The sequence below is a fragment of the Chinchilla lanigera genome, unplaced genomic scaffold, assembly GCF_000276665.1.
Source record: "Chinchilla lanigera isolate Chin_1 unplaced genomic scaffold, ChiLan1.0 scaffold00006, whole genome shotgun sequence".
NCBI classification, from domain to species: domain Eukaryota; kingdom Metazoa; phylum Chordata; class Mammalia; order Rodentia; family Chinchillidae; genus Chinchilla; species Chinchilla lanigera.
The window spans coordinates 27,609,727-27,678,393 of NW_004955407.1; the positions used below are offsets into that span (position 1 = coordinate 27,609,727).

At 34.5% G+C, this 68,667-nt stretch overlaps 2 long non-coding RNA genes across 2 annotated transcripts; one reads left to right on the forward strand and one right to left on the reverse strand.

The window, feature by feature from the left end:
* The first annotated feature begins 49,740 nt into the window (after positions 1-49,740).
* On the forward strand, positions 49,741-60,571 carry LOC102023113. The gene is made up of 3 exons (XR_259591.1): positions 49,741-50,227; positions 56,816-56,977; positions 60,336-60,571. It is a non-coding gene; the product is annotated as an uncharacterized LOC102023113 (long non-coding RNA).
* LOC102022882 lies at positions 57,544-60,205 on the reverse strand. The gene is made up of 3 exons (XR_259590.1): positions 60,160-60,205; positions 59,560-59,707; positions 57,544-57,629 (listed from the first exon to the last, which is right to left on the reverse strand). It is a non-coding gene; the product is annotated as an uncharacterized LOC102022882 (long non-coding RNA).
* Positions 60,572-68,667: the final 8,096 nt, after the last annotated feature.

The window sequence follows — 68,667 nt, forward strand, 5'->3', positions numbered from 1 at the left end:
ATGCCCTGATTCCCTGATCTTTCTGCCTAGGAACTAGCTGATCATGGACCGAATCCCCTGAGACTGTGACCCTAATTAAATTTCTATTCCTCTAAATGGTAGATGTTGGGTATTATGTTCCAGTGATAGAAAAGTTGGCTAATACATTGGGACAGGAAACCTCCCTACTTATTCAACAGAGAAAAGATTTAAATTCTAGCAGTTCTCATCCAACCTACAATAGGCCTCTAATAAGTGAGGGTGTTTCTGTCCTTCTACTCCATTTCTGAATACAGCTGAGCCTCACAACTGGACCCAAGTGAGTCACAGGCCCACACAGTACAGTGTAAGATTAAGTTTCAGTATGTTCAAGGTGGTAAATGTATATCCTGTCATCTCTATACCACTTTCTTTTCTACTATTTAGACATGAAAATTCAAAAAAGACATTTGTCAAATGACACATCCTAGGAGAGCCCAATACAAGCAATATTGCAACTTAATGTCTTATTTCATGAAAAAGCATTTGCATCACTCAAAAATAATATATTATTTGTGATTCTCTCTATTCTGAAAATAAAAAGGCATTACCCTTAATATTTAATTATCAGAAACTTGTGTCACTTTCTGCTTGATGTTTTGAACACAAAATTGTTAGTCCACAAAATAAAAGTACATACTTTTATCTACATGCCACTCTGAAAAACCTCACCAACTCATCCTTCTGAAAACATTTTACATGGTCTCTATGCCCACAGAAATATTTCAATCTCTTGACATTCCCTTTACTATAATTTCCTAATTCAGCATTTCCCAATATAGAATTAGTAGAAAAAATTTATATTACAATGATATGTAAATATCTTAATCACTTTCTGCATGAAGGGGATATAATGCTAATCATCTGTAATTTAAAGGAGGAAATGTTTAGTTTGGCTTACAGGTTGTGGAGGCTGCTGTCCGTCATCAGCTGACTGCAAGGCAGGGGGGCATGCAGAAGGGCATGGAGGATGAGAGCTGCTCATAGCATGGCAGACAGGAAGCAGAATACGCAAAGGGTGGAACCTGGGAGGGAGACAAACCCTCCATGCCATTCCCTCAGGGACCAGCCTTTTCTAACCAGACCGTATCTCCTAACAACAAGTCAGCTATGAGACCCCAAAATCCAGTCGCCTTCCAAGAGCTCTGCCTCTGAGCCCATGAGGCTTTGGGGAGACATCTAGATATATATCAGTATATACATAAAATGTTATGTGACTCTTTCTCTATGCATCTATGTGTAACCTTAAATATACTAGCACCTGCCTATGTTCTAATTATCCTGTAGCTCTGTGAACTGGAGCTCAGGGGGCTTCCAAGTCCACTTTAGAACTCTAAGGTCATGTGAAATGTATTTAGAGTCTAGGCATGAGATTTTACTACATCTCCTCTATCCACAGTTTATTGGCCACGTTTAGGCATATGATGTGCTGAAAAGACAGCATTTTCTCTGAAGCAGTCCACTATTCTGATCACCAAGTTGTTCCTTTTTTCTGTGTATTGGTTGTATCTGCCATGCCCCCAAAGGGAGTCATTTCTATCCAATCCTCCCGCATCGCACACAGCTGAAGAACAAGATGATCCAGAATGCATATTATTGGTATGGAGCTTTCCCTTGGGGCTTCAGTGACCAATCCACTAAAATGGCAAACTCACCACATATGCACCACGAGGGCTGGAGATCCATGCAACACACCTGCTCAAATGAGAGGATAAAGATGGAAGATATACAGCAGTCTTCTCTGGGTAGAAATTCTGAAATCTCACTAGGTATGACTTTGAAAGTACTCTGAGGGTGGTGAGATTCTTGATTAGACCTTTCCCCTTCCTTGTAGGGGTCAGAAGGTCCTGTGCATGTCCTCCTAGACCTCAGTTTCTGAAAGAGTACAACTTGTCCATGCCTCTGCCATGTCCGTAGAACTTCCCATTCATAAATTCTCTACTCAGAGAATGGAACTTCTCTGATCTCCGTCTCCTGCCAGTGTTAACCCAAATCCTATTGTAAGTGTTAAATAGACTACTTCAGCAGCATATTTCTACCAAATTCTTAGTGGGCTTTTGGTCTGTGTGCTTCCAGTCACTTCCTTGTGCCAGAAAACATTCTCACAGCTCTTTCCTTGATTGAAATAACAACATTAATTAATTTCCTTGTTCCTATCAAAATACCTATGGCTTAGAAGAATGATATTTACCCTTAGGATTTTCTAGTATAGTCTGTGGAAAGATAGCACTCTTAAACTATTTCCCTAGGATCCTTTTTTGAACTGAAAGTCATAGTGAACCAAGTTTCAGTTTATTCTTATCCCCATGAGTTCATCTAACCCCTAAGGTTTACATTACCTTTTTATTCAAACTTTTTGTAATTTTATCCACCCTGTTTGAAATCTAATGGCAAAAAGGGTAAATTTGGTTTCCTTTGCGCTCATAAATTAGCCATTAATTTCTGAACTTTCTTTTTCTTATAATAGTTTATCAAGTGTAATTAATATTGATAGCCATATATTTATACTTTTATTTTTCCATTCACTATTCTAGTTATATAGGCTTCTCTTAGGTAACCACAAATACTAATACTGTATTACTAAGTCTTCTTACCATAGAAAAGCAATGACCATCTTTCTCATTTTTAATATCTGAGCCTGCATAGTCTGCCCTACTCTCTTATCTCTTGTCCCATATTTACTTTTGTTCTACATTTTCCATGTTAGCAGTATCAGATAAACTGTACCCCAACAGCAAACATGCTTCAACATCTCACTGGCTTAATACAATAATATTTTTGTTCACATCAATCCCCAAATGGGTACACAGGTTTTTGAGTTTTCCTGAGTAACTATCTCCTCCTTAAGCAGTGATTCAGGGACTAGGTGACATCCAATTTATAGCTGTGTCATCTGGTCCACCTGGCCTCCTGTGTGAATACTGAAAGAGAAAAGTGAATTCGAGCATCTAATGTGTTATTTTATAATGGTTGTATCTGAGAGCATCTTCTACACCTCCCACACCATTGATCAGAACTTGGCACATGACATCAAGAGATACACAAGAAAGCCTCAACACTGTGTTCTTTCTCTGCCTAGAAATAGGAAACCCAAGTCCTACTTTTAGGTGTTAAACAGGATCTATAGCAATATCCTTTGACATAGAGCTTTCTCTGTCCTATGACTGAGGCTATTTTATAAAAATCACCTCCTTCAACCATCTTTATTTGACATTTGAAGGTTAAAACTAGAAATCTTTCCCCACATGAATTTTCCCTGTGCTGCTCAATTGCATTCATTTATTTCCAGTTTGAAACAACTACCACCAACAAGTTCTAAGACAGATAGCTTTTTTATTTATAAGACAGATAGATAGATGAAAGAGAGAGAGAGAGATGTCATGAAATTTGACCCATACTTGGAAACACGAAGTGAGAAAAGATGCACTGGCATAGTTCATTTAACTATTAGCCCTGTTCTGCCTTCTAAAGTCTTCAAGCTGTCTCTCCTCCTCCTGTTCCTTTTCTCTCCTCCTTTAATGGCTAAACATTAGTTTCTGGCTTAAGGAATCATCATATGGGAAGTATCTAGTGCTGTGAAAATGGCTTTCATGCTGTAGCACACATGAAAAATCTTATTATTTTAGTATACACTTAATTAAAAAGCATGTCCAAGCTAGCAGAAGAAGCTGTTTTCAGCCTGCACCAAAAACTCTGTCTGTCCGAGCACCCATTCTCACATAGATTTGTGTATCAACATGCAGGGCATAGCTGTAGAATGGATTCAACTTGATATTGAAGGACTTTTATAACACATATCAGCTTTGGGATAGAAACCATCTCTACAGAAAGGGAAAAGAATGGTATGGAGTGGTGGAGAAGGTTCAATAGAGGTTTCATGGTTTAAAAATGTGTCTGCAAGGTACAGGACACCTCTGTCATCAACAGAGTTAGCATTGTCTACCCTTGAGGATGGGTTGCATTTAATGACTCCATTTAATGAATCAACATGGTCTAGGGGCTAGGGATTTAGCTCAGCGGCAAAGTGCCTGCCTGGCAAGCGCAAGGTCGTGAGTTTGGTTCCCGGTACCGGAGAAAAACAAAACAAAACAAAAACAACAACAAAAAAAAAACATGGTCTAAGTGACAGGTGTATCATAGGAAGAACAGAAAAGACATTTGCAGTTTTTATCTTCTCCTTCCCATCAGATTATTGACTTAAGGAAAAACCAGCTGACTTGTGGGGACAGCCAACGGGCTCTGTGAAGAATTCCATAGGTTGAGGAATTAAAACCCCTTTTCTGGTCATGTGAAGAAGCAATCGTGAATTTAATTCTTTTATTCCAGCGAAAGTGGCAGAAAACTGAGGCTATGGCAGTAGTCCAGTGTGAGAACTCAAGCCAAAACTATCCACTTAAACTACTCCCAGTTCTTGAATTCAGAGAAACTGTAATGTAATAAACCTTTCACATTTTAAGCCAATATCTAGAACAAATTATTATGCAGTAATTAACAACTCATATATCTGTTTATTTTATGTTTGGCAAATATAAAACAAATACATAAATGTACAGTAAATCAGGTTGGATCAAAGGTACATGGATACCAACTTTTTATTTAACATATAAATAAACATATAACTTATCTGTTAATACAATCAGTCTGTCTTAAAGACACTAGAGTGATCGCCATTTCACAGATGACTCAACTGACAACCAGAGAGGTTATGCAATTTTTCAGAGGTCAGTAAGGACTAAGTGACACATACAGAATTGCTACCCAGACCATGTTACTATGGGGTAAAGATTCATTACACTTTGCTATGAGTTATAATAAGGTCTATTGTTTGCAGATGTTTAAATTATCACATAATTTAAATTACAAAAATTAAATGAGTCCCATTTTAACATCAACTGACAAGCTTCTATATGGGGAAAGGTATGGAGTTCATCTTGGTTAATTGTATGGAAGAAAAAGAATATTGACATGGAAAAAATGAAGAGAAAGAAATTCTTAAAGACATATGAGGTTAAGTAACTACTTCTTTTCTTCCTCAAACAGTAATGCCTGAGTTTCTGACATCAGGGATTTTCAAGTACAATCATTTAAAATTTCATGGTTTGGAGAGAAAAATGCTAGTGGAGCAAAAAATCGTAGGTGAGAAAGAATGCTTTTAGTCAGAATACTTTATCTCCTCAGTTTCACAGCAGGACTTAATTCTTATCCAGCCTTCAACACTGCCTCCCAAAACAGCAGACAGAGTTGTAATGTTAATTAAAAAAACTACCAGCTTTGAGGGAGAGGTATGATTATTTCTATTAAGACATTTCATCAGTTTCAAAAGTAGAATCACATTATTCCTGAGCACCAAGCTCCATGGTAATAATGTAATAAGATCAGGTGGGCTATTCTCTCTTACACAATTCTCAATATTCTTAAAAGTACCACCTTTTAGCTAAAAGAAGTATCTAGAAGGAACTGAAGTAGAAAGATGCATTGAAAGTATTAAGATTCAATTACTTTAAATACATTGTTAAACTGGAAACCATGCTACAAAAAAAACTTTTAACTGGATAGAAGGTAATAATTTATTATATTATTGCAATTAATCAAAAACATATCCCGAGAGCTTTTGCATATGGCAATAACTACTCTAATTTCAGGCATCTGTATATAGGCTGAGATTTTCATACCTTCAGCTTCTCTAATGTTTGTCACTTGAGAGGAATAAGCTAAAAATTAAATTCTTTTGGAAAAAATTTATCCATTACCTGCTGGTAGGATGTAACAATTTTTGAAAGTTATGAATATAATACTAAAATTTGTTTGTGTATTTTTTAAGTTTAACTACTTAGAACCATGTTCTTTCATCAAGAAAAGATTTCAAAAGCATAAAGTCACCACAAAAGACCTAAGAAAGTAGTGAAGTATGTCAAGGCAGCCAAGTTCTGCAATTTCTTGTTAAAGTTTTGTGAGGTGAAGCTGGCCTAACACAGATATTTCCAGAGATGGGGAGTTGGCAGATGTGATGCACTGGCATTTTACTAATGAAAAAAATGAACTGGTTCAAATGTTCGGAAAGTGCACAATGTGTGTTTGTGTATCACTATCTGTTAATGATCCAAGTAGTATAATTGCAAGCTACAAATGACTTTCACAACTTAAGAAGTAAATGATTTTCTCAAATCACATGGGTTTAGAAAGATTTCTCCTACTTCAAAATATGAGCATTACAATAACATGAAATTCTAAAGCTAAGAGGAAAAGAGTCAATGGGTGTTAATAACTAAACATTAGACTTTGCATAATTATAGTAGTTTCTTTCTAAGCATCTAGTGAACTGAAGTGAAATGAGGACAACATATTGGTAAAGCTTTTATCCAGTGTTTTACTTTAGATACAAACTAAAGCTTTTGTATCATGAGCACCTTTTTTGTCCTTCACAGTCATTTGAATACCATTTTGCAAAGCTTGTAATATAATTTTTGGAAGACATGCATGAAGCAAAGGCAGAAAAATGTATTTTTAAAAAGTCATTGAATATTGAAGAACTGATGACAGTATCAGGGACACTTTAGAGCACTGTTGAAATTTAAAGATATGTCTCTAACTTAGTAACAGCAGCAGAACACATATAACAGACTTTCTTTTCCTTCAAAAATAATTTAGCAATATATGCACACATATATTGTCCTTGAAAAACTCAATTGATATTTCAGTTCATATTTTCAGAATCAGTTATGCCTGTTTATATAAAAGTTATTTTGTTTTTGGAACACACCAATAATAAAGCTTTTCCTTTTTTTAATGGCTTGATGCTAGGTATGTGAATTATGAGAATTATTCTTAAATAATATGCTTTGGAGTTACATGAGTTACAGACCAATAAAACTTAATTAACCATGGTTTTCTCTTCTAGAAAACACAGCTCTTGACATCACTCAACACATACCTTCAGTCTTAGGAGAAAAAATTGAGTACGGATTAAGTACGTACCTCATTCCAATCTTTCAACACCAAAGGAGGACACATGACCATGGATTTAATTGACCAGCACTACAAATATACAGGACTGAAAATGTACAATAAGCAAGAAAGCTATCCATCCAGGACGTGTGGGTAAGGTAGTGGACACAATGACTCTTTCCATATTTTCAGAGTTTACCACCTAATCTCATTATGATGATATTTACAGTAGAAGGAAAACTCTTGATCTTCTTCTGTAGAATCCATCAAGAAGTCCAGAGGACAGTGGTCTAAAAGTTTCCATAGTTGGAGACTTTCTAATGTCTTTGTCCTAATGCTAAGCAGAGGTGGGAGCATTCACTATCTTCATTTGCACTTCATAATTAATAATCTCAGATATAAATGATTTAGAGATATTGCTTACTTTTGTTAAGAAAAAATGAGAAATAAAGGATACATAGAAAGATTATGAATTTTAGCATTAGGCAATAAAGAAAATTTTAAATGGTTCTATGAAGGACACAATAAGATTAAGGCACTGATGTATTCAAGTTTCCTATTTTTATACTAATACTATAATTTTTCATGAATTTACCATGGTTCTTTCTTAACTCTACTTAATACCATCTATGTTTATATAAAACAACAAGAGTACAGACTTCCATAGCTTACCATACCATATTTATTATTTCCATGGGGTTTAATTTCCCAAATTTATAAATCCATACCTAATTTTCCACTAATTTAATTCTGATAAACCAGTTGTGTTTCTGTAGATTTTTTATTAAAGAAATTTTCTTTGCTTTATTTGTTTGTTTATTTTTGTTTTTCTGTTTGTTTTGTTCGTTTGTTTTTGAAGCAAGGTCTTGCTCTGCAGTTTAGGCTGGCTTTTAACTCATGATAATCCTTCTGCCTCAGCCTCTTATGTGCTGGGATTACAGGTGTGCACCTGTAAAGACATTTTGTTTAAATATCCCTCTCTCTCTCTCTCTCTGTCTCTCTGTCTCTCTGTCTCTCTGTCTGTCTCTGTCTCTGTCTCTGTCTCTCTCTCTCTCTCTCTCTCTCTCTCTCTCTCTCTTTGGAGTACTTCAAGCTTGACTTGAACTCGCTCATTGTATAGTCCAGTCTGGTTTGAAACTCACAGTTATCCTCCTGCCTTTGCCTCGTAAGGGCGGGGATTATAAAAGTGTGACACAATTTGCACACATTTAAATCACATTTAAATGAAATCACATTTAAAATGAAATTCAAACTCTTCAATCTATGACTTTATTTGTAGTAACCTAAAAATAATTTTGTAATTTTATTTCCAAAGAGCCATAAGAACATTAGCTTTGGTGATCAAATTTAAGCCATAATTTGCCAAATGGTTTGATTGGTGATAGAGAGATATATAACTTAAAAATTGCCCTTAGGATTTTAAGATTAATTTTTCCCTTAAAATTCAAACTATAACTGCTGCTATACTGTTGGTGTAACAAGAATTGGAAGAAGTCAATAAATTCAGAAATATCAAATAAGTTTAACTTGGATTTTATAAAGTGGCATTTGACTTTGTCTTTGATACGACAGACATTTTTCTCAAAAACAAATTTTCAAAAATTCTAATTTTTAAAGGAAAGAAATTTATTTCCATTACTTCATGGAGAGTATAAACTTAAATTGGGAAGTAAAAGATTCTACTTATATTCAAGTACTTCACATTTCATTGATCTTTAACTCATGGACAAATACATGTGTGAAAAGATGAAGAACTGATTTTCTTGGCTTTAAGATCTTCCCCCCAAGGATTGGAAGAACATGCTTTGGGGTGTGTTTGGGTAGGCCATGGAGGATAACCTTAGGATCTATGTCTGCTTCCTGGCCCATTTCTTCATGGTGTTCCTCTGCTCTGCTTCCCAGACCCCAAGAACTAAGCAGCTTTGTTCTGCTATTTCCCTCCACCGTCCTTCCCTGAAGCCAGTCAACTATGGACTGAATCTCCCAGATGAGGAGCCAAATGAAATTTCTCCTCCTTTAAGTTCCTATCATTATTAGTATTGTGTCCTGGGGATGAAAATGCTGACTAACACAAAATGTTCACATAGATTCTGAGGAAAGTTCAACTTTGTATTCAAGAATATTATATATTTCAAAATTTAACTGCAAGGTAAAATATTGATAATAGAAAATGTATTATACGTCTACATACAGTTTTATCAGGGCAATAATGCAAGGTCCACCTTTAAAATAATTTGAGGTCAGTATAAACTGTTCACACTGAGAAATTTCCATCTCAAGGAATAGTTAATTGCAAATCTGAAATGTCTAACATAATAAGCACGATTAAATGAACAATGCTAAAATATACTATATCGATATTTAGTTAGAGAGTATAATTCATCTAAAGCTTGATGGTACTTTCATGTGATAACTCTCTTCTAGGATACATTATTTAATTATTCCCATTATTCTGGTTGCAAATTGAGTTGAACAAGAACTAAATCAAATTCAGTAACTAGGTTCAATGTTGACCTTACAGGGAAATTTGATGCAGTTCATTTCCAATTCAGTTTGTGGCCAGAATTATGGAAAGAATGAAGTTTATGATCTGAGGGACCACAGGCTTCAACTTTGTAAATGACTTCTTATGAGAAATACCACAAGATGATATTGGTTTGCTTTATCCTTTCATGAGTTGTTCTTTCTTGGTCTTCATTGCAGGTCATTCTTAATCTAAGCATCACTTGGATGTTCTTCTGGATCCCATTTCAGATCTCTTGCCTGGTATTCAAGTCCACTTAACCAGGTTCCCACTAAAAAAACCTTCATTTCTATATAAAGAAAGAAATAAAAATTATAGAAATGAACGAGTTATAGAGAAACAGAATAAGGACGGTAGGTTAGATACCTTAAACAGAGTGATAAATATTGCCTCTTTGAGAAAGATCATTTATGCCGAGACAAAGTCATAAATTATGACTACATACAGTACACCACTCATAGGTAGAACAGAATCAGTAAAATGGATACAGATGACTTCCCTAAGGCAAAAGAATATTATATATATTCACAAAAAGGAAAAGAGAAACAAAAAAAATAAAAAAGGATGAGGAAGTATTCCATAAGAAGTTGAAAGGAGACAAAAACCAAGATCATGAAAGACTCAAAATAACATGAAAAGATTTTTGGTTTTCTTCCAAATCACTAGAAAGATCTGTGGTTTCTTCCAGTCACTAAAAACGGCTAAAGAATAAAGTGTAGAATGACTGACTCATTTGTTTCTTCTTTCATTTACTTAAGAAGATATTTGTCATATGCTTACCATGTGCATGACACAGGGCTGAACGCTGAGAATAAGGTGAAAAGAAGCAAAGACACTACGTTATTTTCAAGAAACAGATCTAACAAGTCCTGTTAAGAATCTGGTTAATGCCCTGAGAACAATAGGAATCCCTGTGGGTGAAATGATCAGATAAGAAATGGAACTTTAATGACATGTGCAGCAAAAATTAAATGATATTTAGGCTGGATAAAGAAAAAATATGATAGAAACACTGCTAACTGATTCCATGCCTGAAGTTACAGTAACTTTGCCTGAGATGGTAGAAGCAGAGAAAAGTTTACTTACAAGTTCTTCCTGTGTTTCAAGAGCATTTCTCAGCCTTATTTTTAATCATTCCGCTCAAATATTTTGAATAGCAAGTCTTTGATGAAATTTTAATGTAAAGATAAAAGTGTATGACTTTATTCACGTATATGTCTGTTCTTAGTACAGAAAAACAAAAACTGTTTTCTCCTTCCCTCCAAAAGGAATCAGTCTGGACTCCTCTGAGGTAGTACGCCAGTACAACTCATGAAGTATGCACAGCTGAGGAGTTAGAGTTCAACAAATCATAGTAGTGGTTTGGATACAGAGGAAGAAAAGAAAGAAAGAAGAAACAAACTTTCTAATTTGTATAACTTGATGGTGTCCTTTTTGAGAAAAGGAAACCTGGAAATAAACCAGATTTGAGTGAGGTCAGACAAGATTATGGGTTTTGTTTTAGTATATCAAGTCTGAATTGCCGTTGGGGACTCCAAGTGTGGGAGATTTAATTCCTTGTGGTGTCTGGTACGAGCAGGGAGTGTAGCCGAAGCAAAGATGCCTCTGTAAATCATTGCATTTCTGAAGATAACTCACATCTTCCTACTTATAAAATCTGGCACTGTGAGGCTCACTCAGTCATGGTAATGCCGGTGGACTTGGACTGAGGGAATATCAAGAATGAGAGAAAATGCCTGGATCAAAATGTTCACATAGTTTAAGTGAGGGAGGGAAACTTCATGTGTATCCAAAGAGACCTGGGGGAAGGGGCATTTTCCTTTCATTCTTGACCAATTCTCTTTTCCAAATGGGAAAAGTGGATTAAACCATAAAACATTTCTAAATGTTTTGCTGTGTGAGTGGAGAAAAAAATATTGAAGAGTCAGCATATCAAAGATGTGGAAGAATATAAAATTAAACATCTCAGGCAGAGTATTTGTCTTTTTAAAATTTTCACCTAAGAATACAGAAAAAATATAAACTTGTTTTTATATACAAATTAGTTTTGAGGGGCACAGGTAAAAGATACCATTAACTTGTAGTGGGAAAACGGCAGTGAAATTCAGAAGATAAGATAAACTAATATTATTTGGAGATAAATAGAAAAGATCCCTCACTTGCTTAGGAAGTTACTTCACAAGTTTTACACAATTTTCTAGAGTTGTGTTTTACCAAAAACTAACAGGGTTTATTTCATATATTAAGAGACTCAAAAGTAGTTCTATTCTAAAATCTATACCTGACTTTTTTGTGATCTTTGCTAGGTTGCTTAACTCTTTGAGTATGAATTTACTGCCTTGTACAAAAGAAGTTTTAATGTGTTTTTAAAACTTTCTCATAGAGTAGTAAAGAAGATAAAATTCCATAATTGATATTTAAACCTTGTAAAAATTGCACAATATTAGTCACATATAAAGTGTTCCATTCAGAAAAGCTATTGATTTTATCAATTTCATTTATATCATTATTATGTATATTAAAAGGTTTAAAAATTAAAAATGATTTTTGCCATTTGCAATAATTACAAAGCCAGGGTTATAACTCAGTGGCACAAATGCCTGCCTAACAAGCTCAAGGTCCTGAGTTCAATTCCCAGTACAAAAATCAAAATCAAAACCATGCAATAATTTTGTGGTACTAGATACCATATCAATGGTATAGTTAACATATAAAAATAAACAAGTAGTATACATTACTCAGAATTAGGAAACATTTTTGCTTTATTTCAGTTATCCTGAAGAAATTCTAGCCATGGTAATGTTGCAGGATTATAGAAAATATGCTTTATTTAAGTGCTTCAGAACTTTTATTCTTCAAATGCTAGTATTTTTATGATATTTCTGGTACTAATCATTGTAATGCTACTTTTTAAAATTTTAAAAATTCTGTAATATATACCATATGAGAAAACAGGATGTATCAATAACAAAATTCTTCTCAAGAGGTGCTAGATAATTCTTTTGAAATCATGCTTCAATATTTATCCAAATGTTTCAAAGAAAAATTGGGCACAACACTAAAAATTAGTGGGTAAGAGTCACATAATTTCAGATATGCTCAAATGTAGTTTGCCAATTACATTAAGCCAGAATTCGATAAAATAATAATGCTTTAATATTTTGGCAAGCTCCAGAGACCCATAAATGCTGAAATAACAAAGCTAGAGACTGAAATTGGAAATGGTTCTCAAAATTACTACAGTGAATTTTAAGTTACATTTTCAGTTTTTACTCAAGTGGAAATTTCAGTTGCTTTCAGATGTCAGCTTCAGTAAGTAAAGAACTCAGATGAAGGCTTTTGAAAACCTGTGGCATGTTTATCATTTTATTATAAATACAATAAAACATTACTTTTTGAGGTCATGGGTACACATAGCAAAAACTTTTCCTTTAACTTCTAACATTTAAATAATATTGTATGATTATTTCTTCTGAGGTCCATTTTTCTCATGTAACTATGCACTCAAAAGGTAGAATTGGTATCTTACTTTTAAATCACTTTCTCTTGAAAAAAATCATTTATTGCTGTAATTTCAAATGCAAATAATTTTAAGTAAACACTCAATTCTTACAATGAATGCTTTCTTCTAAACATTTTATGAGGGACTGGGGATTTAGCTCAGCGGCAAAGCACTTGCCTGGCAAGCGCAAGGTTGTGAGTTCGGTTCCTGGTACCGGAGAAAAACCAAAAAAAATTTAAAAATTAAAAAAAAAAAAACATTTTATGTACGCTAAGCTTGAGGCTATTTTGGGCTACATAGAAAAGTTTCAAAACAAAATTATGTTTTTTAATCGATATTATCAACATGTGGAAAAACAGTTTTAAATAATTTTGGAGATCAACTTGAGGGACTATTCCAAGAAGTAGAGAAAAGACCTGATAAAAATTACTCTATAAAATATAACACAAGCAGTAGGGGAAATGGAGATCAAGTTTAAAACATGAATAACCACAAGGAGAACATAACCCTTTCTGAATTTATTTTGTGATCTGAACAAAAAGGAAACATTTTCATTTCCTATTGCTGCTATAACAAACTCTTAATTATCTAGCGACATAAAAAATAAAGGTAGTAGCTAATAATTCTGGAGACCAGAAGTCCTCACAGAGCTGGAATCAAGCTGTGTGCTTATCTGAATTCTCTATGAAGTCTTCAGGGGATGACAAGTTCCTTGGTTCTAGCAGCTTCTAGAGGGCCCACATTACTAGTCCATGTTCACAGCACTCAACTTCTGTCCCTATCACTGTATCTCCTTCTTAACTTTCACTCTTATCATTTCCTCATTTGAGGGCCCTGATGATGTCATTGAACCAGCTCAGATGTAACAGGATCATCTCCACAGCTCAAGATTCTTGGCTTAATTATATCCACAAATCTCTTTTTGCCATGGTAAGTAACATATTTAGGGGTTCTGAAATTAGGAAATGCACACTTTGGGGGACCATTATTCTTCCAACAAACATGGATTTGTATAACAACCAAGATTTGGGGATGTATTCTATTGTCACTAATAAACTATTCTACTGCTCATGTACCAAAATGTTAACGTGAAAACATCCATACATATGTAATGGCTGAAATATGTCAACCACATTCTCTCTACTAAAAATTAAAGTATTGAAAAGATACTCTTATTCGCAAAATGAAGAAGAAAATTGATGAATGGGAATTGTAGCCATGAGCCATGGTCTGTGTAGGCTTTTCTTGTCGAGAATAGTTTTTTGTTTGTTTGTTTGTTTGTTTGTTGTTTTAAAGGAGGAAAGATTTATTTGGCTCACAGTTTGTGGAGGTTTCAGTCCATAGCTGGCTCCAAGGCAGGGCGGCGTGGCATGGCAGAGGAGCATCTATTCATGGCAGCAGAAGACAGCTAACGTAATAAGGGAGGCAAGAAAAGTTTTCTCATCTAAAAGTTTGTGTGTAATACCTCAATTTTTATTCTTCTGCTTTTGCTGCACTCCCCAAAGCACAAGTGTCTTTGCTAGGATATATTCTTCTGTTCGTAGTTTACTTTAATGTTTTTTGTTTTGATAACTATTTGAAAACAATATCTTCGCTTTTCTATACCCATAATTGCTAAATCTGGTTTTATTCTTTCTTATGGTTAGAACATTTTTCTCAAAGAATTTCTAAATTTAAAAAATTTATAGAAAGATGATTGATAGATAGATAGATAGATGATAGATAGATAGATAGATAGATAGATAGATAGATAGATAGATACATATCTCCAAGTTTCACAAAGTAGCACTATAGCTATCTTCTTTCTCAGGAAACCTGAATATATACTTAAATTCTGTGGTAAATCCTCCCTTCAGTGTGCTGTTTGTTTTGTTAAAACAATAAAACTGCGGAGGCTGTCATATGTTCTTCTGTTAGGATCTTCCCACATATTTTCTTCTGTTACATTAGTCACAGCAGGTTGACTGCTTTAACAAACACTCCAATTCTTACTAGCGTCATGCAATTTAGCTTCATTGCCCATTCAGGTCATGGTCTAGAACAGACTAGCTCTCTGAGAATATGAATTATTGAGCTTTGGCAGCCATACTAAGTACCATAGAATGGGTGGATTAAATAATAAGAACTTATTTTCTCACTATTCTGGATGTTAGAAGTCCAAGAACAACATTCAGACCAATTCACTCTATAACAAGGTCTCTTTCCTGGTTTATAGAAGACAACCATTTTTCTATGCCTTCAGCAGTGGAAGGAGGGCATGTTTGATTTCTTTCTATCCTTCTTTCTTTCTTTCTTTCTTTCTTTCTTTCTTTCTTTCTTTCTTCTGTCTTTGCTTTTATGCAACCAACCCCATCAATTACAGCAATATTCATAATGGCAGAAGGAGAAATTACTTTCTATATCTTTTTCTTTTCTATATGCAGCTGATCCTATCAGATTAGGACCTATTTAGGTTCTTAGACTTTACCACCTAAAAGACCTATCTTCAAATGCTCTGGTACGGGGTGGGGGTTAGTGTTTCACTATATCAGTGTGGGAAGCAATACTAGACACAGGTCAGGAGGGACTACTCTACATAGTCTGGGTTCTGGATCTTTAAGGTATATACCATCTCTGACTTACTCAGACCTCAAAATGTTTCACAGCATCCTTACTAAATGTAGATAGGGAAGAGGATATATTGTAGGATGGTTAGAAAAATCTAGAATCTATCTGAAAGAAGTGAACATCACTTCCAATCATGTTTCCATAGTTCAGTCTTATGGCCACACTTGAAGTAAATAAAAAAGCTAAGAAATTCAGTTTAGAAGTGACACCAGGCAGAGAAAGGAAGGTAGACAATGCTAGATTAGCAGGTTACACATCCATATCTAGACCTTAAGAAAGGTGCATATATAGGAATTCACTAAAAATATTAGAGCTGTAAAAATAATTCTGCAAAGTTGCAGGTTATAAGATCAATAAACAAAATGAATTGTATTTTATTTTTAAAAACTATACATGCTGGGGATACATAATGCATTCATTGTTGGGAGTTGGTACATATACATAGTACATTTGGCAATCATTGGTGTGTGTGTGTGTGTGTGTTTGTGTGTGCAATAAGTATATAGAGTGCATAGTACAATTATAATTGTTCCTTCTTGTGACCAAGACTAATATATACCATTACAGAGTGCATCTTATATATAGTTTTCTATGGTCGATAGAGTTTAACCTTCAGAAACTTTAGAAAAATATAAAGATAGAAATTTCATATTTAAAAGAATACATTTCTTTTTAATTTTTAACCGATTCTAAAACCTTAAAAGGTGGACATGTTAATGAAGTATCATGTATATATTTCATAATGTATACCATGCATGCATTGTATAATGTTTAGAACAAGTTAGACATATTCCTTTCCCCAAATATTTATCATTTCTTTACTGTTAGAACTTTCAAATTTCTTTCTTTTAACTTTTTGAAATGTACAATACACTACTGTTAGCTTAAATCACAACAATGTGCAGGAAGTAAACCAGAGTTCTTTCTCTTATCCAGCTGTAACTTATCACCTACTGGTAAACCTTTCCCTACACCTCCATCCACATTCCTCTCAGCCTCCAGTTGCCTCTACCTAGTCTTCACTTTTATGAATTTTAGATCCCACATGCATGAAATCATGCAGTACTTGCATTTTATGCCTATCTTATCTCATGTCCCTTAACATAATAATCTCCAGTTTCAGCCATGTTACCACAGATAATACAGTTTCAATTTCATTACTTTTTATGGTTGAATAGTATTCCATTTATATACCATATTTTCTTTATATGCTCATCAGTTGATGGGAACATAGCTTTTTCCAATTTCTTGGTTATAAAAAATTAATTTCAAACAATAGCAAAGAACCATTTTATAAATATGAGATACATTTCTGAAAAATGTCAAAGGACCTCAGGTTTAAAAAAAAATATTATCTTGGATGTTCCACAATACCAGGTTCTTCAGATACACTAAAAATGTTAGGAAATGTGGTTTATTAGGCAATCATCTCCTTATGTATTTTTTCTAAATGAAGTACATTAATGCATAATGATCCTGCTATGGTTATACTAAAATCCTGATTTATTTATCTGTTTCAGTATATTACCTGTAAGATCCTTTTTCAATCATCTGCCATGGGTTCTTTAAATGCACAACACACACACACACACACACACACACACACACACACCAGAAGATAATAGCTGAGAAAGGATAACTTTTTTCTTTTCCTAAGACTAGAGAGAAAGAAAAGAGCCAGAGCATAAGGCAGAATAGAACAGAGTGTTAGGGTTGAGTCTACAGTCAGAATTAGACAGAAACAAACTATTCTTCCTGTATCAGACACAAAAGGAAATAAAAATGAAGACAAAAATCTACATAAGTATAAAAATATTATAATTATAGGAAATATCCAAACAAGCAAACTTCAGAGCAAACTCTAGTCCTGAATGACAAAAAAAAAAATTAGCAGTCAATGGAGAGAATAAATTAATGCAAGGTCCATGTTATGCAAACAACAGCTGACTTCCATATTGTTGAAACAATCATATTATTCTGACTCAATCCAAGTATACATTATTCTAAAATCATGTTTCAAATTTCAGCCAAAATAGAACTTGAGAAAACATTATGTAAACATCACTTCTTGTTTGAATTCCCTCAAAATCCCTAGACCCCATATGAGTAGAGAATACATATGTAGGATAAGTTTGAGACTATGTATAAAGTACCAGCATTCACTGTAACAAAAGTCATCCTTGAGTTGACCTTTTTAATCTCCCTACTACATTTATGCAAAGTTATTATGGGGCCCAGGAAATGATCCAACAAACTCCAAGGAGTAGGAGTCTGTGTAGAATTCAAGATGTTAATATTTTCTTTCTAACTAAATGAACTCCACATGTTTTCTGCTGTAACAAATCTCTTTCCTGTGGAATTAGGCATGGTCTGACTCATTCTTTATTTTTTGAACACAACAATTTAATCCAGAGTAGTCCTCATTTCACATAGCTTCGGGCTTCTTCCCCATTGCTACATACCAAATCTTGTTGCTAAGCACTGTGGCAAAGTGTGAAAATAAGGGAGAAAGACCTACCATCACTGTTGAACAGAAGATGTGCCCAGTCAGCTCATAAAAGGCAGGACCTACACACCATGTGTCTGGGGAGAAGTAATTTGTATGACGTCTACAGAATTATTGGACTGATAAAACTTGCAATCATACCTGAAAATAGTAACAAGATTCATTTTAATAGAGAATGCCCTGCATGTCATACCTTTATAGTTATGATATCACTTACTTTGAACATGAATATTGCATCACTTTCAAACACAAATAGACACCAATAGAAGCAGCTCTCTTGAGTATAAGTCCAATGTTTTGAAATAAATCATTTTCATCATTTTTTTCTCAAAGCGGCCTGTCACAGGGGCAAGAAGAGATCACTGTGAATTCAAGATACAACTGAAGCTTAGGAAGATGAAATGACTATTAAGACCTGAAAGTTGAGATACTGAGAGTTCAATTGGCAACTTGGCTATAAGGATTTCTAGTGTAGTCATCAATTTCCCCATCACTCAGTTCACTCAAAGGACTTAACTGAAGCCAATCTCAGTACTCAGAGCAGTCTTCTTAGGTAGAGAAAAAGATTAATGGAAGAAGATGGAAAGGATACAGATAAGAGATGAAACATGAATACTTGAAGGGTGCAAGCTATATGCTGTTTATTTTTATTTACATTTAACCTGGCATGGTGTCTTAAGCATATGCATAATAGATATTTCATACTCAATGATTAAATGAATGAATTAGGTGAAGAAAAATAATTTTAAAACAATGTTTTCATTTTTATTTATTAGCTTTCATACCAAAGATCTCACTGTATTTATAATTATAAAGATTTACTTTGTAGCTGTATACTCTGCTTTAGTTCCATTCTACCTTATTTTAGCTAAGTTATAATTAACACCATTTACTTCTCAGGCTTGATTTTTTTCTCATAAATGTAATAAAATTTTAAAATGATTTCAAGCTAGACTGCACCTTCCATTGTCAGTTTTCTTTGGAGAAATTTTTATTATAAGATAACAATCTGGTTGTTGAATTTTGGGCTATATATAGTTATAAATTACATTCTGAGTGTGATCTAAAAAGCTTCTAGCATCCTGGTGGAAAGGGAGCTATAAAATATTCTGGTGTTTTTAATATTTATTAAACATCCGTGTTGTTTTCATAGATTCTTATTGAAATCCTCTACCTTAAAGTGCTGAATGTAAAAAATGGTCCAATCGATGACTGATATTCTAACAGAGTTACAAGCAAGATACCAAAGAAAGGGAGGAAAAGAGTGCTTAATGTTATTTCTCAATCAAATGGGAGAGAGTTCACATTTGAATTTGAAAGGAGCATAGCATTTCACCAAGAAGCAAAGAGAAAGAACAGATTTAGCCCAGAAAGCATCTGCCATGTTGTTTTTGGAGAATGCCAAAGCAGAGAGGGGGCCAGAAAGAGGAAGCAGATGATGCTGAGGAGTTGCGCAGGTCCTACCTTAGGGGACCTCTGAGCAACTTTAATTCATTGTATTTTATTGTCAGTTATGAGCAATGAATTAAGAAGTATTGCAAATGAATGACAATTAAATTTCTATTTTGAGCAAGCTATGTGGCAGCCATTAGAGGGGTGAGGAATGCCAGGGGAGAAGAGATTCCAATTACTGCAATGGAGGAGGGAAGAAATACTGAAAGTCTACACTGAGCTCATTGCTGTAAGAATGGAGATACTGCATAAGACCTATGTCATGTTTTACAAGATTCAAGTTTCTTGTAATGTACCATACCAAAGAATAACTTGGTAGAGTTTATCCCAAAATACATTTCCTGAAATAAAATCAAATCAGATAAAAGTGGAAGATGTGAGCAAATAACTAATCCAAATAATTAAACTAATGCTTTTAGAAAATATTTCTGCACTGTCATCTGCATGACATGAAGCAAGTGGTCTCAGGTTCCTTAAGACAGAGAGAAAAGTGTTAACACCCTAATGCATAAGGTGTAAGTTGACTGAACACAACATTTCTCTGAAACTAGATATGCACTGTTTCATATTTGCTGTTTCTTTAAGGTACTACTTCTCTCCATGATTTGTCAGTAAACTAATAGTATTGAACATACTATTAATAGTTTTTAAAATAAATGTTTCCTGATCAATTTAAGAAGTAGGCTTTTTCCAATATTACCTGAATGTATTTCAAAATTTGAACTAGAATTTGAACTAAAATGGAATTAAAGTGGTTATGAATTTGAAAAACTTCTATTACAATGAAGAAATGTTGTGGTATATGATTAATATTTTGTATAATTTCTTATATTCCAAAGTATTATTTGAAACATACATATATTCTCTTTAATAGTTATGTCATCATTGTATATTCCTATCTAACTAGCTTTTCTGCATGTTCTTCAGTGACAAAAGTGGAATAACTTTAATAGTTCCTTTCTTTGAGCTTAACATTTCAGATTGCTTAAGTATTTTTCCCAAGTGTTGGTAAGTTCACCATGCCTCTTAGGAGCTTTTGAACTCTTCTGTAAATATCTTTCAGTACTTTTATACTTCCACTAATGAAATTACAAGCTTTGTAAAAAAAAAAAAAAAAAAAAAAATCTTTAGGAGTCAAAACACACCTAAATAAAGATTTCCTTTTTGTTATTTTATCCTATGATGACACTAAAATTATATCTTTGTATTTTGCTAACCACTATTTTACTTGAAAATGTCTAGATAATTTGACTTCCATTTCCTGTCACAGGTAGACCTCTCTCTGAGAGCATAACTATATTTTACATTCATTCCCCCCCTTTGAAGCTGATTAATTTCATCAGGTGCTATCACCTTAGTCATGCTGAAGTTAAAGTAATGAATGAGTTTACTGAAAACCTGCTGTATCCTCTGGCCAAAATACATTTCCTGATAATAAACATGACTCTCCAGAACTCGTCCTACATCAGGGAAAGCAAGCTAAGCATACTATTTGGAAGTGGACATTCAAAGGTAATAGTGGGTTACCTCTTCAGGCTCTGGCTCATGGAGCTGTGGGAAATCTCCAGGAGCACTGTGGAAAATCTCCAAAAGTACTGGAGTTGCATGAGCTAATTTGTCTCCCCTGGACTTTTCTCTCCATAGTTTATCTTTGAATATACTAAAGAAAAATCTCAACACTATGCAGTTTTGAAATCCTGTATTTCCATTCATATTCATCAAAGTATTAACAAAAGCCACATGACCATAGTACTTATTTTTTAAAAAATTATGTTCAATGTCTATTTATAAAGGTTTTGTAATGTCATAATTTTTTACACATATATTGAATTTGTACACATATATCTGTAGGAAACCTACAGATAATCAAATTTTTGAGTAAAATATTTATCTATTTTGTGACCTGTCAATAGTCAACCGTGTTACATAAGAGATAGAATTTTCATACATAATAGTTTATTATTAAAGAAAAAAGAAAAGAATGATAGTGAATGTTTCCTTATTCTGCTTAATATAACAGCTTACTTTGTGTAACTCACAATAGCTAGTAAATATTCCTAAGAGGCAAACTAGAATAAGTCATTTATAGATCAAGAAATTAATATAACAAATTAAACTGTCTTTTACTTGCTGTTGCTGGTTTTTTTTTTTTTTTTTTTTTTTTTTTTGGTTTTTCTCCGGTACCAGGAACCGAACTCACGACCTTGCGCTTGCCAGGCAGGCGCTTTGCCACTGAGCTAAATCCCCAGCCCCGCTGTTGCTGTTTTGAAGAAAGGACTTGTATTACTGTTATGGTAATAGTCTGGATCTTGAAAGTCCCTTAAAATCTCATGAGTTTGAAAGTTAATTTGATTATAGTTATTGGTGAATTCATCCACCCATGAGTTCAGTGCACTGTTAGCAGGTGGAGCCTGGCTGGAGGTGAGTCACTGGGGACCTGACCTGGAAGGGCATATCTTCTCCTTCAGCTCTTTTCTTCTCTCTTTTTGCTCCTTAACCACCATAACACGAACAGCTTTTCTCTGCCCAGGCCTTTCCACCGTGCCATTTCTGCCTTAGAGCTAGGTGACCATGCGAGGCCTGAGATCTCTAACACTGTGAACCAAAATAATGCTGTTGTTCTTTAAGTTGTAGGTGTTTGTTCTGTCATTCTTTAAGTTGTAGGTGTTTGTATTGTGTCTCAGCAAGAAGGCAAATGAACAAGACAGGGTTTTGTTTTGTTTTGTTTTGTTTGTTTGTTTGTTTGTTTTTGTCTTTTTTGAGACAGGGTCTCACTATGCAGTTCAGTCTGGCCTTGAGCTCACTTTGTAGCCCAGGCTGGTCTCAAACTCATGACAATCCTCCTGCCTCAGCCTCCCGTGTGCTGGAACTACAGGCATGTACCACCACAATTGCCTCAAAGAGTTTTTGGTAGCAGCAAATGCGGATTGCTGTTATGACTGTACCTGAACATGTGGTGCAGAAGTTTTGGAACTGTCTTGTTTTAAGGATATGGAATTATTTGGAGATGATGGTTAGAGAAGTTCTACAATGCTATAAATTGAACTTGATGGGAGATTATGGTCACAGCTCAGAAGACTGAAATGCTGGGAGAAATTCAGATGGTAAAGACAAGACTCAGAAGATTTCAGTTAGGAACAAAGATTCCACTGGCAGTTGAACTTGTGGCCACATGTGTTATGTTCTGGCAGAAACTGTCTACATTTTGCCTATGTCCTGACAGTTTGCTGGATACTAAGATTAAGTGTTGTGGGCTAATAAATCTGGCAGAGGAAATTTAAAAGTGGCCTATTGTTCAGGCTGTAGCATGAGTGTTGCTGGTAGCTTTTAGCCAGATTTATAGTGAGAATTAAGAACAAACAACATATCCAAAAGCTATGAAGAGTTTGCAGTTTCAACAGAAAGGAAGCATCTGCAGTGTTGCAGCAGAGGAGAGAATGGTTGCCGAAAAGATTAACATTAAAAAAAGAAGATAAGAAAGCTTTACCTAAAGGAAATAGGAAAGATGCCTTTGAGGGTATTTCAAGAATCAGTCAGGCTCAAAGGTGCAAAAGTGGAAGATTTTGCTTTCAAAAGAGTCTCAGGGATGCCAGCTCATGGAAGGCCAACAGCGAAAGAGTTTTCTGGAGTTCAGCTGTTGAGAAACTTAAAGTCGTCTTCTGCAGCTATGATCCAAGGGAGTCGGGCTACTGCTTGAATAGTACGTAAATCTTGCATCATCCACACAGGGATGGTTTTATGAGCATATAGAATATAAAAGTTGCAAGGCCAAGGAGGTGTCTATCCAAATTTCAGAAAAAAATCTGGAACTCAAGGCAGCTTGACTCAGAGAGGATAATGCATGAAGCTGTGAGAATGAAGCTGGAAATGCAATGAAGACCCCAGGAAGTTGAAGATGCCTCAATGTGGAACACCTGAGGAAAGCCTCAGGCAGTTTTTGGAGCCAAGAGAGAGGCTAGGAGGGCTGCAACCAACAAGGCCATAGAGGCAAGTTTGTCCAAGTCTTTTGGAGCTCTCCACTCAGCACAAGCTGCTCCAAGTGTTAGAAATAAATCTTGAGCATTCAATTTTTTAATCTTGCTTTGGTCCCATGAATGTCTATCTTCCTATTTTTCCACTTTCGAATAGGATTATTTATCCTGTTCCATTGCACGTTGCAATAGTTTAATCTCTGTCTTTCTGTCTCTCTGTCTCTCTCTTTCTCTCTCTGTCTCTCTGTCTCTCTGTCTCTGTCTCTGTCTCTCTCTCTCTCTCTCTTCCTCTCTGTCCTTTTCACTGTCACAGCTAACAGACTTTCTTGAGTCTTAGAGGAGGCTTTCGGCTTGAACATTTCAGCAGTATTGGAATTGCTAAAACTTTGGTGACTCCTACAGGTGGACTAAATTAATTTCATACAGTAAGATGTTTACAAAAGTCTTTTGGAGACCAGGGATGAAATGTTTGAATATGAAATCCCTCCCAAAGTTTCATGTGCTTGAAAGGTAATTTGATCATGGAGGTATTATACACATTGTTGGATTCATCCACTAGTGAGTTCAGTAGCTGAATGTGCAATTAGGCCGTGAGGCCTGCTGACTGAAGTCACAAACTAGAAGGGCGTATATTCCTCCCAGGCTTCTCACTTAACTCTGTGCTTCCTGACCATCGTGATGTAAGCAGTTTTGCTCTTTCCAGCCCCCTGCACCATGATACTTCTGCCTTACAGCTGGTTGGCCATGCAAGGCCTGAGACCTCTGACACTGTGTGCCCAAATAATCCTATCCTCCTTTAAACTGTGGGTGTCAGGATGTGTCTAAGTGATGAGGAACACGACTAAGGCAATTACTTTTCAGAATATCAGTATTTACTTCAGAAGGACAATGATATCACACACATTGTTATATGCTCTGTCATTTATTTCTTCAAGTGGCTTCTACATCTAGAAAAAATACAAAATGTGCAATATTTTAAACGCTGTATTTTCTATATCCATTCACCTGTTGATGTGCATATACGCCCTTTCCAGATTTACCTATTGTATATTTTGTTACTTTAAAAACATGGGTATGCATTTCTGATGGGTTTAACTCTTTCAGGAAGATACCTAGAGAAAAAAACATCTGGGTCACTGTTGTTTCTATTTTTAGTTTTTCATGGAATCCCCAGTTTTCCATATTGTTTAAATCTGAGACATTTTAGGTAAATGGATACAACTTGTGATCGTAATATTATGTGAAATAAATTAAACACACAACAAATATCTCAGTTTCTCTTACATGAGAAACTGGAAAAAATATATGCAAATAAACAGTAAAGTGGAAAATAGACCAATCAAAAGTAGGGAGAGCTTTTCAAATAGATGAGAGAATAGGAGACAGAGAAAGGGGTCAAAAAAGAAAATGGGGGAAAGAAAAGAATTGAAGACAAAAATGAAAATAGAGTTTTCACAAATAGAAAGGGGACCAATGGTTGGAAGGAGCAGGGAGAGAGGGACAGAGTAGGAGACAGAAAAAATATGTGCTACTATGTGCATGTACTAACTTATCACAATAAGTGTAATCACTGTGCACCTCAAACATGTACTAATGAGAAACAAAAATTAAATAATATTTTAATAAGGATATTTAGATATGATTTAGGAATAGTCATGTGTTTCCAAATTTGTCAGAGCTTACAAAATATATGAAGTAATTATAATAATTTTATCAATTATACACATAATTGGATAAGATATTAATCAACCTTCGGGCTGAGTTGTGCTGTCGATGGTTAGCATTCATCTTCTAGCATATTATATCACATATATCCTTGCACTCTTTTCCCAGTAAGCTTCTTTGAATTTCTATCTCCATTTTCCTTTATAATAAATTTTGTTTTCCTATTTTATTATGCTATTTGAATTTCAGTACATGTTTTCAATGTACTTGCAGAATTGAAGCAAAAATAGTCAGATACATTATAGTCAATAAAAAAATAAATGCACAATAGCAAAAATTTGCCAGTCCTTCCTGGTTAGTCAGAGAAATATTAAATGGGTATGTTTAAAATTAGCAGTCTTTTTGTCACATTAATTACAAATCCTTTACACCCTATTTACTTATTTATTTATTTGCTATTAAACCAAGGCCTCACCCATTTTAAGCAAGCAGGCTATCATTGAACTACATCTTCAAACCTTTTTACTCTTTATTTTGAGACAAGGTCTAAATTGTTCAAAGTAGCTTCAATCTTGTGGTCCTCCTGCCTCAGCTTCCCAAGTAGTTGGGGTTACTGGTATGTACCAATGTGCCTGGCCTTAGATCATTTTAACTACAGACAGGAACATCCCAAAGTTGCAGGCTTCAGTTGTAGTTAAGGCTTTACACATCTTTGAAAGCACAATATAGAACTGATTTTTATTTCCTTTCTTGTTCAGTCAGTCTTATGTGTTGAATACTTTTAAAAATAAAACTTCACACAGTTCCCAGGTGATTTCTGGGGCTGCAGACTCCATTTTGATGTCAACCATACAGAAATGACTACCTCAGGGGTGCAGAGATGTCTTACTGTTCATGTATATCATTAATGTAATACAATATAAATTAATATTCTTAACAGGAAGTTAGAATTGTGTTCTTCCTCTTAAATGTTCCCTCCTTGATTTCCTTGAAGTTCTTGCTTTTCTTCCTCCTTCTTTCTCTCATCTTACTTCAAGTATTTTACAAATAAACAATGTGATGGAAGACACACTGGAGATTATTTTTATTATTTAGTTATGCTTGCATGACTGTTAACAGACCAAAATGTCTCATCACCAACTTCCAAGTTGCGGCCCAGAGCCAACAGAACTGATACTGAGTCACTCTGATTTGACTGAGCAAAAATGAAAACCAGGACTCCTTTGTACCCTCAGGCTGGCTGGGAGGCAGTGATGTTAGGCCATAAAACTGTCTTTGGAGATGGGCTTCCCTCTCTTGGAACCTCTACTCTGCCACTTCACTGCTATGAAAACTTGGGCCAACCTTTTAGCTTCCTGGGGCCTCAATTTCCTCATTTCTAAAATGAGAATAATACATTTCAGGGCACCATAACAATATATTTTTAAAAGAAATTCTAAATATCTAAAATGTGCTTTCAAAATGACATAGAATTATGTTATCATTCATTGAAAGATACCTTCTGTGAACACACCCTATGCAAGGGGCTTATAATAACCAATGAAACAGATGGTCTTTCCTCATGTAGTAAATCTCACATAGAAGTGGGCCTTTAATTATTCATTTATAGAACTTCTTATTAAATTTTCTAAGGTGTTTCAGAGGTGTTCATTTTGATTGTGTTGTGATCAGTTTGTAGTCAGGAGGCTAAGGAAGTTTAAATGCAGTGTTGTTGCCAAGAATCCTTTCTGTCTGGATATTACATAGATTTCCCAAGGAACAAAATAGGACAGGAGAAGAGTGTCTTCTTGGTTTCTGAATTTGCAATTAGGAGCCTTGGCTGAAAGATAAATGAGGGCCTCAGACTTATGCTTAAAGTGTAAAAGGGGACCTTCTAGATACCTTCCTCACATTAAGATTTTAAATATCGAGACCAAAAGTTTCAGATGTACCTTCAGAAAAGAGAGAGAAATGGCAGGAGTCTACGAATGATAAAGTAAAGCCATGAAAATTTAAGACAAATCCCTGATTTTACTTTACATGAAAAGGAAAATGAAGATGAGAGAAGTTTGGGACCTGAGCTTGGCTTTGAAGGTGTCACCAGAATTTTGTACAGTGAGTGACAAAGCCAACTAGTAATTACTTACAGAAAGCACATGAGTAATCAGATTAACCTCTTTCCTTGGGTTGAGGGTGGGGACAGAAAGAATGGGTTTCTAAGAAATATATAAGGGCGATGGCGTGGCCAGCAAGAGGGGTCTGAGTTCACACTCCTCCCTTCCTCCATTGCCTGGGACTACATAGCTGGTGAGAGAAGTCTGCGATCTTCCCCTTCCTTCCTCCACTGGTGGGATTCAGGGCCCTGTTGAAATGCCAGCAACAGAGTACGACCCTGTCTAACGTGCACACAATGGACAGGCAGAACTAGAGGCACAGAACTATCCCATGCAACATTAGCAATATAAGCCAACATGTGATCTCTAACCTTTCTCTGCGATTTATTCCACTTGTTCTCTTCAGCTCCTTCATCAACTATTTCACTTGACTTTATGATACTTTTACATGAATAAACATTGTGTCTTCTCTCTCTGGTTCACTTCAAAACTCCTAGACCTTCTCTTCCAATCCCTCCCTCCTGTGTCTGACAATAACCCCAAACCTGGATGATCATCTTGTGCCTTCCAACCTTGCTCCTGCTATATTTAATCTCATTCATCTCTATACCCTACTCCTTAACCTCCTGACTCCCCACAACAGAGTAAAATCACTCTACTAAATGGGAAATCACTGCGTACAAGTTCCTGGTATAAGTTGGATTATTTTATATTTCTGTACACCTTCCTCCTACAGTTATAGATATCAGCCTAATAGTCACCACAGTTTAATAGTGGCCAGGCCGTACTTGAGTCTACTGTTATTGCCAACTAAACTACTTTAACCAGGATGTCATACATGCTATCATTAGTTTTTACTCCTTGTATGAGAACACTGTGTCATAACCATCACAATAGTCTAGTACCAAAGGAACAGGCCCTAAATCAAATTGATAGCAAGTCCACCTATTTGCTATATTAGGAAAGTAGGTTCTTGGGATAGACATAAAGATGAAGAATCACCCACACCTAGAACTCACTCAGAGGAACAGAAACCTCCTATGAAAACCTTGACACCAATGATAATGCTATCTAACACAAGAAATCTACTGTCATATATACAGAAAACAAAATAAAATAGAAAATGACAAAATGAAGCAGCAAAATGCAATCTCAAACACCCAACCTACCCAGGACAAGTCTAGAACACGAAGAGACAGAGGAAATCTGGAACCAACAAATGGAACTCTCTTAAATGATAGCAGCAGAAGTAAAAAGACAAATGGAAGAGGCCATAGAAAAAATAATATCTAAGGTTCAGAAAGGAATGACTATCAAAATAAAAGACATTAAAGCAGACACAAGTACACAAATAGAGGTGTTCAGAAAAACAATGGAAACCAGGAATGCAAAACATAGACATGAAATGGAATCAATGAAATAGATTGAAACAGAAATGGAGGAGATTAGAAACTCCACTGATAGTATACACAGCAGACTGAATGAAGGCAACGATAGAATATCAGATCTAGAAGACAGGAATATAACTATGACCAGGAAAAGAAAGATAACTTAAAAATTGCAAGGGACCATCACAAAAATCAATCCAATAGCTACAGGATGAAGCAAAGAAGAACAACATAAAATTGATAAGAATCAATGAGAGAGCTCAAAATAGCACAAAAGCCATTAAAACCTCTTCACAGAAATAATGGAAGGAAACTTCCCAAATGTGGATAAAGAATTTGACATACAAATAAATGAAGCATATGGAACTCCATATAGCTATAACCAAAATAAATCTACACCAAGGAAAATAATAATCAAAATTCTAGAAATTCAGCACAAGAACAAAATATTAAAAGTAGCTAGAGAAAAGAAACATGTCACCTATAGGCAGGAAAGCCCATCAGGGTCACAGCAGACTTCCCAATATAAAACATCAAATCAAGGAGAGACTGAAGTGAGGTGTTTCAAGCCCTAAAGGAAGATAATCTTCCACCCAGATTGATGTACCTGGCAAAATTGTATTTCCAATTTTATGGAGAAATAAGACACTTCCATGACAAAGAACAACTGGAGAAATTTATGACCATCAAGCCAGGTCTACAGAATGCTCTGAAGACCATATTAGAAAGAAATAATGAAGACCAAAAACACATGAATATCAATTAAAAGAAGCCACTAGGCAAGGCAAGCAACTAAACAGAGGAGAAAGATAGGTAACACACAGCAGGAAAATAACATGAGAAAGAAAAGCCAATACAAATCAGTTATAATCATCAATATAAATGGTCTCAAATCACCAATCAAATGAAACGGACCAGCAGAATGCTTCAAGAAGCAAGATCCAACAATATGCTGCATTCAAGAAACACATATAATCCAAAGGGAAATTCACAGACTAAAAGTCAAAGGATGGAAAACAATTCTCCATGCCACAGGAACACAGAAAAACTAAGAGGTAGCTATTCTACTTGCAGACAATGCAAACTTTAAGCCAAAACTGATCAAAAGAGATAAAGAAGGTTACTATATACTTGTGAAGAGAAAACTCCAAGAAGAAGAGATAATAATCATAAATATTCATGCACCAAAAACAAGTCTACCCAACTACATAAAACAAATATTAACAGACGTGAAAAACTGAATAAGGCCAGGTGTGGTGATAAAGGCCTGTAATCCCAGGACTTTGGAAGCTGAGGCTGGAGGATTGCTGTGAGTTCTAGGCCTGCCAGGACTACAAAGTCAGTTCAAGGCCAGCCTGAACTGCATAGTGAAACCGTGTATCAAAAAAAGGCAAAGGAAAAAAAAATAAAACCAAATAAGCATTAGCATAATTATAGTGGGGGATGCGAATATCCCACTCTCACAAATAGATAGATCAACTGGACAAAAGATCAACAAAGAAATATTAGAATTAAACCAAGCCTGTGAACAAATGGACTTGGTAGATATCTGCATATTGTTCCACCACAAAACATCATAATACACATTTTCTCAGCTATAGGTGGGATGTTCTCTGAAATAGACCTAATATTAGCTGATGAAACATGTTTAATTAAGTGTAGAGGAAGTGAAATCATCCAATGCATACTATCTAACCATAGCACAATGAAACTGGAAATCAATGACAAAGGAAATCATAAAAGCTAAATAAACACATGGAAATTAAATAACACCCTTCTGAACAACCAATGCATCACAAAGTAAATTAATGATGAAATTAAACGGTATATACAATTAAACAATAATGCTGATACAACATACTGAAACTTATGGGATGCAATGAAAACAATCCTATGAGGGAAATTTACTGCAATGAACTGACACACCAGCAAAACAGAATGAACTCAAATAAACAACCTAATGTTGAATCTCAAACTTCTAGAAAAAGAAGAGTAAATCAAACCCAAAGCTCATATGAGAGAGGGAATTATAAAGATAAGAGCAGAAATTAATGCAATAGAGGCTAAGAAAACAACACAGAGTCAATGAACTGAAAAGTTAGTTCTCTGAAAGAATAAATAAAATTGATAAACCATTAGCCACCTCATCAAAGAGAGAAAAGAAAAAAAAAATCACAATGGGTCCCATAGAAATCCAGAAGATCATTAATACCTACTCTGAGAATCTATATTCTAAGAAGACGGAAAACACGAAGAAATAGACAGATTCCTAGACACAATCGAGTTGCCAAAACTAAACCAAGGAGTTATAAAAATTCTAAGTAACCCAATATCAGCCAATAAAACTAAAAATGTAATTAAGTATTTACCAACAAAGAGATGTCGAGGCTCTGACAGATTCATTGATTATTTTAGAAGAAATTTAGAGAACTAATGCCACTAATGCTGAAACTCTTGAAGATAATTCAAAGGAAAGCGGTACTTTCAAAGTTATTCCTGGAATCAAGTTTAACCTGATTCCAAAACCAAAGAAGAATGCAGCCAAAAAAGAAAACTGTAGGTCAATCTCCCTAATGAACACAGATGTGAAAATCCTTAGTAAGATACCTGTGAACAGAATGTAACCAATCATCAAGAAGATTATACATCAAGATCAAGTGCTACGTCTTCCCAGGGATGCAGAGATGGCTCAGCATATGCAAATCAATAAATGTAATACATCATATTAACATAATCAGACAAAATCACATGATCATCTCAATAGATGGAGAAAAAGCATTTGACAAAGTCCAGCACTCATTCATGATACGAACCTTACAGAAAATTGGAATAGATAGCCTTTACCTCAATCTTATAAAAACTATTTATAACAAACCAACAGGTAACAACATATTCAAAGGTCAAAAACTGAAAGTTTTCACTCTAAACTCAGGAACAAGACAAGGATGTCCATTATCACCATTCCTATTCAATATAGTTCTGGAAATATTAGCCAGAGCAATTAGACAAGAGGAAAAAAACAAAAGGAATAAAAATAGAAAAATAAGACGTTAAATTATCATTATTTGCAGATGACATGATACTCTACCTAGAAGACCCCAAAAATGCCACCAAAATCTTATAAATTTATTATCCAAATTCAGAAACGTAGTGGGATATAAAGTCAATGCTCTATAATCAAGGGAATTGTTGTTGCTGGTTCTAGTTAACGTCATGCTTCAGTGGTAACTTGCTCTGATGGTGTTCTTAGGTAACACTCTCTTCTACATTTTCTCAGGGTAATCTAAACAATGGCTTGTTTCCTTTTGGATCTACACACAGCTGATGTTTTGCTTCCATGTAATATTCCTGCTCTTTTGTTTTTGCCTGAGTGCCTCCTGATATATATTTTATTTTAAATTCTGAAAGTGTAACAACTAACCAGGATATATAAAGCCAATATCAGTACCAGTCAGGTTTTATTTTTATTTATATATTCTAGAGTGTTCTGTTCCTTTTTTACATAAAGAAGTCATTTCTTAACATAAAGAAATGTTTATTCCATTATATCTTTCAGTGCTATTTTTTCTGATTTCTCTCTCTGGGTAGTTTTTCAGGCATTATATTATTAAGTGGGATCATCTTTTTCAACAAATGTATTTAGTGCTTCTACTTCTTTCAAACTGTTGGAGATTTTTTTCTTAATATTTAGACATTGTAGTTACTTCATATTTCTCCCACCTCAATAATTTGATATCTTTTTTTCTTAACTTTATGTTTTCTTCTTCTCATCTTTTCTCCACCCATTTGCACATTTTTCCTCCCACTGTACTGAATTTGTGTAATTTTAATCATCACTTCAAATCTGTTCACAGGATACTTTAGCGCTACGTCCTTTTCATTTATTCTGGTTGCTCACAGATAGCATGCAAGCAGGGCGGACAGCTCAGCTGGGGTTCTGTGTAGGTCAGGCTAAAAACACCTAGGCTCTTCCTTCTTTTCTGACTTTCTATGGTTTATGCTTCACCTAGGTCATCTCCATTCCAAGGACCATTTTCCTGCATTTCTGCACCATCCCGTTACACTCTAAACAGCCTTCCGGAAATTAGAAATCCTTGATGACTGTCTTGGTTACTTTTCTCTCCTTGCTGAGACAAAATACCCAATGCCAAAATGAAGGAAGGAAAGGTTTATTTAGCTTACAGTTTATGGAGGTTTCAGTTCATACTTGGCTGGCTCCGAGGCAGAAGGTAGCAAAGAAACAAGAACAAAGAGGGGAATGGCAGCCAAACAGCAATGCAGCCAGAGCAAAAGGGAGGAATGGCGGCAAGCAGCCTCTTTCCCTCCCTTACATTGTAAACAGGCTACCCCCATCTAAGGGGCATGTAGCTCTCACATAATCTCCATGCCCTCCTCTTCCACAGGCTCAGGATGTATACAAAGTAAGCACCCTGGCTTCCTGCTGAGTCACTTAGCCAAACCTCTAGACTCCCCAAGTTGACACAATATATCAACCATAACAATGACATTTAATTTTTCAGCAAATATCTGCATTGATATAAAGAAATTTATATTTTTCAAAATTCTTTTCCTTTTGTCAAACTTACTACTTGCCACATTGCCTCCTCTCCCCACATACACACATGCACACAATTTATAATCTATGGAAACAGCCCGTGTACTATTTATTTATAGGATTTCACTTAATGTCACTTATAGTAAATAAAAGATAAGATGTACGTATGGAATGAAAAACACTTCACTAATGTTCTAATTAATTTTTAAAAGATGTGTGTAACTTGATTGAATTACAGGTGAATAATGAACTTAAGAATTTGTCTAAAATAACTCAGCATAAATGCTTGCCATTGGGGCTAGGGATTTAGCTCAGTGGCAAAGCGCCTGCCTGGCAAGCGCAAGGTCATGAGTTCAGTTCCCGGTGCCGGAGAAAAACCAAAAACAAAAAAAAAAAAAAAAATGCTTGCCATTGTTTTGCTTTACAAAATGAAATAAAAGCTCTTGCTAGTAAAGATAAATCACAAAAACACTGAATAATACACTTTTGAAATTAACATTTTACATATTTTCTTATACATTACATTAGGTTTAAATCTCATTTCAAAGTATATTTAATTTTATAGTGGTGGTACAATCCAATATATAAAATTCACATTTCCTGTTCTTTTAAAGCTAGATAATTAATTCTATTTATAAAATGTAAATATGATCATTCAATTTAAATATCTTAAAATAATTTTTGTTTTTTAATTTATTTTAAAGATAAAAATGAAAACATATTAACAGACACACAGACATTTACAAAGTAATACAAAAATATACAAGCAATACAAAATTTCAGACAAGGTGAGAGGAAATTAATAGTGGTGGTTATATTACATATTGATATCTTCAGATTGATTACTCAGATAAACAAATATAAAAAAGATTGATCAAACAATTAAACATTAACTATTCCTTTCAACAAAGCAATAGAAATCAGTAGTACAGCTATCTTAGCTATCCTGTATGTACATATGTACTTATTTTCCCTTCTTTCTTTTTCTCTTTTCCCTCACTCCAGTTGTTCTTTCCTTTTGAGCAGTTTCTTTCCCTTTCACAATATCTATTGTACCTTAATATAATTTTTGTATATGAATTTCTTCCTTAATTCATAATCCTAGAGGTACTGAATATTTCAAATGTGATATAAATAGTGGAGATCATTTTACATACACCTTTATTTACATGTGTTAGAGATAATCACAAATACCGCAAACTATTCAAATTTGAGCTGCACTGTGTCTTATCTACAGAGTTTTTCTCTCACTCTGTAATAAGTACAAAGGGATACATATTTCTCAAGTAAACATTCATAAGAGCTTCTGGAACCTGATTATATGCTATTGAATTATGATAATTTTGGACAATATTACTGTCCAATGTTCTTCATTTTTAATAATTATTAAATCTACTTTTCAATGAGATACCAACGTGCCCAGTTCTTCATAATTAACTTTGCAAAATTTGATGCCAATGTGGTAATCACATGTCATGCTCCTGGCCAATGAGATTTAGGTGGGGGTAATGGATGGTATCTTCCCCTAAAACTGGAGAGAAAGGTAGACTCCCTGAGGAGTTACTCTTCAACCTTTGACCTTCGCTTCTCTGATTTCCATTGGCATTCTTCAACGTATATTGAAGTAAAGAGGCCTGAGGTAAAAGGAAACACGCTAAACATGGCAAAACAGAAAACTGAAAGACACAGGATTATCTTACATTAGTCATGAGCCATGCTACCCAGGAATGCTCTGTCTCTGGGCCTTTATGTGTGAAAACTACATTCCTCTCCAGTTCAGCCTCTCCTTATCAATGTTCCACTGCCATGTATCAAATACAGTTTTCACCATAAGCTTTATATGATTTAAACATTTTTCTCATTTATGATTTATAGCTGGTAGCACTTACATAAACTTTGAAACGAAGTGTTACCATTACTCTCTCTAATTTCCTCTTTCAGCATTTAAATTTTGCAGAGATTCTCTTACAGTAGTTTCAGTGGAATTAATAAAGCTGAAACAAATTATCTTATTTAAAAAATTTAGTTTGAAGGAAGATTTTGTGATTATTAAATAAGCAATGATGACCATAAACTGTAAGGCGAACTTTTGGTTTTCGAATTCAAATTATTGACATTGGCATGAGCACCTAGTGATGCTTCCTCTGGGGAGGCGGAGAGGATGGGCGGGGCGACATGAAACTTACTCATTACTCACTGAGTGATGACTGCCTGAGACTCTGGGAAGAGCCTGGCTGAGGAGCAAAACATTGAGGAAAACACCGCAGAGAGATGAGTATCATTTTTAATATATTTTAATTTAAAATTCCTGTTCGTAAGTGTTGATTATTGTGACTCAAATGTTTAAAAATATCATTTGATCTGTGCCAAAAGACAGCTTGAGAAATAGTGGAAACCCAGAAGTAATAGTTATTTGGATGTTCTTACTGCCTCCAATGCTCTCTGGAGTGAAGAAGAACACAAATTAGAAATATAACCTTACTCTATTGCCCATGCAATTCTCCCTAACGGTATTGAAAATTCGTAATGAGAATCATAATACTGAATTGTATCCCACTAGAGTGGGGAGTATTAAAAATAGCAGTTCAATTCTGCACTGCAGTAATCTAGTAAATATCACAAAGGTCTGTCACAGAGCAGTGCAGTGTCGTGAGGGAGGTAGCCACCACTAGCGTAAAAAATACATTCAGCCTGAGCTTTAGTGTAAAGGATACTCTTCTCACGATAGATGAAAGCAAAAGCATGAGATAGTCAGCTTAAGGATTCATAGAATCATAGGACTTCTGGGTCAGTAAGAAACACAGAGCTTCCAGACAGCCCAAGCAAAGCAAGAACCCAGTGCTTTCCAAGGTTACTAGGGGTCAGGGAGTGGGCAGAATGGATTGCTCCTTTGCAACTTAAGATGTGTAGACTTACTTAATTTAAATATAAATTGAGCAGCTGCAGACAGATCATGAGAAATTGCTCTACCATATTTAACATTCCCAATAGGAAGAATCAGCACCTTGGTATAAATGGTATAATCTCTGAGAAGTAAAAACAAGAGGAAGCGTATGACTCAGGTGGTACCATGATACTGACCATGTGTTCTCTTATCCATCCTTGTTGAGTGTTTGTGTCAAAAAACAAATTAACTCAAAAATGAGCAAATTAACTAAAAAGTCTGTTCAATATTACGGTACCTTGATGTGTGCCATGATTCATTTACTAGTCTGAATTCAATAAAGTTAATGTGGTTCTTATTCTGTGGAGCATGTTCAGACATATCCAAGACTTCCTGGTGTTTTATTTCAGTTTATGGAAACCCTTCTCAAATACTGGGTAGATTCTGATATTCTCAATTGGTAGAAGCTTTTCAAATATTAAAAACATTCTGTTCTCTTCAATAGGAAGAACTAAGGGAGGGATCTCAGTGATGTCCGTGGACTAACTCACTTATCAAAGTGTACCAGTTTTTACTGAAACTCTTCCCATCCACGCACTTTATTCTCATGTTGTACAATAGGAACTTTGTGAAATAAATACAGTCTACGTTATTTCCATTTTACAGTGAAGACCTTACTGTGGCTCAGAAACCAAACAGCCTAAGACATAGAGTGCTTTCCAGTACTGGAATTGAAAAAAAAAAAAAAAAAAAACGTGAAGCCTATACCACCAGAAGACTTTTGCATATTGAAATAGGAGAGAAAGTTACACATTATGTTTGATAAGAAAACCAGAATTTATAAATCCTTCAACTACAGCCAAACTTCCTGTCTGTCCTGGCCAACATGAAATATTTATTCATAAAACAACTTTATTTAGAAGTTACAGCTTTTGAAATCACAGATTTAACTCTTTTTTCTATTTATATCTATTTCACACTAAGTAGCTTCATGCTGAATATTTAGAAAGAACATACAGAGATGCCGTGCACCAAGGTGGATGGATTGTCACTTATTCTTATTGCATGAATACTTTATGTGACTTATAAGAGAGTGATTCATATTGATATATTTGAAAATGTCAAAAGAAAGGAATTTCCATTTCCCTCTTGGTTAACTATTAAATCGAATTAATCAAAATATAGTGTTTATTCCAGTTAATAAAATTTTACCTCTATCCAAATACATTTTAAGCAGTTGATGCCTAAAGTATGTTAAATTTTTAAACAAGCACAAAATTATAGAACAATTGCGAGTATGGTAAAAGTAACTTTTTCCCAAATTGTTTGGAAATCAATTTCCAACCTACTGCTTCAGCATTCCCAAATACTTAAATCACACCTACATGCATCTTCTTAAAAAAAAAAAAAAATGAAATAAAAGAGAGAAGGAAGGAAGAAGGAAAAGAGGGAAGTGAAAGGGGAAAGGGAAAAAGGGAAGGGAAATGCCAGGAAGGGGAGGGGAGAGAAGGGAAAGTAGGACGGACCTCATACTTGTAACCATCCAAATCAGGATATTAACTATGGTACATATCTACCATCTCATTCTCAGATTCTATTCATATTTTACCAGTTATCTAAAAAATATCCTGCGCAGCCAAAGTCCAAGTCAGAATTATAAGTTGCATCTCATTTCCTCTTTGTTGCTCCTGGAAGTTTTTCAATCACATGGACTTTCACAATCTTGGACCTCTGAAGATTACAAGCATGAACTTTCATAGAATTTCTCTCAATGCAAACATATCTGTTGTTTTCTTGATTTAGATTCATGTTAAGTCCAACCCTCAACATGAAAAATAAAAAATACTGGTTAGTATCGGCAGGCATAACATGGAAGTGAGGAATTGCTTTTATCCCAACAAATTGTGTACATTTTGACTTAGAACATTGCTAATCTCCACTTCCTTTATTATCTGATTAAGGCTATGAGCTTTGGGCCTTTCCACTGTATTCTCAGGTCCATCATAGTTAGCATTTTGCTGGGGAGTGGGGAAAAGTACATTTCCTTGTCAAACCTCCAATTCATTCATTTACTTCTCTATACCTATCCTGTCCATGGATTCCCATTTGTACTAAATGGTTTATAAATCTTTACTGTTACTTTTTTTATTTTTATTTTAAAGAAAATAGTACCAAAAAAGTACAATAGTACAAAGTACAATAGTCATTTTTTATCTTTTCTTCAAATATCTCTTTTTGGGTAACTGGTAGCTCTTTGGAGAGAGGAATCTATGTTATGCTAAATACCCGAAGTATATAAAATGTTTTAAAATGCTACAAATTTAAATTTTGTAACATAAATTATAAGTCTACAAAATCTGCAGATTTAGTTAAAAAGACAGAAAATGCTATTTTCCCAAAATAGTCTTTCCCTTTTTCTCAATTTTTAATTTTTATTAGTACTTGTTACAGTATGTAATGATTACTTCCATTGTGGGGAGCAGAGGTATGTACATAATTTATCTTTCTTTTCATTTCACCCCCTTTGCCCCTCCCACATCACTTCCTCCATCTCTTGAGCCCCTCCACTTTTACAAAAGATCCACCTACCTACTTCTTATTATCTTTTATTTTGCTCTTTGTTCATATTTTGAGTTTCTCACAGAAAAGAAGCCATACAATATTCAGGATTATGTTTGATTTATTGCACTTGAACCTTTGATCCCAAAGTGCATACATTTTCCTACAAATGACTCAAGTTTATCTATCTTTATAGCAGAGCACCACTACACTGTGTATGCTCAGTTTAATTTTCCAAGTTATCAGTCAGTGAACTAGCATCTCTATTTTATTAATTTCTTTGAGAATCTAATCATTTACCCATACCAATACTAGTTTTAGTAATTTTGTTCTAACTGCCTTTTATCTCTGAAATAGGTGTCATCAGTCAAGCTATACAGCTGTGTCTGAGTGATAGTCATTACTAATAAATAGTACTTAGTCATGTTAACAGAAATATGTATCCAAACTGTAATGTGTGAAATAATGTACAGAAATAATATATCAATATCATATTAAAGGAAGCTAAAAATATTTGCAAATTCCCTCAGGAACTTTAAAGGAGTTCAGTGTTACCTCTCCCCTAGTTCCTTAACACATGGAAGAGCAGATATTCTGTTCATGTAACCCTGGATCCCAAACTCATTGCATGAGATATACTACAGGACCAGAACGGGTTTGTTGAATTGGATTCAGTAGATCTTCACTGCACTAGAAACAGTGAAAATTTAAAAGGATACTTGGGAATTCCACTTTCACAAAGTACTCCCTCAGATACACAAAAACATCTTTTCTGGTTTCCGAAGGATCTCCTTTTCTTGGCAGAACATTGTCTTTACTCTTCCAAACACCATGTTGCTCAGTGGCCATCTCCAGATGTGTTTCCATGTGCCAAGGCCACGCATGGGACAAGGTTTTGCTATGGCTTCCTTGACATCAGCATTGTACTACAATGAATTATGCTTAAACTATTGTTATTTTTTGAAATAATATTAGCTACATAAAGGTACATTTGAGTAACAATGTCTACAGCATGAATAAGTGTTTGAATTGTATAGGTACGTGGTCCAGGCCTGAAAAAGAATAAGCAATTAAAGTTATGTAATTCTGATGACATGTTAATTTTTATATTACTGTTGTTACTAAAACATTATAATTAAAGTAAAAACAATTTGACAATTTTTGGCAACTACTTCCTGTTATTGATTCAGATGCAGCTTGCAATCAACCAAAGGCTTTTGTCTTGTGCAAATAAATTGTCCTTAGTTCACCCCGTTCCACATCTTGGATTTATGTAACTGTTTGCAATCTTAAATAGGATTTTATGTTCGACATTTAAGTGTGATGTACTTGATCTTGTTTCATCTTTCCGTATACCTTTAAATCTTTGTGTTTACAAATTAGCGCTTCCCTCTAACTTGGGTAACATGAAAAATATTAGAAGTCATTCATTTAAAAAAAGTCACACAAAGGAGGAATGAATTTAAATGAGGTGAAATAAGTACTCTCAATCTCAGTACAACACTATAACAAAGTACATAGACAGAGAAGCTTAAAAAACACAAATTTGCTTAAAAAACATCAATATTCTAAATGGCAAGAAGTCCAAAGTGTGGGATTCTGATGACGGCCATCTTGCTGGTTTGCATACAAGTGTCTTCTTGCAATGTCTTCATATGGTGAGAGCACAGAAGTGATTTCATTCCTCTCTTTTTTTAAGAGAGACACTACTCCCAAACATGAGGGCTTCATCTTTATTAGTGAAGTACTTCGCCAAAGCAGCACCAAAAGTATCATCACATCAGGATTAGGACTTCAGCATATAAATTGGTGGAATGCATAAACATTCAGTTTTTAGTACCATTTGAGCATGATACTCAAGGTGATAATGTTAAATTTTTCATTTCTTTTCCTCACAAAAGTTATTTATATCAGGGATAAGGGTGATACCTCCATGTTAGAGCCCTTGCCTAGCATGTGTCAAACTTTGGGTTCAATCTTCGGTTGTTAAAAATTTATTAAAGCAGTCTCTATATTTTCAGCACATCAAATCATGTTTCAAGAGATTCTCTGATGAATTTAGAGATAACAAAACACTCTCATAGTTATTATCAGGTAGTCCTTATAGACAAAACTGTGAGATGGTAAAGTTTTATTCAATGAAACAAGAAGAACACTTACAAATATTCTAAACTTGTTTTCTAATTCACAGAAGGATAAACTACACAATTTTTAAAATGCAAGTTCCAGAGCCTCATCCTCAGAACATTTCAATTCAGCAAACCTGGAGTAGGCATCAGGAATCAGCATTTGCAATAGGCACTCTCCCTCCCTAAGCTTTTCTTATGTAATAATTGTTCCTCAGACCACACTTTTGAAAAATACTGGCAGTTATTCTACTACAGAAGAAAAAGCAATCCGTAATAATTTCAACACAGAGAATTATGAGGCTGGCATATAACCAATGCCATGTCAACAATATTTATTGGGATGTACTCCACACAGTAAAATAAAGAAGAACAAATAACCCAAGAAGAAATACACAATGCTACATTATACAGTAAGGAAGCACATGAGTAAAATCAGTAAGTTGTGACAGTAAGTATAAAAGCAAAATGATTTGCACAAAAATCTTGGCTCAAAAAATATTTACTGAATGCCATCACAGATTATAATGAGTAACACAATGGCTTAGTATATAAATTCACAAATGTTAACATATTAAATCTAGGTGTAATTAAGATTTCTGAGCATCTCCTAGGCACATGATTTTTGTTCTTCTGCACATCTAGATATGTCAATAACTGGAACAGTAACAATTTTCTTAGAATTATGAGCAAGTTATGTAAATGCTTAGTGGTCCAGAGATAGTACTGTTACAAATGGGTCTCTAAAGACATTGTTGACCTTTGGGATTTTTTGACAGGTAGGAGAAACATATAATGTATTCATTTCAAAGAGTATTGTCTTTTTTATTGCTGTGATTCATCTATTTGTTTTTATTCAGTTTTATTTTCATAATTCTGTTCAATGTAAAAGATTTCTTATTCCCTCCTAATATTAATTTTTTCTAAAATGAAAATCTGTTTGCGTCATTTCTTGGCTTAAAACTTTTTAGATTCTTCCTATAACTATTAAGGGAAAGTTAAATTACAGGCACTATCTTCAAGACCATCCTGGACTGACTCCTTCAACTGCTCCTGTCAGGATCCTTCAAACCATCTCTCCAGGCCTTCATCACAAGGAAATTAACAACAATCAATTACATTAAATTTGCCATATCAGATCCTGGTCTTCATGCTTTACTGAAGATATTCAAACTAGTGCTAATTTCCTTTTGTTTTCAAAACACAAGCACTTAAGAAGTGAAGGAACCTTCCCTGCGCCGCCCAATGTCTTGTTAGAAATGATGAGTTCCCAGTTGTATTCAATACAGTCTAAATCCAAAGCCTTAATTCTCACATCGCATTATGATATTTACTCTTTATATTTTCAAATGAGCTTTGTTTTTTTATTCGTTAGTTTTTCATCCATACTGCCTGCAAGACTATCCTGCCTTCCCAGAACTCCCTTCTCTAGAAAATCCCAAACACTCTTCCTCTTGGCTAGACTAGATGCGTTGTGAATGCTCCCATTTCATGAAACATAATTTCTAATACTGTATACTCTACCATAAATGTGCAGCTAGTTATCTGCATTCCTCAAACGAATATAAGTTTAATAGGAAGGCAGGGCTTTAACAAAATCATTCACTAGACTCTCCAGAGGTTGTCTGACATACGACATATAATAACTAGCTGTTTGTTGATTGATTGCTTGAAATTCAGAAATCATATTTAAAGGTTTGCTTGAAAATGTTCTATAATTTAGAGTGTGTTGCTTTTTCTTCATTGATTGAATGAAAGAAAGAATTTTAATCTAGAAATTGTAAGAACTAAACTTTTCAATAAAATGAATGATATTCTTTGGTCAGTATAGTATACTAATAAAGTATTAAAATAAAGGATTGGAGTCAGAGGAAACCATTTATTTCAACCATATTTCCAAAGCCCTATAAAGCCCGTGAAATGACAGATGCACAAAGCACAATTTGGCAGAGATATCTGTCCAGAGTGGGCACTTTTCCATTGCTGATACAACTAAATAGCCACACCATGTTTTTGCTTGATACATGTGATTTATTAGTTTATGGATGGATCATGTATGGATTTTGTTTAACGTTTTCTAAAATATGGTCTGCTTGACTAGATCTCAGAAAATCTAGCTTGTCAACCCAGTTTTCATTTGTTGATCCCAACAGCTCAGAAATGTGAGTTAAATTTTCAAAGCTACTGTTTTCTCAGGCCTACAGTGGAAAACATGAACTTCCCTCATCCCAGTTAGTGGTGGTCAAATGAACTGACCTTTGTGAAGGCACTTTAAAAAAGATAAAGCAAATATAGACACGTAAGATTGATCATACACTTAAAAGTTAACTGTTCCTTTCAATAGAGCAACAAAGTCAGTAGTACAGTTTATTAGCTATCCTGTGTATGCATATATATATATATATATATATACACATACTTTTCCCCTTCTTTCTTTTCTCTTTTCCCTCATCCAGTTGTTCATTTCTCTTTTCCCTCACCTCAGTCGTTCTTTTCTTTTGAGCAGTTTCCTTTCCTTTTACAATGTCTATTGTATGTCCTAGATTTTATTCACGTCTATATTTGTTTATCTGAGTGTCCAAATTGAAGTTATCAGTATGTAATACATCAATTGTTAATTTCCTATCACCTTGTCTGACATTCTGCTTTGCTTGTATTGTTTTTGTGTTATTTTCTAAATGTATGTGTGTTTGTTAAGATGTTTTCATTCTTTTATCTTTAAAATAAAAATAAATAAGATAAAGCAAGTTGTTGATAATATTTTTGTTATTATATTATCAAAATTTACATTGAGAAAGGTAAAAAATAAAAATATGACATTTTATCATAAATTAGAAGAGATATTTCCTAAATTTTAATATTGGGGTGATTTTTCAAATTAAAATAAGTGAAATATATGATAGCTCTATTATCCAGGGTTCTTTCATCAGGTAAGAGGGTGAAAAGCAACTCAAAATAGTATGAACAGGAAGAAAATATTTTGGCTCACATTCCTAGAAGTTGGAGCCTTAGAGTTGCATAATCCAGCACTTAGATAATCACATAAGCCCCTCTACTCTGTGAAGCACATCAACACTTTTCATCTGAGACCAGTCTTATGTTTGCAGCTTGGATACTGGGAAGCCATTGAGGCCACACCCATCTGTCTTTATATCTGGCAGGAAAGACAGAGGTCTACAGTGACTCAGTTCTCTGAATGGTGAAGAATCCTCCTAGAAACTTTGTGATGGGTTCTTCTTATGCCATCTTTGCATGTTATTGTTTGGATTATCCTTCTGTATCCGGGAATTCTCAACTTTGTGAAAATAAAAAATTGAAAATACTAATTCCTTGCCATCATATTTCTAGGACACAGGGGATTAATCTTAGTCTCTTTTAATCAAATACACCCATAACAAATTTATTTCATATAAAGTAATGGGGAAGCAGACTCTGTGTGGAGGTTATGTTGAGCAAGCATCAGGAACAGGAGATTGCAAAGTCTGGAGAATCTGATGGTGGCTCATTTACATTTCTCTTGCAAAGTGGTGGTGATGGTAATGCAGGAGCAGAAGGAGAGCAATCTAAGGTCTGCTGCTGCTATGCAATGACAGGAAGAATGTACAGGTTGGGGTCTGTAAATGGCCTGTCATGTGGCCCAGTTAGGGCATCAGTTCCACATCTGTTCCTCGAGCACACACATGATGCCACAGCATCAGGTGCCCCTTTTGGACCTCTGCCGATCGCCATGGGTTCATTTTTTATTGTTCCCCAGCACTTTGTTGACTCTGATCACCTTTGTGCAGCATTAACCTGATAGTGCCAGGATTTAAACTTTCCCCTTTGTACCCGGGGATTTCTGTGTTCAGAAGAGGACTCAGAATCTACCCCAACAACCTGAAGTAACCCATAGACCGTTATGTCAGACTTTGATGGGAAATCTTTGATGAGAAAGACCAAATAAATCCTTACCAAAAAAAGGAAAGTGTTCAATCCCATACCAGTCTGGTAAAGAGAATTGAATTATCAAAACTAAATTATGCTGTGAGTTGTGAATTTCAGGTAATTGAAGCTATAAATGTACTCGCTGTCTTTTTTGTTGTTGTTGTTGTTTTGTTTTTTTGTTTTTTTTCTCCGGTACCGGGAACCGAACTTATGACCTTGCGCTTGCCAGGCAGGCGCTTTTGCCGCTGAGCTAAATCCCCAGCCCCTTCGCTGTCTTTAAATAGCAAATTTTGGCAAGATTATGGATCAAGAGTGACCAACTACACCAAATGTAAGCATAAATTAATAAAACCATTTTTGAAAAAGTAAGTGTCATTACTAAATTGGTTCAATTATATACCATAATGAAGAAATCTTACTCATAGGTCTAAGAACCTATACTGGAAAATTTTTGGACATTTGTACTAGGTGCAAATTTAAGGAGTTTTGTCATAGATATTATTTTTAAAAATCTACTAACTACAAAGACTGCATTTTCTTTCAAGAAAGACATGAAAGGGATGAATCTGTTTAGCATAACTACACAGTAAATATTACCTAGAATTGCAAAAGAATAAAACTCATTTTTATACAAATATGACTGAATTTTATAAATTCTGCTTGTTGTGAACTTTTTATTATTTGTACAGTTAAAGTCATACTTAAAAATGCAAGACCTTTACTTATAAAATTTATTTACTGTGAAAATTTTTATAATAGGAAATATTATTTGTGTAGATGCTAGCTAAGGACAATTAGAATAATTTCATGGAAGGAAGCAAATTCGCATAAACTTAGATTCAGTGCTACACAAATAATAAAAGTTTGGCTTCAGTTTGTCTCTTAATTAGATTATATGATGCATGCAAAACGTGTGGAGAAAACATACATGATCACCAAGTCACACTTTAGAAGTAATCTTGCCCGTCAGTAACCACAAATTCTGCTTCTGTTTAATCTCTGATGTTGTAAAAGTTAGCTTGTTAAAATAAATGATCTCTCATGAAGTTAGGCCTTAGCACATATCAGAATCAGATTACCCCAAGTCTACAGGTAGAAACAAATATATTCCATTGACCATCCTAGGAAGCCAAAGATGTGAGGCAAGGTCCAGAGACTGAATATGCATGAAGCCCGTGCATGATGGTTCCTTTCACACAATTTGCAGGGCCAAATGAGCATCCAAAACGTGTGAGAAAGCTCAAGTTTGGGCAGACATAAACCTAAATAAATACATTTTTTTGAAAGAGAAGAAAAAAATGTGTTACATAAATTATCCAGAGGACCACTGGGATCGCTCACAGCCCTCTTCACTTTTGAGACTGTGACCCTGAAAGCACTGAGGTTGAATATCCCAGAAGCCACCCACGCACGGCCGGAGCCTCTTCTCCTGGCCGCCAGCCCTCTAACCATCCCAGAAGGGAGCGGTAGAGCAGCAGGGAAGGCCAGGTCTTCTGTCACTCCGCAGAGCACATGCAAGAGATGACATCCACATACAGAAAGAAACACACAAACACGCACTCGCCCACTCCTAGCCATCACGGGGGCCTGGAAGCTGAGTGAGAGTTTACAGATTCCACACTGGCAGCAAACAGACAGATCTGTGTGTGCCATTCCAATGGTCCCGACAGGAATACTGGAGTGTCATGTTTCTGTCGTTTTCCTCTAGCAATCACTGCCATTCTCACATTCAATTTCTATTAATAGCATTGAAATGTTTTGTACAGCCTGGTGTCACAACATTATTAAAGATACTGAAACACATTTAAGTTTTAACTTGATTTAATTTTATTGTTCAGAATATCAAAAGAAGTGTAAATGGAAATTTTTAAATTTGTTTTCATGGGTAACTCTCCCACGGGTATTCCTGAAAATCATTTCTGTGTCAATTACTGTAAATGGTTACTTAGTTAAAATTGATTATTTGTGGTGTCACTACTCTGAGATAATTTCATAGTATCTTCATATTGGAAAGTAGATCAAAGGGTTGATATTTTAAACAGTAAAACATAATCCATAGATTTCACTCAAAATAATTCATTTATATAAATTTAGAGTGTTATAGTTTTGCATATTATTTAGTATATGAAAATATTCTTTGTGTGGTTCAGAGGTTGAACAAAGGACCTTCTCACTGGACTACATCCTTAGTCTATTTTATTTTATTTTACTTTATGTTATTCTATTTTAGAGGCAGGGTCTTGCTAAATTGCCAAGTTGCGTAAGCTGGGCTTGTCCTTGTGATTTTCCTGTCTCAGCCTCGTAGAATTCTGCGATTACAGCTATGCTCCACAAGGCACAATTTACAAAAGTATTCTTAAATGAAACTATACAGAGAGAAGTCATTATATGTTAGAGGAAGCTACTTTAAATGTTTACATAATTTCTTCTTTCCAATATAGAAATTATAATCAAATATCTTCTAAAGAAACATTTCTTTCTGATTTTTTATTTCTTTTCAAGTAAATATTTCAGCTGGTCTACAGAAATTCCAGCCTGGGTGGCATGCATGATAAAGAGTCAAAAGGAATTTATCAAGACAAAAGAGCTTCATAAAAAGCACCTAATTTCACAAAACTTCTTGAACATCACTAAAGACAGCAATCAGCAAAGACTCTGGAGAAAATGTGTACTGCTTATATAAAATATATTCAGTGGAGCTTACATAAGACATGTAGCCATATTTTGAAGATGCTAAATGGACAACTGGTTCAGAATATCATCATTCTGCCTCTTGAGAATTACCCCTGATGCCCATAATGTCATAGTTAGCTTTGTTTGCCTCTTAAAATATTAAACATTTGAAATTGAGGTCAACTGGCCATGCGTGTAAATCTGTACTATGTGGGAGTATGTGTACATTCCTGTGACCATGCAGAGGTGTTCTATATTAAAATGTTTTTGCTTCTATCAGTTCAGGCACTGGAATGCCAGGCAGGTGGAGAGAAAACTCCCCATGCAGCTCTCAGATCAGGGCCAGGTTTAGTTAGTTATTTTTCTTTTACAGGTTACAACTGTTGTGTGCATGGGATCTACTTTTACACATAAAAATTTAAACAGGCAATCAGAACAGTTATGTAAGTCTATTTACTACCAGTAATGTTAAAAAATAAAATCTGAATAATGTGTCAGTAACTGCAAACATTTCTGCAACCTTACCAAGAAAAATTTGGAAATATGTCAAGTATACACTTGAACTACTTGCTCTTGAGCTCGTTTGAAGAGTGTAGCCACAGCCAGTGCCACAGCTTTGGGCCCTGGAGACCCCACTGACTCCACTGGGTAATGAACACATGAAAAATTATGGACATCTTCATGGGCCCCTCCAAAAATGACACCCTTGTCTTCAGGAATCTCAAGTATATCAGATACAAGATAACTAGAAGTGGGTGGAACTTCTGAAAAAAATCTAGTGAAATTCTTTAAAATGTAATAAAATATTTTATGTAAATTGTTTTGTTCATGTTTGGCATGTCATACTACCTTATGTTTAAGATCCAGAAAGCATCGCTGAACTTATTAATGTATTAACTAAAAATAATGTTTGTAGTAGATATGTTATATGGTAGGTTAAGTATAGCAGACAGTAAGGCAAATTGTGAAATCTTCAATAATATTTTAACTACAGCCACCTCCCCACTCTCCACATTCAAGGTTTCTAACATGTATGAATACACACAAGTGTAGATCAAAAAAATTTTTTTACAAAACTACATTTCTACCAAACATGAACAGACTCATTTTCTTGTCATTATTCATTACATAGTACAGCATGATAAATATTTTCATAACATACTGTATTACATATTAGAGTATATGAGAAAATGTTCCCAGGTTAGATGCAAATACTACACCTCATTAGATAAAGGACTGGAGCATCCTTGAATGTTGGCATCCACAAAAGTCCTAGAAACCAACCCCCATGGCTACTGAGCTGTGACTGCATTTAGTTGCTATTCTCATGGTCAATTATATTCTAGTCAAAAAACCATATTTCTCCCTACTTCTTTAAAATTTAGGTGCTATCCAAGTTTAACACTTTTTTTTTTTTTTTTTTTTTTTTTTTTTTTTTTCTCCGGTACCGGGAACCGAACTCACGACCTTGCGCTTGCCAGGTAGGGTTGGGTGGGATTGTACAATATTGTCTTTGAGGTTCCATTCAGTTAAACAAATTTTTGTTTTATTTTATTTGTCTTTTTGAGACAAGGTCTAGTTATGTAGTTCAACCTGGCCTTGAGTTCACTTTGTAGCCTAGGCTGGTCTCGAACTCACAACAATCTTTTGTGTCAGCTTCCTGAGTTCTTGGGTTACAGGTGTACACCACCACACCCAGCTAAGTTTAACATTATGAAAGGAAATAAATTAAACATATCTGATACAAGAAATGTCTTAATTATTTCAGGACCACATTCATAAATCCTTGAGGATTTTTATATAGAGATATGGAAATAGATTAAATTCTAACACTATATTCCAAATTTCCTCTGCCTCTAAGCTTTAAATCATTGTATATGCTATTTTAGGCATTATTAAGTAATGATAAATAATAACCTGATTTGCTATTGAAGACTTTTTAGTATTTCCTCATATGATTGAACCCCTAAAGAGGAGGAAGAAGTAACTTATTAGCTAAAGTGATTGATCCCAAATTCCAAAGTGAAACTGAGTTCCTGCTACATAATTAGGATAGGAAGTCGTGTATGGAGCCCACAACATTCGCTGGAGCATTTCTCAGTATTTCCTTGCCTAAAAGTCCTGGCCAACAGATATGACAGCAGCACAGTTAAAGCAGGAACACAACAAACTCAGATCATTCAGGTTCACCTCAACATTTACGGTGTTCCTTTGTTTTTGTTTTTTGTTGTTGTTTGTTTGTTTGTTTGTTTTCCAGTGCTGGGGATCAAACTCACCACCTTGCACTTGCCAGGCAGGCGCTGCGCCGCTGAGCTAAATCCCCAGTCCCTTACAGAGTTTCTTTGTCTGAGGTGCTGGAAGAGATAAAAAAATGTATTGGGTAGCAGAGAAAGGACAGTTAGGAAATCAGGCCTCATGACTTGCATCAGAAATAAAACACTGCATCAGAGAAGTGCTACAGTGCATATTGTTTTTCACTTTCTCTTCTGTTTCACTTTCATGCCTTTTATGAGAGCCCAGGTATTAACTTCTGTTGTAAGTTCCACATGAGTAGACCACTGAATTGTATCAACACACTGGATGGGAATTTGTGGGTGGTCCTGTGTTGAGCACACACTGTTCCATTTGGTCAAAACACAAAATGAATGCAGAAGGGTGAGTTCTGCTGGGTGTTTCCCATTTCTCCATCCAGATCCACTTTCCATTTTGGTTACCTGCTTTGTACCCTGGAGGCTGACCTGCATAACAGATTTCAGTGAGTTCTCTTCACCCCGCTGTGCCAACTGGGTTCCGTTAGTGGGAGTCAGCAGCCAATCAGAGGCAGTGAGAAGAGAGGTGAAGTATTTGTTACCATTTCCTTCCTATTGGTTGATTCTATCCCTTTATCAGAAGCCATACCTGCTATAAGACACAGTTTCTTCAGTTATTATGGAAATCAGTCATCAATTTTTACTCTTGCCATTTTAAAACCTTGGGATGTAATCATTCCCCATATTTACTAGCCTAGGATATCATTCCACTTTACATTGGTTTTCTTGAGCTTGGTTGGTTTCTCTGAATTTAGAAGTAACAAACTTTTATTATCTCTTTCCATCAAAAATAATGACTGATACATAGTTGCCAATATAGTGTCCACAGCTTATCAAATGTTCTATCTTCTTTTATTATTATGCAGTATATTATTCTTTTATTATGCAGTATATTAAGTAGTTTTTCCTAACATACTACTGAAATAAGTATATCAGAAACAATAAATGCTTAAAGTGGAAAGATGTTTTAAAAAACAGACTAAATTATCAATATTATTTTAGAAGATAGTAGCAAAAGAATTACATAGGAGAAAATCTTAGTCAAAGAAATCACACCTTAGCCTATGGATGGATAAAGGTTACAGGTGAATTTAAACCTGGAGTGATTAGCTATAGAGAATATCAGAGTTCAACCTGACCTTCATGGGTGGTCTCACAGTGACAGGCCCACTGGTTGTGTGGAGAAGCAAGAAATAGCAAGAGAGATATTTCAGGATCTCCTCAGTGAAGTTGGCATTGCTGAATAAAATAAATCCAAGTACTCCATCCTGAAAACAGTGTCTTCTAGACAGTGCTCATTGCTACCCTACCTGCTAAGCAGCCTCAAAATCTAGAGAGAAGCTTGCTTGGCAACTGGCTTGGTTCATAATCACACTTCTGTCCACACAGAAGGGCCCCTTTAGGGTAACATACCTACAACTGCAGAGCAAATTCTGCTGGTAGAGATTGGCCAATACAGTACCTAATTTATAAATATGAGTGATAGACCAGCATTTACCACATATAAAATCTCAACAGAGAAAACTAAGTAGTCACAAAAGAAATAAATATAATGCAAAAAAATAGAAATAATTTTAAAAATACAGATTAGAAACCACAGAGAGCTTCAAGGGGACATTGCATGTCTAAAATAAAAGCAAGCTGTCATTAAAAAAGAAAAGAAGCATAAGAATTCTTAGAAATTAAAAATATGATTACTATAATTATTAAAATATAATCAGTATGAATATTTGATATGAGCAATCCTGCATTAGTAATCTACACAATAAAAATAAGGTAATCTAGATAAAATTTTAAAACACTAAGAAGTAAAAATATTAGACTATGTAAGTCAAGTTTTAAGAAGATATATGTTATTACATATATCTGTTGGAGGACCAGATAAGAAATTATAGAAAACATATCAGAAACAGAAAGATTCTTGTTGAAGGAGTTCACGGATTATAGAAAGAATGAAATGGAGAAAAGTGCAGACAAATTTCAGCAATCTAAAGACAAAAGAAATCACCGCACTATTCAATGGGAAAGTAATCTACAGCAGAAAGATGATAGCTTGGCATCAGGTTATGTTGTATCAGAGAATGAACTGCCATCTGTCTCAGAAAATATGTTTAAACTTCTATTTTATGTTTAGAAATATTTTTATTTAAATGTGAAAGGAAATCTACAAAGGAAATATTTAAGCTATAAAGTCCTACTGTTCACATGGCTCTTCTGAAAATGAAAAAAAAAGTATAACCTAAAGACACAAAAAAGAAAGAAGTCATGGATCTAAGTGAATGATCCAACTGAAGAGTGACATAAAGAGAAGTCACAGGATGGTTTCAACAGGAAGTAATAAGTCATGGAAAGTTCTGGAAGAAAATGAGTTCCATTACTAAAAATGTATGACTGAGTCAACTGTTAGTTTTAAGAAGTTAATGACACAATTCATAATTTAATAACAAAGTCAAATAAAATGTCCAGGAAAACATAAGTTGTGCTAGTGTGGTCTAAATATAAAGAGACTTTGTTTTGGGCAATTTGTGAATGAAACAAAAGGTAATTCATTTAGTATTGAGCTAGGATACATTGAGCAGAAATTAAGTGTTGAACTATACTACACCATTTCCAATATGTTAAAATATGTACATTTACATATTTTAGTAGTGTATTTTTAATCTGAATTTGCAGTGTATGTTCAAGGTTTTCATTTGCTTATTGGCAACTGGCTTGGTTCATAATCATATTTCTGTACACACAGAAGGGGCCCTTTAGGGTAAAATACCTACAACTGCAGGGCAAATTCTGGAATACATAGTCTTGAGGTATTATAATTATCTTGAAAATAAAAGTACAGATAATAAAATTGACTTTCAAGTCTTTTAAAGTCCTTGCCCATAGCTTCTAGATTATAGTATAGGAGGTAGGATCTGTTGCTCCAAGGAAGAATAGAAAAATTTGTCTTGTTGAAATATCTTTTAGTAAATTTAAATATATATTTTTTAATATACAGGAAGGAGTTCTTGTTTCTGGGAAATTTGGATTAGAGAATTAATTTAGTTATTCAACCAGTATTTATTATTATACACTTATGGGCCAGAAATTATATTAAGAACTCAAAGGATAATAAAATTTCCCAGCCACCAAGAACCATACAATTTAGATTATTAATCTACCAGAGGCATGCTAGGAATCAGCTTCCTTATTGCTGAGATCCCTGCTTTGTCCACTACTACGTCAGAAATTTTTGACCTTTCAACTATGGTATTCCCACATTAGCCTTCCAGATACTTCCATGAGAGTACTAGCTAAAACTTTTTTAAATAAGAAGTACTATCAATTGTTTAAGTCTTGAACACTAACAAACATAGCTGAGATTACTAGTTTGCCACACTTTATGACAGTGTTTCTAAATCTTTTTTATGAACCAACAAGACTGGAAAAATTCAAGCGCATATGGAGGTGAAAAGAGAAAGATGTTGTTGTAAATTGAATGTTCTACTAAGAATTTATAGAGAAGGCAGATGTTGAAAAACCATCCCTTCTTGTGATATTTGCAAACTCAACTTATACTCACCATGGGAATTTCACCATGTGACCTTTGAGAAGACTCGAAGTTTCTACTTTTATAGTACTGTACATTGTTGAGATGCTTAAAAATTAACTAAATTGTACGTCCAACTTTGTCCAGTATTATTAGTAATACTCTAACAAATTGCATAGATTTACGTAACAAACGACATAGATTTTATTTTTGACACATTAATTCCCAGAAGTGATACGCTCTCAAATAGTAACTCAGTTAATTAATTTCTCTGAATCATGAGATTTAAGAGATTCCGTAAGCATGGACAGGAAAACATGCAAGTCAGTAAAATATTAACCTCTGTGTTAGCCTAGCAAGACAACTTTAAACAATGTTTTACGCTCCATTAGTCTGTTAAATTTTTTATCAACACAAGTTTAATAAACAAATGAAAACCTTGAACATACACTGTGAATTCAGATTAAAAATACACTACTAAAGAGACAAACTGTTGTTGCACTAGACAGTATATATTTTCTTAAAAATTGTAAATGGAATATAGAAGATAGTCAACCCATTAAAGTGAAGATTTATAGTTTAATAATTTTTCATAAGCTATTCCCTTATTTCAGTTGTTTAATTAATTTACTCTTTAATTTCTCTTTTCATACTTTAACTGCCATACATAAATGGCTACTAAAGAATCCGTCTTTTGAAAATGAGTGTACTGACATAGTCTTCTCTAATTTATAGAAGAATTTTCTGAGATTCTATAGGATATTTGTTTAAATACAGCCTGTAGGGGCTGGGGATTTAGCTCAGCGGCAAAAATGCCTGCCTGGCAGGCGCAAGGTTGTGAGTTCAGTTCCCGGTACCGGAGGAAAAAAAAAAAAAAATACAGCCTGTAATACTGATGGCTTACCAAGTAGCTATTGAAAATAAATAAATGTAATATCTTCTGAATGAAATATGTCACATGGATCAATCCATTTGAATCTGCAAGATAGTTGTTACTATTTCCATGTAAATAATCTGAGCTTTAGAAGACCCCTTTAATTTGCCAGAATGCATAGCTAGAAAGGGAACTAGGACTTCATTCCAGGATGTCAGAATTCAAAGGTTGAGCTTTGAAACTCTGTGAAATTCTAGTGTTCTCATACCATGCCAAACAGTCCATAGTGAAACAAAGCTGTCACATAGGTTAACATAGGTTACTAAAAGAAAAATAATTACACAAAATTACACAAGCATGCACAGAGACACACACATAGTGACCAAAAGGAAAAGAGTAAAATTCAAACATGATCATTTTTAAAACAGATGGTGGATTTATAAATTGCCATTTTTACTTTGTTCTTTATTCTTTTCTATGTATTTCTGACTTCCTAGAGAATATATTTACTATTTTGTAAACAAGTTCAGGTGGAAATCATTATCAGTGTTTCCTTGCAATATGTATCAATAGTAGTAATCAATAGCAGAACACATTCTTATGATGGCGCCCATATTTGTTTATAATAATAAACATTCTTATATTTGTTCCAGCAAGTCTAATATTTTAGAGATATTAAGGTTATTGAAAAATATTCTCCTCTTGGGGCTGGGGATTTAGCTCAGGGGCTGGGGATTTAGCTCAGCGGCAAAGTGCCTGCCTGGCAAGTGCAAGGTCGTGAGTTCAGTTCCCGGTACCGGAGAAAAACCAAAAAAAAAAAAAGAAAAATATTCTCCTCTGGAAGCATTTCCCTTAGCATGATTGTATATTCCAAAATTAGTTGCTCACTCTGGGGAATAAATATCAAACTCCCACTTTGACTAGCATTTCATCAGACTTGACGCAGGCACTACTGAGTAGTATCCAGTTGTCTTCAGATTTCAGTAAGATGACGTATTTAACCTATTGCTTCACAAGATAAACACAATAAATATTAGCCAAGTACAGTTGAATAAATACATATGTGTAATGTGTATGCATATATATACAGAAATGGGAATAAATATTTAAAATATTAAATTTTTATTCTGGGAAAATGGCATTGATATTTTCTCCTTTATAATTTTTCAATTCAATAGCAGTGCTCCAGTGGAATTCTGCTTAACCAATTGGCTCACCTCTCCATTTTTCTTGCATTTCTAGCATTTCATGCTTTTTTCTCTTGTGCTATAGCTCCCAAAACGATTATGTTTTCCTGAAATTTCTTTTCCAATTTATATCTGTTATTGGAACCATAATCATTAACTAATTTACAGGTGACTGGAGTAAATACAGTTACAAAAAGCTGTAATTTCAATGAAAAAAAGAAAAATTTAGAAGCATTAATCAAAAATGAGTTTCTAAAACAGTTGCTGTCCATTTTAACTGTGAGCAAGGTAATTGTAAAAATTGGAGAAAAAGTTAAGCTGGAATATTCTATACTTTAATGATTGGGCAGAATTCCGAAATTTGTATTCTATATTTTTAAAATGTCAATATCTCCTGCCAACATAAGTATCTGTGATATGAAGATAACACATTTCAGTATATGTTATGATTGTAACCTAAAATAACTAGAGTTATGTTGAATTACTTATACTTCACATTTTATTTTCAAAAATATTTCACAATATATGTATAATCAATTTCTTTAAGCTTATTTTTGCAAGCAAAATATTCATTGTAAAGCATAACTTTGTTACATCACAAAAAATCTATTGGCATCTTATGACATGTAAGTAAATTACAAGGAAAATGCAAAATATTATGTGGTATTGAAATGTAAAGGACAAAAACCACAAAATTTAGAACTAACAAAAATTTTCTCATGTCTAAAAATGTCACAAGTTTTACAATTTAATAAATACTGAAGAATACCTTTGTTCAGTAGCAGCATCATCGCCAATAAGGTTTATCTGAGTTGTGATGTGAATCTCACTTTGGTAAATCTTAAAGTATCACGAACAGTCTTTGTGAACCTGTATACCAAAGAGCTTTGCCAACCTACATAGTCATATATTCATTTCAAATGAACTCTTACCAACTGGCTTTAAAGGAGCTCTTTAACCCATATAAATTCAATATATCAGGGATACTTTTAGGAAAATTAACTTGAATCCCATATGAGTTTAATGATTTTAAATACAACTTACATTTAAAATATTTGGGCACATGAATCATCAAAATAATTATTTTCTCACATTAATGTTATTTTTAGCATCTAAAATACTCAATAGTGGTTGTCAAACACTATGATTAATTGCTAATGAAATTTTTAACGTAAAATTCAGAAGTAGGTCTTGAATCTTTTCAGGTGCTGGTTTTGAAAGTGTTTCAACCCAAAAAGTTATATCTTAGTGATTTTCAAGAATTTTTAATTATATGTGATTCAGTTTTTATTATTGTTTAGGCAGTATTTTGCTAAGTGAAAATTATTTTACAGTAAATGTTATCCAAATCCACATTACAAAAGCAATTAGTATATTTGTTTTTCCTACACTCTGACCCAGTCTCTCTGAAGATAAGCTGAAGTGACTGAATATATTGTGCTATGTGGGAAAATATATATAAGTGTGTTAGCTTCAGATAAGAACAAATGGTCAAACAGTTGTAAATGCCTTTCTTTTCTATTTCAGATATATGTTGGAAGATCTGAATGAGAAGAAAATAGATGAAAGGCTTTTAGAGGAGAAAACGTAGTCTGCAAATAGTCAAGAAAGGAATGATCAAAACAAAGAAGCAAATCTGTCCAGATGCTGGAGGAAAGAGCTAAATAGGAAAGAGCTGTGGCGCATATGGTAGGCTGCGTTCACACCATAAATCTGAGCCCCTCGTATGGAGTGTATGTGCTCTGAGATGCCAAAGAGTGCATTAAGATATCTTGGCTCTAATTGGGAACTCTGTAAATGTCAGTGCATTTATCATGTTGTTTAGGCACCACTACTTAAAACCACAGCAAAGAATTTATCTCTTTGGTTAGTGTTTGGGTCAAAAGCTTCTCCAAAAAATGTTTCCCCTGGTTTCAAGTTACTCTCTATGTTACTCAGTCTTAATCAACATATGGGACCCTTCAGTCTATCTCAGGAAAAAGAATAATTTAAATTGCCTTCAAAAAGTCAGTACGTTTATTGGTGATTCTAACATTAAAGACTGATTTGAGAAAAAGAGAAGATGTATAGGATAAAATTTGACTTTGGGAAAGCATAAAAATGAGCTACCTTTTAAATAACATTCAATATTTTATTAGAAACATTACAAATGTGATAACAGCTAAATGAATGAAAATCCGCATACACTGCCAATTTTATAGAAATGTCACTAATACAGCATGTTACAAACATTTTACATTACTCACCCTCCATAATGTATTCATTGTTGTAGTCTTTATATAGTTCTTCACATCAGTGAAAGCATAGTGTTTGCTGAGTATTTGAGTTATTGTTGAAAACACTGAAATTAAAACCAACATTACGGAAAGAAGGCAACATGATTCACTACCTACTTCTCAAGCTCCAGTGTGGCGATAAGGCAAAATATAGGTATAGGCCCAGTTCCATCTCACTTCAAAAATTAAAGGTGATATAAATGAGAAAAAAACTCCACTGATTATTTATGATTTTTTCTCCTTCTAGGAAAAATTTAATGTAGACATTTATGGACTACTCAACTACAGTTACCTTTAAAAATTTCTTACTAAAGTTTTAAGCAAATTAAAATCCCTCTCCATCTTAATCATCATTTAGTAAAGCAGATACCGCAGCTTATTTTGTAAAAGAGTAAAATATGAAAATTGGAATTTATCTGTGAGGCAACACTTTACATGTGCAAAAGTCAGACCCAAATCCTTTAAGACAGGTGGTAATGTGATATGTTCCCTAGAAACTTGATGTCAGGTTATGAAAGCATGGTCACATCATCCATTTTTATGCAGATGGGAAGTTAAATTATACAGTGACTTGTGTGAGCTAAGCAAAATCAGTGAGGAATAAAGATGAAAGAAGGCAATGTGTTTATTTATCTGGATATGTGTGAACACCAGCATGCATGCATTTTGGTTCTAAATTTATTATTTTTGTTGTTGGATAAGAAAAACCACAGCTGTTTTACAGTACTTGGTAAAAGCTAGTGATTAAATAAATGTTTGTTGAATGAAATGAATTTTTATCAGCAGACAATATACATTCCATGGATATGCTGCATGTAAAATATCACTCTACAAAGCTTCAGATGCTAAACTAAGTCTCTCACTGGAAATTTTAGTTTTTTCTCAATCTACCCCAGCCCTAGGCTAATTCAACACTCTTGTATATGGTATTTTCTTCTTCTTACAGAGAGATACTTTTATCATTATTTTTGAGAACAGCTTGTTTCACTAGGGAACCTCATAAAATGGACATATCAGGACACTATGGAATACTTGAGATTCAGTTTTACTAAAATAGATTTAGTGGTTGTTAATTTGAAATAAAAATTGAGCTGGACATCCTTTATGTTAGAACAACCTGGTAACCCTATTTAGGTTGGTATTCAAGCTATGCCCATAAACATCATTGAGCTCACAGAGTCATAAAACTTTTCCATGCTTTCGTGCTTCAATAAAGCCATGTAGTAGGTGGAGTATTAAGACAGGATCTGCTCTTCTCACTTGCTATAAAGATGTTTCAAAGGCTTTGCTTTTCAAACAATATTAATGTAAAACCTTTTCATATTTTAAAAAAAATCACAGGATTCTATAGTAATATTTTGCTGTCAAGTCATCCCAAAGTGTATTAGAACTGGCAAGCAGATGACAAACATTTCAGGGAGGTACAAATCGTATTTTTTAATCTTAAAATGAGATTGAGAAAAAAGGAGAAAATATGCATATGCTCCCTGTGTAAGAAAAAAAAACAGAGATGAGATGGTGCTCAATTAAATAAACTGATCATAAGATTAATTCAATAATCTTATTATATAACATTTTTGAAAATTTGAGCATCATCTTTTTTATTAGTATGTGTACACCAGTCACCATGGGAAGTTAGTGTATGTATATAACACATCTTAATCCTATTTTCATTCCCTTCCCACCCTTCCCTTCTCCCCCTGCTCCATCTCCTTGTGGGCTTTCATTTTGCAAACTTCAGAAGATTCCTATAAGTAGCTACTGAAATGATTTAATGTTAAGCAGATTTTCTGGCCAGAAAATTATTATTCACATATGATCAATAGAGTTTTCTCTCAATTAACAATGGGTAACAGATGCATTTTACCTCCCAATCTGCAAGCATTTCTAATACATCTACGAAGTTTTTGGGCAGTGTAAACTTTGATTGGCATAGAAATGTGGAGGGAATTTTTTGAATTTTAAATTTTATTTTCTAACTTTCTTAATACATACTGTTCCAAATCTGTTGCTTCCACTTCTTAAAAATGATGCAAATGTTGGAAATAATACTCTGCACTCATTCTGCATACTTTTAACTATGTATATGATGATTCATTCTTATGATATGACTTTTCTACAGTAGAGTGGGCTTTTCATTTTTCTAGAAGATAGCAGGCAAAAGAAAAGGAGAGAAATAAAAGCGTTAAATCATCCTCTTTCCTGCCATATTTGTTTTTTCCTCATTATAGACATGGCACAAAGTAATTGCTTTCTGCAATGTTTTCATTTGCACAATATTGTGTTGTAGACACCCTAACATATTCCAGGGCATATTTTGAGTCTCCGTTGCCTCCTCCCTTTAGCACTCAATGCAGATGTGCCTCTGGTGGTATTGCATGACTAATTCGCAAGTCTACATTGGGTCTTAAACTGTGAAAGTGGCATAGTTTTACTGGCTTTGATTTTAAATAATAACACTAACATTTCCCCTAAGTATACAGGTGTGTTATATCTGCAGCATGGAATCACTTAGCAGTGTTATCAAAATATGCCATGTCAAAGTGTTTTAATGTCCAGGTAAATCAAATAAATCCAAGTATACCTCAGTCTTACCTTCACTGGGGCACCATTCCTGAAGGGGCACCATCGTTATTGCTCCTAGGAATAAAATCAAAAACATGTACAATGTAAGAGTCTTAATAGATATAATACTAACTTAGAAAAATTATATAAATGTTCTAATAATAAATATTTACTAAATGCATAATATGTCCCTGGTTCCATTACAGATGCTCAAATCCACCCATGAACAAAAAAGGAAGGATTTCTGTTCTCATAAAGCTTAACTTTTAGTCACCATGTACATGGGAGCAACCCGAAGGAGCACAGCAGCATCCTCACGAGACCATCGGTCCTGGAAGCTGACTCCTTTCTTATCCATCACTGAAAGAAGGCCTACAGGAAAGGAAAGACTACGGATATTCTAAAAATTTAGTCTGAATATCAAGAAAAATGTCATGGAAATAAAAACCTCTACTTAGTTTTATCTTTTTTTGTGTTTTATCTTCTTATTTAATTACTTAAATACCGGGATTTAAGACACTAGCAAGTGACTTATTCTAAGTCTCACATGTCTTCTCTATTAAAAATGAACTGATCATGAAGATACTTTCTACCAAATATTTTGAAATATCCATTGGTCATATCAACGATAATCTATCTTATCTTGATATAAATATTTATATATACATAAGTATTTTTATTCTGTGAGAATATTACACAACAAACTGTGTATGTAAGCACAAGGCAGAAGAAGGATACTAAAGGTGCTTCTTACACATAACTTGTGCATATATATATATATGTATGTGCATGTACATGTACGTGTGTGTGTGTGTGTGGCATGTTTAACTATTGAGCCCAAGGCCTTGTACATACTAGTAAGTGGCCTAGCACTGAGCTACATCCTCAGCCCCAACACACTCTCTTCTTAAAATACTTCCTTAATATAAGATATAAGTATGCTTTTCATATAATGTGGTAATGGCAGAACTAGCTCAGTAGGGGCTGGGGATTTAGCTCAGCGGCAAAAGCGCTTGCCTGGCAAGCGCAAGGTCGTGAGTTCGGTTCCTGGTACCGGAGAAAAACCAAAAACCCAAAAAAAAAAAAAAACTAGCTCAGTAATAATCAGTCTTTTTTGAAACATGACACAGAGAAAATAAGTAAAATATTTATCATCATTTATGAGAGAGGATGATACATTGTTAGACCTAGGTTAAATATGGGAAATGATGACAAAATAATAAAATGAGAATGGTGCTGGAGTACAGAACCTATTCATACTGAAAAGAGAAAGAATATTTTGCAAGACAAAATGTGGTTTTGGATCTAAAAGAAGAATTCATCTAAATGAAAACCATTGTAATGGCAGGTTCCATATAACAAGTGTAATATGTCCTGGCCAGTGTCCTATAGTAATAGTGGTTGTCTGACCCAGTTACTGTGAACTTGATTAAATGCGAAGTTCTGTCTAGCAAACACTTTCTCCAGTCTCGCTATGGAGGAAAAAAAGACAAAGACACTTTTGTTTTAGTATCATAATTTATGAATTACTACATTTAAATACGATATAAGCTACTCTTAAAATATAGGGAGTTGATATTTGAAGAGAATGAAGTTTCAAAGAGCTCATGACAGTAGCAATAACTTTCTTCAGGGACTAAAGGGTTGATATTGACAGGCATATGTTAGTCAAACTAGAACAGTGAAAATAGAATACAGAGCTGAAATAGTGCATTTTAATAAACATAATTTTATAAATGGGAGTCTATATAAAATGGTAAACAATTGATCTTCATTAAATATATAAGGAATTCATTATGATGCATTCATTATATTGGGATGCTACTCCTATGTACAGATATTTTATTAGCAGTGCAGATAATGTGATGATATAAAAGAAACATGCAATTCAACAACACAGGATAAGGGCCAAAAAAGTATTGATGACTAGCATGAGAAGGGAAGTTGATCAAAACTTCAGAGGCTTTGGATGTGTGCAGGAATGAGATTTGCAGGTTAGTAATTTCATTGTCCACTTACTAGACAGACTTGAGAGCTTAATAATTAACCTCAGCCTATTTATAGAATTTTAAAAACATGGTCATTCCTGAGAGCTCTGGGTTGCTTATCGTCCTGCTTTTGGGGCTGACAAGGTCACACAGAATTCCCGTGTGAAGACAGAACCTAACCTCAAGGTCCAAATTCCTGAGGTTGCAGTGAAGGTACGTTGGCATGAGAACATGATAAAAGAGCAGGCGAGGCATTTTATCGTCTCCCAGATCCCCCAGAGCAGTTCTTTGAAGGCGTTTTTTAACCTATGTGCAATTCCATCCCCTTTCATTAAAGATTGCTCAATTATCTCAACAGCTTCTCTCAGGGTTAAGTGAATTACCTTGGTGTTCTGAAAGGAAACCAGACTCTGAGGAGTTGCAAAGACACGCTTACTAACCTATGACCAGGTCGCAGTTAAACTTGCTTATAAAATTTACTGGGATTCTTCGCTCTATGCGTTGTTTTTCCACCCCACTCTGAGTCATCCTCTGCACTGCTCACGTGGTCACATTCCGTAACAATCAACATCTGCAGCAGCCTCTTGGCCAAAATAAATAAAATTAAGCGGATGATTCCGTGGCTTATGCTAAACACTTTTTTAAACAGGTTCAGATTTCTGTCTTAGGGAGTACAAAATATCTCCACATGCCGGTTTTCGTTTGCTTTTGTGTATATGAGATCGAGAAAGAGGAATACAGAGCTAAGACAGAGAGACAGAAAGATCACAATCATAGAGTTATCCAAAGTTACTCAACACAGTTGTACAATTCTTTTTTAATTAAGAAATGTTTCCAGTACAAATCACGGGGCCTGCTTTCTCATAAAAGAGTTTCAATCCATTGTCTCCAGTGTCTTCCTCCCTATCACTAAGATGAAAGCCAGCCCTGTTAATTCCCGTAGAACCTTACTGGAAGGGTTTTGGCCCTATTGTTATCAGTTTTGCCCCTGGCTATAGTAAAACCCTATTATTCCCCCTGCTGTCTCATTTTGTAGGCATGAAACAGACAGTACAAATGCTGGCAAACAGCACCAAAGGGCTGACTTGTTCCATTGCATCACAGATTTGAAACAATCAGGACACCCATGTTGACTAAGCCAGGACACTCAAAGGGCATTTTGTCAGGTTGAGTGCAATTACACCTGGTTTCTTTCAAGATCCTATCTTCTGTCTTTTCATTTTCACATTGTTATGTCCTTCGCTTTTAGATGTGTTTGTCACTGGCAGTGTGTACTTAAAATTTTCTTGGGTTATCTACGCTGCAAATCTTTGCCCTTAACAGGACCATTTATCTCATTGATCTGTAATGTAATTACCGACTGAGCTTTTAAGCTTGAGTCTCTAATCCTCCGGTTCTGTCTCCTGCCTTTCTTTCTTTCCTCTGTTTTTTTTAATGTATCTTTTCTCTCTTATATTCATTTCTCTCTCTTACTGTTTTGTGTGTCTTAATTCAATCTGTTCTAGCCACAGGGCATTGTTTATTGCTCTTTTATGAGTGAGCATTTCTATCAGTAGGTGTCAAGTACAGATCAGTGGTTGTCAGTATTGCTCCCCAAGGAAGGATTGGCAATGTCAAGTTTTGCTGGTTGTCACAACGGTGGCCTGGGTGTTGAGAAGGGATGCTGGCATCTAGTGGGCAGAAGGCACAGATATTGCTAAGCATCTCACAGTAAACAAGACAAGATCTTGAGGTTTATTTCAAAAGTAGTGACTTTCAGAGTACAGGCTCTCTGTGGGTTACTTCGCAGCTGCTAAACAATAAGCTGGTACTCCACTGGCCCCTCATTTGAAAGTTACCTTTCATCTCTGTCTTTTCCCCATGTCTTCCTACAAATATTTGGTGCTCTGCTCTGCATTATATATATTTCAGCATGGATTTCTTTTTACTGTTTACTGTACTTGGAGTTCATTAGGACTTTGAAATAATATACTTCATCTTTTATGCAAAATTCCCAACTATTATATCTTCCCATTTGTCCTTGTCCCTTTCTCTCCCAGCTTTTTATAATCCAGTTAAACACACACTGCAATTTATTTACCATTTCATCCTTATCTCTGAGTCATTCGTATTTTTTAGGTTTGGACTCTATATGTACCAGTTTTTGCATAATATCTTCTGAATTAAATATTATATAACAAGTTCCCTTTTTAAATGTACTATGTTGATATTCAATCCAACCAATGAAATTTTGCTTTTGGCTATTTAATTATTTATTTTCAGAAATTTGGTTAGAGTTTTGTTTTCTTTGTCTCCTATGCTGCACATTACACTTTTAAATTTTAAAGAAAGCCTTTTATTTCTTTAAGAGAATAAGAAGAGCTACTTTTTATCTGTAATCACTATAGTTCAAACCTATATGAATATATTTCTTTGTTTCCTTTCTGGACTTATGATATCTTGTTTTACTGTGCACTCATTTATTTTAGGAAGACACACTCACTGAAAACAGGACATTGGTGAGACTTAGGTGAGGTTGCCTTCAAGAAGACTTGGCTTTACATTTGGGGACACTATCAGTCTGAGAATTCTTCAATTAAAAGTAATAATTTCAGGGCATTAGAAACACTTATCCCAATTTGATATGCAAATCCTTAGGAATTGTTTATTACCTTTTGTCATCTCATGTACTCATGCTCCCATGTATGTGCTATGCTTTGAAAATGGTTTGTCATAGGACCTCTGAGCTATGAGGTACGCACCCTTAGAAAGGGATTAGTGCATCCCTGGGGTGTAGATGGAACTGGTTTAGGTGCTCACAAGAGCAGGTAAAGCAAGTCCTCTACACCCCTTCCTCTTATGCCCCTTCCACAAATATTTACTTACCCTTCTGCTTCCCGCCATGACTTAAGGGTGCACAAAGACCTAGCCAGAAGCCAAGCAGATGCCAGGACTGTTTTCTTGGAGTTCCTAGCCTCCAAAATTGTGAGCCAAAATTTACTCCATTCTTTATAAATTATGGAGTCTCGAGAAATACAGTACCAGAAAATGGAGTAAAATAATCTGCAACACTCTGATGACCCAACTTAAAGATGAGAGGATCTTTAAGACATTTCTCACCTTCGTGGACCCAGAACCTTGACTTTGTCTCCACCTTTTTTTAAAGGCACTAAATGCGAAACACAGATCTGCTTAATTGACAAATATTCTTGGAGCAAACGTGGATTTGCTCCCCGTGCTTGCTCACTTCTCAGGATTTCTGCTTTCTTTACAATTTTGACCCAGTAACTTCTCGTTCAATCCTCTATCCTGTAGTATTTTATAAATATATTTAAAAGATATGCTTGCTCTACATTGGTAATGGCTTTTGCAAAGGATAGGTACAAGTATTTACTGAATAATAAGGCAACATTTTAAAATATTATAACATATCTACTGCTTAGGGAATAGCTCCAGTTTATCTGTGGGCATAATTTCTAATATACTTGACATAAAGTCATCATTAGATGTACTAGTACCTTAGGAGTCCAATGGATTTGGAGTTAATATGAACAATAGGGGGCAATTTCAGTTGATTCCACACACATTTATTAACATGTCAGCACAAGAAATGATTTAGTTTCTAATGTAATGTTGCTAATAACAATGTTAGTTAGCTATTTGCTGTTTTTGCTCTGCTTTTGTTTTTGTTTTTTGGATGAGTCCTCAAACGCTTAGGTTCAAGTGATTCTCATGCTTCAGTTTGCTGACTCTTAGACGACCATCATATATCATCATGGTCAACTTTATTGTTTTGTATTTTTTTATTTTAAAGAGAAGAAAACAATAACAAAATAACAACAATGAAGACAAAAGCAAACAATACAAAAATAATGAAAATGATACAGGATTTCAAAACAAGATGATAGGAGTTAACAATTGTTGCTATGTTACATATTGTTATCTTCAATGAAGTTGCTCAGATTAATCTTAGTATCATAATAATACCTACGATAAAATCTGTGCTTGATGTATGCCAAGTATGTGTATGAGCTCACCTAATCATCAAACTCTAAGGCATGAATCATCATACAACAGAAAAATTGGAAGCACAAAGAAATTAAATCACCTAAGTAGCATAATCAGCATGTAAAGAAGAGAGGATTTGTTCTCAAATCATAACTCTTATGCCCATGTCCTTAACTATATAAAATGATTGTGTTCACATTTTAAAAAGCAATTTTATTAATTCATAGAGATTGGTAACCTGTTGCTAATAATAATTACTTTTGATATTCCTGAAAATCCCAATAATATAAATTTATATTTTCACCTTGTCCTGAAAGAGTTTTTGGGGAAAGAAATGGATTATCTTATTCAAGAGTTAACTTGAAGACCTCAGAGATTTTATTAACTTTATATCTATAATGAGCAGTACTTATGGCAAGGTCACTAAATAAATATAAAATTAAGTATTATTAATTTTGTAATTTAAATTATTGAACAAATAGATTTTGCATTTTATGATTTGATAAGCAGAGATTCTTTTCAATACCATACCTTACATGAGAACTTTGAAGATCTCTGAGGAACCTTTCCAAAGGAACTCTATTCAAGCAGAACTAAATCTCTCCACATAAAGGCACCTCTCCACATGAAGAGTTTCTGAATCATCATTGCAGCACAGTGGTAGTTGTGGATGGGAACCATGGATAAATTGTGGTTACTTTTACCCACTAAAAACAGTTACACATCATAAAAAAAGAATAGTAAACTACAATAATGGTGTCATTTTTTAATTTATAAATATACCAATTTTCAGAGGGTTCAAATAGATTAAAAATCATGTGTATATGTAATAAAAAGTGAATTTCCCCAGGAATTTGGCATCTACTGAAAATATTCAGTGTTATGAAGGATATGAGGAAAGGAAAGGAAATACAAAAATTCCATCGAATTTTCCAAATCCTCAAATTCCAAGATATTTGAATTAGTACCTGCCATTTGGCTGATAAATGAATTGGAATTATTTGGAAATTAATTATTGTCAAGAGACTCAATAATTTCCCAAGGACTAGTAGATATTTTAGTTTTACTTATTTTGAAACACATTAAGGAAATTGACTAAAAGAAGTTGGAATAGAATCATGTTGATTGAAATAATTATTTGTTTTTCTTGAAATTTTATGGAAGTAAGTAATCCAGAAGAATGCCCTCAAATCATTCTTTCTTCCAGTGGAAACAATACTCAATTCAAAATATTATATAATTCATTACTTTTTTAAAGTCTGGGGCTAGAACCCAGATTCATGTGCATATGAAACAGACACTGTGCTCTCAGCCCCAACTATGAATTTTTAAATTTACACTACATCAATAATTATAAACTCAGATGAATGTATTTGTTTTCCATTTGGTCCCTGAAACTTCATTTTTTACTCAATCAGTTTCTAAATACATTTATTTTAAGATGAGAATAAATATTCAAGTGTTCAAGTGTTCCTAGGAGCACAAAATCCAGCTTCGTTAAAATCTTTGGTATAATTAGGTTTAATTTCTAATATTATTGTTATTTTTAAAGAAAATCTACAACGTTGTCAGAATTACTTTGAAACATCAACAAATCAAGTCAGTAGCTCAAATGATAATGAAAGATGATTTGATTGTGCTAACAGCTTTGAGAATATTAAAGAATTTCATGTTTGTTGCTGCTCTAATAGTTTTAGTTTTATTCTTTGATTTATTTAAATAAAAAGTTCACAAAACGATTAGGTACATTTCTAGGAGAAACTTCTTTTTCCATGCATGTCAAATAGAATGTGAATAGCTAGTGAGTTCTTGCCAGAGTTTTCAACATGTCTTCGCTGTAGTTTTGCAGAGTCAAAGAAATGGTCTGATATCTATGATGTTGGACTTACCATTAAGAAGAAGATTACATGAGTCTATTTTTTAAATTTTTAATAAGTAATGAAAAGTATGCAATTTTTGGTTTCACTTAAATATTTTCTAGACAAACATAATGGTATTGCCAGGAATCTTCAAGTCACCTTTATTTTGACTGCAAATTTTCATAGGAGAAGTGGACAGATATTCAGGTGAATTTGCATGGTTTATACTAATATGGTATAGTCTTAAAACTCACAGAACTAATGAATTAATTTAACACCTAGAAAGAGCCTTTGGGACTTTTTTCTCCTCTAGACTTGTAGACAATCTGAACACTTTTCTCCTATGTTCATAACCACATGTTTACCTACATATGCATAAAGAGATTCCAAAACATAAATTCTCAGAAAATCACTCACAGAAACACAGAAAACCTTTTCACATCAGCCACAGTAGTTATTTCAACCTCTCCTCTACTTGCCTCTTTTAACTGGATCTCATGCTTCCTGCTGAGAATCATTTGAAATTTTGTTTAATCCTCAAGCTCACCAAAGTCCTCCACATCCTTTCCATTAATTTTTGATAGTCTTTTCTCAACTTCAAATTCAATCTCTGATTTCTCAAAACCATCATATATGTAACTGTCAGGCAGACATATATATTTATAACACTGCATAAAAAAATGGATGAGGCCTGCCTGGCAAGC